The following is a 72,089-nucleotide window of genomic DNA, read 5'->3' on the forward strand; positions in this document are numbered from 1 at the left end:
TGTAAAGAAGCAGTCTTTAAACTATTCTACTTCTCCAAATTTTATATAAATATGTGACTGTGTGAACATATTTTTGGAACCCCTCCTAGGGCTTTGTAAGAGCCCCATGTAAATCAGGGTCCCTGAATCCTAAAGTTCCATTTGTTTCATGGCAAACCCATCCCTGGTGTTTTGAGTGATTTATTTAAATAATTCAGGAATGATTTCAATAGAAATATTATGTCTCAATCTTTCAGTTAGATTTCAATAATCTGATATTGCCTTTAATCATCTTTTCTATTTTCCCCATGAACTGTTACCTAAATCTTTTATGAATTATAGTTTTCACCAATTATATTATCATTCCACATTGCTTCTGGAAGGCAGTCACTATTATCCGTCTTTCTGTCCTCCAATATACCTAACTCTGTGCTTTGCTTAGTCATTAAATACACAGTCAACTGATTAGAAATAAAGTAATTAAAACAAAAAATTAACTACATTGCCTTATAGCCATTGATGTAAGAAAATTAGACATCAAATAAAACCAATAATGTGGCCTTGAGTGCTTAAAATTGCACAGCACAAATGACAGTGAACTTCAAGATACTATCTGGGGTTCCTGCTATAGGATTGGCTGAAGATAGACATAACCGTTGTTCTTTGGACTTTATGGTGATTGTTATAAAAACTAATACTTGCTGAGTGATTGTTTTCTGGCTGGCACTGTTCTGAGTGCTTTTACAGATATTAAATCATTTAACCGGTAAAAGAACATTAACAGGTAGATACTATTATTATATTGATTTTCATTCTGAGGCAAGTTAGGCATAGAATTTACATGGTAAGTTGGAGAACCCATACTCTGAAATGCGAAGCTCTCCTGCTTCACAACAGGAACGTTCCATTGTAAAACTCAGGAAACCAATGGAATCCCCTTAGCACAGATCCCCTTCTCTCGGTCATCTGGCTGAAGTTCTCTCACTGCCTCTGAGGCCATCCAAAAGGAATAAAGCTTGGTAATCATTCCACAACGTAATGTGCATATCAAGTAATCACACTGCACACTTTAAATATATACAACTATATTTGTCAATTATTCCTCTATAAAGTTGGGAAAAAAAAGAAATAAGAAATAAGAGATTCAGGTTTATCGTCACTCCCTTTAAACTCCAAGAAAGTCATATTTGAGGAATAAGAAGAGTATAAACTCTCATGAGCAATAAGTACAAAAGAGAAGACAGAAATACATTTTAGAAGCTAGAAAATAGATAGGCATGGAAAAGAAAAGCACAGAAACCCCATGATTTATACCACGGACCCCCAGAAAGCCTTAGGAATGGGGCACCAAGTACCTTTGAAAGTGGGGGAGCAGGTGGGATGAAAACAGGAGAGCTATATGGAAATCTGCATGAAAGTCAGCTAAACAGATCCTTTCTCTGCCCTCTTTGGAATATTGATAACGATAAGTGGTAAAGATCAGCTGGTAGAATGAGATAAACTGAAAAAAAAATTGGCTAAAGTGCAAAACTTTTCTTCTCAGGAGCATGAAAAAAGTAGAAATAAGTGATGAGTTAGTGGGCTCAAAACTAGGAGGTGTACTGTGGCTGGCCCCGTGGCCGAGTGGTTAAGTTCGCGCACTCCACTGCAGGCGGCCCAGTGTTTCGTTGGTTTGAATCCTGGGCGCGGACATGGCACCACTCATCAAACCACGCTGAGGCAGCGTCCCACATGCCACAACTAGAAGGACCCACAATGAAGAATATACAATTATGTACTGGGGGGCTTTGGGGAGAAAAAGGAAAAAAATAAAATCTTTAAAAAAAAATAAGAAAAACTAGGAGGTGTACTCAAAGAGGTGTCATTCCGCCTCATCCCACATGAGTTTAAATATCTTTTCATATGCTTAAGGGGCACTTTGTACCTTTTATTTGTGAATTGTTCTCCTGTCTTTTCTGTCAGATTTTTGGTTCTTTGTCTCTCAAGTTTTTAGAGTTTTTTAATATGTTGGGATATTATTCATTTGTGATATATGTTGCAAAGACTTTCTCCCAGTTTTTCAGTTGTCTTTGAGTTTGCTTATGATATTTTGTCATTCGAATGCTTTAAAAACTTTTTATGTAACCAAGTTTATCTTGTTTTTATTGCCTCTAGGTTTTGAATCCTATTTAGAAAGTCTTTATTAATACAGAGGTTAAGTGGAATCCAGCATGATTTCTTTTAGTTTGTGTATGTTTTAATGTATTTCATGTAGGTACCTGATCTAATTGGAGTTAATTCTAGTGTATGGTATGAAGAATAAGTTTACTTTTATCTTCTTTCAAATAGCTAACCATTTGTTCCAGAACAACTTATTAAATAGTCTATCTTTGTCCCAGAGGTTTGAGATGCTACCTTTATGAATCTGAAATTTTCATATGAACTTGGGATTATTTCTGTGGTTTCTGTACTATTCCATTGGTCTATGTGTTTATTGATGCATCAGAAACACATCGTTTTGATTGTAGAAGTTTTATAGTATTTTTTAATGTCTGGTAGGGCAAATCTACCCTTGTGGTTTTCTTTTTTGGCATTTTCTTTTCTATTCTTGTATGTTTGTTTTACCATATGAACTTTTTCACCAATGTGGATTTGACACAATATCTTGATTAATCCAGTGAATATAAACAATATCAATACAAACAAAATGTCCACTCATAATGCACTGGTATCATCTTCCCCAAGAAGAAAGAGGCATAGAATCCCAAAAGGAAAGTACTTAGGCACTAATCATTTATAAGAGTGTGGAAAGTTAGGGAATGGTCTGATATTTTCCCCTAGTTTCTGTTTTGCCTATCAAATAATGTTTCCCCTACTATTTAAGAAAACTGTTTTATAGAAAAGATAATAGTATGGTACTCTTCAGACAGAAGCTGTGAAATCTAAAAATAAAAGTCAACAAAAACATTTTTGCATAAGAGGATGGAGCAAAGTGCCAGTTGATTTGATTGCTGTTGCATGTCTGTTACTTATTTCCTCATCGTGTTCCTCTTGTCCTGCCTTCTCTCTGCTGGTGTCCCAGCAAGCACTTACTTCTGTGAGCAAGATACAGACCAAACTAAAAGTCAGACATTCAGTTGTAGTTGTCACTATTTGCTTTCTATTTCCTTACCTGCCAAGGTTTGCAGAACATTTAAAACAGCGATTTTGGGGGGTGGGGATTATGGCTTCACTTTTCCTGTTTCCTCAGACTGTAACTTATTAGTTATAACTATAAGTTTATAGAATACATTTCATATGAAGTTTATTCTGTTTTATTTTACATGTGTAAAATAATTTAACGTTGTTGTAGATTTCTTCTGGGTTGTACCAACCCATAGCCGGGAATTCTAAGGAAAGTCCAGTTGCCAATGATGATGATTTTAAAAAAAAGCAAGTAAATAATTATTTTTCTCCACCTTCATCTGTCTTGACTTCCTTCAATCTCACGTTTTTAGATCTTTCAAAACTTTGGGCAGGGACTGGCCAGTGTTGGGAAGGAAAAGAGCAGAGTTCTTTGAAACTAATCTACAAGAGACATGGCTTTTTCTTTTTTTAATCAGAAAACACCACAAACATTTACTTGTCAGATTATGAGAAAGGAAGCCTATTGAGAGATTTTTACTAAACTCCAGCTGTAAGTATATATTGATGACAGGCCAGTCCATTGGGATCAACTTTGGAATCTCATTCTGTAGCTTCAAACATGATTTTAATTTCAGAAAGAAGATGTTGTTAATAATAAACCTCCAGGAAAAGTTAAAGAGATGCAGACTATGTATTTGAAACAGATGGGAAACCTGAAATAACACACCAAAATTGTGGTCTCCTTTCATTTTTCTAAAATCTTCTTTATTAAATATTCACACTGGAATTTTTCTTGTACATCTTAAATTATGAATGAAAAATAAGAACCAGCAGGATTCGGTTGCAAATTCAGCCTTATTTCTTACATTTTAAAAATGTTCTTTTTGGGACCAGCCCGGTGGCGCAGCGGTTAAGTTCGTATGTTCTGCTTCGGTAGCCGGGGGTTTGCTGGTTCGGATCCTGGGTGTGGACCTATGCACTGCTTATCAAGCCATGCTGTGGTAGGCATCCCACATATAAAGTAGAGGAAGATGGGCACGGATGTTAGCTCAGGGCCAGTCTTCCTCAGCAAAAAAGAGGAGTATTGGTGGCAGATGTTAGCTCCGGGCTAATGCTCCTCAAAAAAAAAAAAAACTTTTTTTCTCCCTATATAAGTCCTCTTCTAATTACTCTTTTATTTAGCAATGACGTTTTTTACATAAGTGTTTTATTAAGATAGTCTTCACATACTATAAAATTAACCCTTTTAAAATGTATAGTTTTGTGGTTTAAGTATATTCACAGGGGTATGCAGCCATCACCACTAACCAATTTTAGAATATTTTCATCACCCCAAAAAGAAACTCCATATCCATTAGCAGTCATTTCCCAATCCTCCTTCATTTTATTCTGTGGAAACCACTAATCTACTCTCTGTCACTATAGATTTGCCTATTCTGGACATTTCATACAAATGTAATCATGCAATATGTGGTCTTTGTGGACTGGTTTCTTTTACTAGCATGTTTTCAAGGTTTATCTGTGTTGTACCATGAATCAGTTCTTCATTCCCTTTTTATTGCCAAATAACGTTGCATTGTATGGATAGACCACATTTTGTGTCCCCGTTATTCAGTTAATGGACATTTAAGTTGATTCCACTTTTTGATTGTTATAATTATGACCTCATGAACGTTTTTGCTCAAGGTTGTTTTTGTGAACGTATGTTTTCGTTTGCTTTCCATATATACCTAGGAGTGGAATTACTGGGTCATGTGGTAACTCTATGTTTAACTTTTCAAAGAACTTCCAAACTGTTTTCCAAAGCAGCTGCAACGTGTTACATTCCTACCAGCTACGTAAAGTGTTTAATGTTTCTACACCCTTACCAACTCTTGTTGTTGTCTGTATTTTTTATTTTAGCCACCCGAGTGTATGCAGTATCTCTCTGTGGTTTTCATTTGCATTTCTCTAAACACTAATGATGTTGAGTATCTTCTCTGAAGAGTCCCACATATTACAAAGCACATAAAACAGAAATTTATTGAAAACAACATGGGTAACACTACCTTTGGCACACGCACAGCTCTACCACAGTCCAGTCCATTACCCTGAACATCTGCTCCTGTAACTAGTGTTCTTCAGGCTCCAGGAAAACACTACTATTTCTCTTGCCTTAAGACAAAAAACAACTGCATATAAATGCTGTGAAAGTTAGTGTCTTGTGCTACTGCTTCTGTTTGGGAGAGAAGGAGAGAAACTGCTTCAGACTGTGGGGGAGGATTTGAATGGTGGAAGAGCTTAAGTAAGAGAAAAGACTAATTAACTTGTCTAGTTTTTCCTCTCAGATACCAAGAATACTACAGAGCCTTGTTGCTCTGTGGTGCCAAGCATCCATGTTCTTGCTTCTCTTGATATAATTTGTGGTTCCAGAACACTCAAAAATTAGCCCAGAATTTTCAGTATTGCACATGGAAATTGAGGAATTTTTTTTTCTATATTCAATATTAAACAATTTAAGTCACTATAAGCATAGTATACATGACGACTTTGTCAAGCTGACTTTGGAGACATGTTTCTTCACCATCTGCATTCAAGGGCACAGTTCTATCATGTACTGGGCCTGTGGGCTCAGATTTTGTGGAAGGGAAAGAAGGATTATGTCATCAGAAGTATTATCTTTTGGGCAATCCACCCTGGTGCTAACTCTATGTGTCTGCAATAGTTTTTAGTGAATTTGTGGTTTGGTCATTAAGTTTAATGTTCTTTTAACGTGTGTTGGGCACCTGCGATGTAACAATTTCCATGCTGGTCAGTGAGGGCATAATAAAGAATAACCCACTGCTATGTTATCAAAAGCTTTTGGTCAAAGATGTGCAAAAAAATTACCAATAAAAAAATGATACTTAATGAAAATAATAATTCAAACTTTGATTATTTGAGCACTTCAAAGAGAAATAAATGGAAACCTGAAATTTGAAGAGGGTAAATAACCATCTTCAGATTGAATAAAAGTTAGAATAGGAGTAGAAATAAACACCCATGATTCTTGTAAGAAGGATGGTCCCAAAAGGTGATATCAAACTAGTTCGGCAAAAGGAAGAAAAGAGAGGAAGATTTACATAAATTGGGAAATACAGCTCAGCCGTATTCTCTTCACCTTCTAAATACTTCTTCATATGCATTCACCCTCTTTTCTTGAAAATTTAACTCTGAGACATCATCATACACAATAGCATCAGTACACTGTCTTTCATAAAAAATATGAGCAGAACTGGAGGCATCACAATCCCTGACTTCAAAACGTACTACAAAGCTACAGTAATCAAAACAGCATGGTACTAGTACAAAAACAGGTGCACAGATCAATGGAACAGAACTGAAAGCCCAGAAATAAAACCACACATCTATGGACAGCTAATCTTTGACAAAGGAGCTGAGGGCCTACAGTGGAGGAAAGAAAGTCTCTTCAACAAATGGTGCTGGGAAAACTGGACAGCCACATGTAAAAGAATGAAAACCAAGTATTCTTTTTCACCATTTACTAAAATACACTCAAAATGGATCAAAGACCTAAAGATTAGGCCTGAAACAATAAGTCTTCCAGAAGAGAATATCGGCAGTACACTCTTTGACATCAGCTTCAAAAGAATCTTTTTGGACACCATAACCCCTCACGTGAGGGAAACAATAGAAAGCATAAACAAATGGGACTTCATCAGACTAACGAGCTTCTTCAAGGCAAGGGAAAACAGGATTGAAACAAAAAAACAGCCCACTACTTGGGAAAAAATATTCACAAGTTATTTTTCTGACAAAGGGTTAATCTCCATAATATACAAAGAACTCACACAACTCAACAATAAAAAATCAAACAACCCAATTACAAAATGGGCAGGGGACATGAACAGACATTTCTCCAAAGAGGATATACAGATGGCCAATAGACACATGAAAAGATACTCATCATGACTAATCATCAGGGAAATGCAAATCAAAACTACACTAAGATGTCACTTTACACCTGTTAGAATGGCAAAAATATCCAAAACCAAGAGTGACAAATGTTGGAGAGGCTGTGGAGAAAAGGGAACCCTCATACACTGTTGGTGGGAATGCAAACTGATACAGCCACTATGGAAAACAGTATGGAGATTCCTCAAAAAGTTAAGAATAGAAATACCTTATGACCCAACCATCCCACTACTGGGTATCTATCCTAAGAAGCTGAAATCAGCAATTCCAAAAGTTCCATGCACCCCTATGTTCATCACAGCATTATTCACAATAGCCAAGTCATGGAACCAGCCTAAGTGCCCAGCAACTGATGATTGGATAAAGAAGATGTGGTATATATATATACAATGGAATACTACTCAGCCATAAAAAAGGACAAAGTCGTCCCATTCACAACAACATGGATAGACCTTGAGGGTATTATGTTGAGTGAAATAAGCCAGACAGAGAAAGATGAACTCTGTATGACTCCACCCATAGGTGGTAGTTAACATATGGACAAAGAGAACTGATCGGTGGTTGCCAGGGGAAAGGGGGGTAGGGGGAGGGCACTAGGGGTGAAGTGGTGTACCTACAACATGACTAATAATGATGTACAACTGTAATTTCACAAGGATGTTAACTTTCATAACCTTAATAAAAAAAAATATGAGCAGGAATTGTGCTCAGTGGCGGGGTCCATTAACCTCTTAGTCCCAGAACCTCCAGATACATTATTTCTAGATTTTCCCAGTTTACATGAAGGTTCTTAGAGCTGGAGTGCTTATTTATATCATAGCCTTGCCTTTTCTTTAGTAAATAATCTTATGACAAATACAGAACCTCTGTTCCTCAGTTTTTTTCATCTGTAAAGTGGTAATAATACCCTTCATAGGATAGTTATGAGGATTAAAGGAAATAATATATATGAAGTGCTCAGAACTATGTCTTGAACAGAATAATCGCCTAAAATGTTAGCTCTTACTAAGATTATTTAGACTTTCATATATTTGTCTTGTTGGAGTGTCATAAAGTAAAAGTAGCAATTGCACATTGTAGGGTAGGATAAGGAGAATTATACTCAATTAAAAAGGCATCACCTGCATAGGAGAGAGATTCTGAGTCAGAGATACTGGCTAAGTGAAAACTATTTTGTGTGGCATAAAAGAATTTCTCATAAGAATTGACCAACCCTCTTGTCCACCTCCTACCCTGTCTACTCAGATTCCTTAGATAATGTCATATTCAAAGAAAATGAAGATGATAAAGTAATCAACTGACAACATCAAATGACAAAGATAATTTTAAAACAATAAAACTACTTTATAATCTAAAAATGCATCTATGAAGATTGTAAATGTTTGCTTGGCAGTGGATGGAAAGCCTTGAAGACTTCTCAGCTTTATAAGAGCTGGAATTCTCTTTCTCGAGGTGACTGCCAGGTCTCCCTGAGCCTGGCACAGTGCTCACACATAGTGACTGCTCAATTATTTTGCTGTTGGATGAACATGGGGCTTCCAGGATAAAAAATGTGGCAACAGTAGGATGATTAATAGCATAAGAGAAGGAGGCAGTGTTGTGTGTGAGGCTTGATCGCAAACTTCATGCATCAAAGTGACAAAAGTGTAAAAGCGATATATTATACATTATATATTTAAGATAGAAACTCGAAATGTTAACTGAGATTGGGCAATCCAATTAGACAGAATAATAATGCTGGGAGATTTCAAGTATCCATCCAATAGAGATGAAGGCCAATAGAGATCCAAGCCACGATGAAATCCTAAGTTAAAGCAAGGTATGTGGATGAGTTTTGTCCACTTCCTAGAATGGACTATCTTAAAATTCACAAAGAAAAATGCGATGTTGGCTTGATTCTTTTTTGGGAACAAAAAATCATGCCGTATTTATCTGTAAAGATAAATACCAAAGATAAGTACCAAAATTTAACACAATGATCATATGGGGAAAGGAAAATAAACAAGCAAAGAGACATTCATCATAAAATTGACATTTATAGATTGCAAATTGGCAAAATAAGATGTTAAGGACACCGTGAAAGGAAAAGAAGAAATTGAGGAAGAAGCAAATATAACAGTAAACCTCGGAGTCCAGTTTTCAAAAAGGAGACCTGCAATGAGAAAAATTGTCTTTACAGAAAGAGGAAGAGCAGTTAAGAGATGGGACCGGGGTAGCTCAGAACTGTGGCAGGTCAAGGGCATAGTAAACATTAGGCAAATCATAAAAATAATTCAGAGTCAACCTACAAGAGTCTCTAATGCCAATATTAATTTCTTTAAGCACATCAAAGGCAGAAGACCAGAGAGAAAAACACTTGGCAATGGTGGTGTGAAGGGTGCACTTGGGAAAGAAAGGGAGAGAGCAAGAAGAATCAAGAAATTCTTTGCTTGAGAGTATTCTAAGGAAGATATTAAAGAAATCTCTACTCCCAAATTGTCTCTTAGCAAAGACAGATCAGAGATACTAGATCAAATGCTAGTAAATGCTAGGTATGTTCTTCATGTAAATGAAAAACTAGATGAAATTGAAAAACTAGACTGATATCATCCATCCCAGTTTTTTGTCAAGAACATGCCTTTGCTCCACCTACTGTCCACCTTACTATGTGCATGGCAGCCATCTGCAGGTGTCTTCCCCTGCTAGGTTCCACATGGAGTGGTTCACACCCCGGTGAGAGGAACATGAAGGCAGATGACCAACTGCTTCAGCATCCCGATCGAGGCCCTGCTTTCCCGTCTTCTTCATGTTCTGTTCCTATTTCCACCCTGCCTTTCAAGCCCCTAGTTGCAGGCTATCTTTCCATGTGCACAGCCAATGGCCTTTTGGACTATAGAATCGCTCTTACTCTGCTCTGAATAAGTATATGCAGAGACCTGTTGTATATCTGGCTCATGACTTTGTTTGCCCAGTTCCTGGTGCTTGCTGATGGTTCTGTTTTCTCCTCCCCATCCAGTGGTCCCAGCATCATCTCTCATATCCCATAGGCCCTCTGCTGCTAATGACCTGTTGAGAGAGTTTTAAAGGAACTCAGGGGTGAAATTGTGGAGTCATCGGCATGAATATGCAAGCTGCCATAAATGGGCCACTCTGCTGTTTGATTGCCAAGGAAACTCACAACCATGAGCAAGAAGGGTTCTCTGGAGACCACAGAGTTATAGACCAGTGAACATCATTCTTTGTTGGGCAGACAGGTGGGATTTGTAATAAAAGATTATTCCACGGATCAACGAAGCCAGTATTTCTGAGATTTTCCCAAAGAGGTCTTATAATGGCAGAGTAGATTGAACAGGTATACCCTTTGTGTCGAAGAAGGTACACTCTGGGCATAATTTGACGAAATGTGATGCAAAAATGAAGCCTGTTTTAATTTTTTTATTTTATCTGATATGTTTATGTGAACCTTGCATTCTACTCACAATAACATTTGCTTTAGGAGATAAATGCTGTTTTAGATTCTGGTTCCTGAAAAAATGATGTAGCATGAGCTTTTAGCTCCTTGTCTAAAATCAACCATATAGAGGTTAGAGGGCAGCTCAAATCTGAGAAATGAATTCAAAAATAATAAGAAAACTTGAGCTGGCATGTGTGGAGAAGGGATGGGGGTTTTAGTAGCTTGGAGTAGGGGTTGGTCAGACACAGCAGTGGAAGATGGATGGGGGTCATTTCTAAATTTTGCTCTTGCTTTTCCTCCACACTGAGTTGGGCAATCATTGCTGACTCTGTCATCTCAGCAACAGCTAAGGCCACCTGGTGTTGGAAGGTAATATGAAGCCATGAACAAGGTTTGCTGGGGTAAGTAGCTGATGACCAATGACCTGGCTAACTGACTGCTCTCAGGCCTTTACTCCTCCATCCCATTCTCTTCCTAACTCCCAGGGCTACTGGATAATTACTAAAGAGCTGCTCCTTCCTAGAGCTCCTTTTCTTCTAGTAGCTAAAAAATTAGATCCTGAACTAGTAAACGAGGCAGCAAATGGGAGCAGTAATGCTGCCTATGCTGGAATCTTCCCCAGGGCTCATCCTTTTATTCCTTTTGCAGCTCACCGAGAAGGACACAGACTAGGGCCTGGATATTGGACTTTCTCCTTACATATTACTTGATATGGTAGCTCACATACTCAGGGGAACATGAGCCCACTGACCTAAATAAATAGACGTTTGAAAAGTCAAACTACAAAAAAGAAACATAGCAGACTATACAATATGGGGCAAAGTTACTGGAACCAATGAAATAAGACTTTACAATAAGCAAAACAAGGTACTCAATGAGCTATAGGAGGAGCTGAAACAGAAAAGTTCATACAAAGAATCAAGCAGAAATATTAGGTCTGAAAAAAATAGAGGTGGAAATCAAGAACACAAGAGCTGAGATAAAGAGCAAGATGTATACAGCTGAAAATGAATCGGTGAACTAGAAGTTCAGACTGAGGAAATCTCTTAGTGGGTGGCAGGAAAGAATAAAGACATAGAAAAATTAATAGAAAAGTTAGAGAGTAGAAGTAGATACGAGGATAATAAGAGTCCCAAGAAGAGACAAAAAAAAATATGTTTTAAAATTCTGACTAGTTATTTGACATTTTTTCCTCCAATGGTAGTAAAGTTCTCTCAGGGAGACGCACTACATTCATCTTACAGATTCGTACGCTGCCTTTACTGCAGAAATATCAGAGAAAAGATTTGAACTGCACAGTATGTGTGTCTGCATGTGCAGACCCATTGATGGTGGGGAGAAGTGATATGCTGGGGGCCATGATGTGTAAATGAACACTTAAGGCAAAACCAGACAGTGTGCTTTATTTTGACTTAAATTTTTTGCCAAAGATTTACACCAAATGCACATACACACACAGAGAAGTTATTCTGATGGTGTTGGTGTTGCTTATATCTGGGAAATTCATATAGAAGAAATGTGGAAGTCAACATAGCAAATTATAAGAAAAATTTGGTCATTTCTTCAGTTCTAGGATTGTTAAAGTGAGTTCATGCTGGTGTTTGCCATGATTCGTTCTCATGAAAACTTTCACCAAATTCCTTAGGTGTTTTCAATAAAACCTCTAGGTCTGCTCATACAACGAGGACTTTCCAATACTAAGATTCCTAACAGGTGTGCTGAGAAGTTGGGTAGATGGGTAGTGTCGTGCCGCTAGGTTTCTTGGTCATGTTAGACTAATCTCAGTCTTTGATTCAAAGTTAACACATTCTTCCTTATTCTTAATATCTGTGTTATGCTAGAAAATCCAGGAAGCTTACAATCACTTGAAGAAGGAGAGCAAGTACAATAGAGGGCCAGAGACATGAGGAAAGATGAAAACAATGTATCTATTTGTAATCCTGGAAAACCTAGGGCTAAAATAAACTGATGTTTTATTAAAGTTAGTTTATTAGAGCTAATAAATTCGTGACGAGCTCATATGGATTTGTTCACTAGATTTCAAAATATGGAACTTAGAGGGATCTTCTGAGGTACCCAAAGAGATAAATTGATACATTGCTCACACAATTGTTAATTTTACGTGTCAACTTAGCTAGACTATGGTTCTCAGTAGTTCTGTCAAACACTAGTGTAGATATTGCTGTGAAGGTATTTTGTGGATGTGAGTAACATTTATAATCAGTTGATTTTAAGTAAAGTACCTTCAATGGTGTGGGCGGGCCTCATCAAATCACTTGAAGGCCTTAAGAGCAAAATATGAGGTTTTCCAGAGAAGAAAAAATGCTGCCTCAAGACTAATGTAGAAATTTCTACCTGAATTTTCAGCCTTCTGGCTTGTCCTGCAAATTTTGGATTTGTCAGCCTCCACAACTGTGTGATCTAACTCTTTAAATCTCTCTCTCTAGATATCCTATTGGTTCCGTTTCTCTGGAGAACTCTGACTGATACAATTCACAAACTCAGGGAATTTTCAGGATAGAGAGACATTAGACAACTCAATTTATTGAAGTAAAATTTATAGGCAAAAGATAGCTTTAGATTCATTCAAATCCTATTGCTTTTACCTTCTTAATATCTCCCATAGAAAACCAATTTCATTACTTCCATGGTGAAACCAACCCAAACTACCTTTCTCTCAAATGGACTAAACAAATAGCTGCATAGCTAGGCTTCTACCGTGCGTCATTATGCCTATCCCCTCTTGCCAAAGGATCCACGACAGTTTGAAATGCTAATCCAATCCCAATTATCTTTACTCCCCACCCCTTTGAAGGATACATGTGGTCTGGCCCTACCTATTTTTCCAGACTTATCTCACTCCAGGCTATTTTTTATCATACCATTCTCAATCCTAGCCACACAGATCTCTTCTAGTCTTTTACGCTTGTGATATTTCATCCCACCAGAAAGCTTTTTCAATGTTGTAAGCATAAAGTGCTTTTCCCTGTCTTTTTTGTCTAGGAGAAATATTACTCATTCTTTAGAGAGGTTCTATTGTCAGTTCTTCAGGGGAGCTATCCATGACCTTGACCCAGTCTATTTCCATTATTTTTTTTTCATTAAGATTTTTTATTTTTCCTTTTTCTCCCCAAAGCCCCCTGGTACATAGTTGTGTATTTTTAGTTGTGGGTCCGTCTACTTGTGGCATGTGGGACGCTGCCTCAGCATGGCTTGATGAGTGGTGCCATGTCCGTGCCCAGGATTCGAACTGGTGAAACCCTGGGCCGTGGAAGCAGAGCGCACGAACTTAACCACTCGGCCATGGGGTTGGCTCCTCTATTTCCGTTAATTATATGCTTTCACAGCACCCTGTAACTCTCATTTGTAGCAGTAACCACAACTCAGATTTTATGTTTGATTATGGTATAATATGACTGGTGTCTATCTGCTCCACTAGATTGTAAGCCCCACAAGAACAGGCATCATGACTGTTTTGTTCATCTCTTATTCCCAGCGCTTAGCACAGGGTGTGACATATAGCCACTCAGTAAATATTTGATGAATAAGTCGATTTATGGATTTATGAATCATTCATCCAGAGTGATGGAACCTAGAGACATTTGAGATTACATCTTAAACACCTGACTTTTGCAAAATATACTCTGATGTCATTTATAAATCAATATTTAGATTAAATGGATCAAGGAGAAATATATCCTTTTGATTCCATTTTACGTGATAAATCACACATATAAGTTTGAAGTATATAAGATGCCCTGAATCTAGGTAAGCCCTAACTTGTTTTTGGCTGTGAAAAGGTGATATGTTTTTAGATGATGCTCAGCAGAAAATATTCATGTATCTGTTATGAAGTTTTGCTTGGCAATCAGTAGAGAAAGGAAGAAGCAACTTAAATCATTTAGAGTGCTGCTGATTCACAAAATGTAAGAGTTTAATGGAGACTTTGGCCAGCAGCTTAAATGTTATTAAGTGCATGATAATGGCATGCTTGGTTGATTAGCTGAGTTGGTTAGATTGAAAGATACGACGGGGGACAAATATGAGTCAAGCAGGAGCAAATGCATACAAGAAGCTGAGAGTTTTTGCTGTTCTTCAGGTGGCTCGATAATTTTTCAGAAATTGATAATAGCAAGTGTAAAGGAACGTCATCCTTATATTATAGACAAGGTTTACAAAATGTCTCTAATAAATCAGATTTATTTGACTATAATAGAATTAATTTAATAATATGATATCAAATTGTAAAGAGTCTCTGGAGGTCATTTAGCTGAACTTCCCGCCTCCCTAAATGGGGAGGTACCTAGCCATCTCCAGGGGGGATTGTCAAGGACATTTGCAGTGATTAAGGAGTTTACTACTTCCATCAAGAAACTTCTGTTTTCAGACAGCTCTGATTGTTAGAAAATCATTTCTCTTCTTATGACTAAACCTACATGTCTGTAATTTCCATCCTTGGGTCCCAGTTCTGGATCTACATAGAATAAATAGAATATGTTTCCCGCTTGTCTTCACCTCTTTCACCAAATGGGGGTGTTGCCATCCTTAGGCCAAACAGGCTCAGATCAGTAACCATTTCAAACTTTCTTGATAACTGTCCTTTCTTGTAGAGGCTTCTGCTTTAAAAAATTTCTTCCTTAAATATGCTAATAAGAACTGAACACAAGACCTGTATTTATTCTGGCAAGGACAAAAGACAAAATGCAGTTGGACTCTTAGTTCAGCTGATTTGGAAATTGTGTTCCTGTTAAAATTGCTTATATATATATATACATATTTTTTTATTTTTTTTGCCACAATTATAGACAGTTAGATCAGCTGAATTTGCATCCAATTGAAATTCCAGGCCTTTACCCATGATTTGCTGTTAGACTCTTTTTCCTTTGTGTGGTTATAAAATTGGCTTTTTTAGTTTTTGTGCAAAGCAATTCATTTTTCCATATAAAACAAAATCATCAATTGCAACTCATTTCTTTCTAGATATTGTGATCCCTCTAAATCTTCATTTAAAGCTATGTAATTTATCAATTACTCCTAGATTTATGCATGTGAAAATTGATAAGTATGCCATTTGTATCTTAATCTAAGATTATGATAAAATGCTAATTAGGACCAAGCAAGAGCGTTAGAGAACATATTCTCCCCTCAGGCCCATAACTATCATTTATCCATATTCTATGCATAATTGTTCAAGTAGCTGGGAATCTATGTAGCAGTACCATCTTCCAGTTCATATTTCTCCATGATTTCTCCAACAATGCTAACAGAGACTTTACCAAACTCTATTGACATTTGATAATAAAGATTCTTTTAAAAAATTATTTTTCAGCTATGGAGGACCCTGAGGTACATGGCATTGTCAGGACCTGGTTTTTTTCTCTGTTTTGGATCTGCTTTCTTCCGGGTTGCCCTAACTGATGCAGATTGTCTCTACATGGTGGTCTTGAGCAAATCCAGGATTATATACACAAACCTCCATGGGTAGTCCATAGTTAGCAGATAAAGGCAGCACCCTGTCAGTTACAGAATTCTCTGATTGTTTCTCGCTGAGTCTGTGCTCATTCCTGAACCAATCACGATGGTCAGAGGGATGAGACACTCTCCAATGTGATTTTTTGGTGAAACTTTGATCATGGAAAATTTCAAGCATGTATGTAACAAAGTCGGTAGGGTAGTATAATGAACCCCTATGTACTATCACCAGGATTTAACACATCAATTAGAGCCAATCTAGTTTCATTCTCTTCCTCTTACTCCCTCAATATTATTTTGAAGATAATCTTGGACATCCTATTACTTAATTTGTAAATATATCAGTATACATCTCTAAAACAAAAGGGCTTTTTAAAAAAGTAACCATAAAATTATCACAACTAAAAAAAAATCCCAATAATTCCTAATATCATCAAATATCCATCAGTGTTCAAATTTCCAATTCTCTAAAAAATGTTCTAAATTGTTTTAATAATATATTTCTTCAGAATCCAAATAAGATTCAAATATCATGGATGAATGATGTCTTTTAAATCTCTTAATCTCTAGGCTTCCTTCTTTCCCCCCTCTCTCATTTCTAGTCTGTTCTCTCTTATGCATATGGCACTTTTTTTTTTTAATTTTTCAATTTCTTTGTTGAAGAACCTGGGTCATCTGTTCTAGAGAGTTTCCCACACTCTAGATTTTGCTGATTGCATCCCCTTGGTGGAATTTAGCATTTCCTATTTTCTGTAAATTCTTAAGTTGACCTAGCGGCTTGATCAGATTGAGTGACGATGTTATCAACATGACTATTTTATTACTGATGTTGTCCTCGTCCATAGGAGGTACACAATGCATGGTTGTTAGCAGTCCCTAATATTCACTGTCTAGATAGATTATTGATCCATTTAGGTATGGTGGTATTTTACTTCTATCATTCCTTCTTCATTTATTACCCAGAGTATTTCTGTAAAATGACACTTCCTTTTATTTTGATTTGGTTACCCTGTGGTATAATTGTATGGGAAAGCTAGTGTGAATGCCTGATTCTTTCCTTTTATTCTTCAGTTTTCATATAATGAACTGAATCATCAGCAAAGTGATCAATTTGGTTTAAAAATTTTTTTTGACTATTATTTGAACTAATAGTTTGAAATATATTTGAATATTTCAATTCACTGCAGTTTTTATTCAAATTGATGCTTCAATTTCCTCACTTTTGCTAGAGGGAGCCTTTTCAAATTGGCTTTTGATTTATTCTGACTCCAACTTAACAGTCTTTGAGAATTTTCTCTGGTATGTCAAAATATTCCAGAGTCATCCAGAAATAAATCAGCCAGTTCTGTAAGAAGTCCTGGTTCCTTTAAGTGTGAACTGATGTATATATAGAGACTACAACTGGACAGTAGAAGTGCATATTGCTACTGGTTTGGACATTGTTTCTAAGTCTTTTCAGTGAACAGAGTTAGGATATATTGTTTAAAGATAAAATATATCATGAGTTTATTTCAACACTTCCTTGACTTTCCAAGTGAGGATAACAGGGTTTTTACTTGACTTCTTTCTTTCACCTATATCGCCTTTGTGCCATGGCAGGAATTACAGTTCTCCATGATGATGCTAGAAATTCTGGAATGCCCACATCTACTCATTCGCTTTATTTTGTATTAGATGCAAAATTTACAAGATTACTTCAAATAATATTGATTAGTTAGAGCAGTTTAAGACACTATTTGCACTTTTCTTTTCCTTTAGGATAAAGAAATGTAAAGTTCAGTCCTGTAAACTTGAATTGGTGTGTTTTAAAGACTTTCGGAATAGTTCATCCAAGTGAATACATATTTAGGTTCATTTATTTCATTTTTAATTGAAGAGATTGATTTGAAATTTTAACATTGTTAATATTGTTTGGGAAAATATCGACATAGTTCCAAACTCAAATCTCAAAAAGGTATATTCAAAGAACTCAAACTCTTTCTCTGTTCCTTTCACTCTATTCTGTCTCTTTTCCTATAAAACCATTTTTTAAAAACTTATGATCTATTCTTGCATTATTTGTTTTTTGATCCTTCTTGAGTATACTTTTTGGTGTTTAGGAAGGTTGCATTTTTATACTAATGTTTACTTTTATACTAACACCTTTATATGATATTCTAAGTTCCTTTTTTTTTTTTTAACTTTAGTTATTTACTATGGTTCTCTACTATTAGCAATACTGGAATTAGCTAGAAACCACTTTTTCCCATCCAGTCTTTCTCTACCAGCATTTGATCTAAAGTAATATTCTTTTATCCTAGGTTGAAGGCATAAGGCAATCAGAAAGTCTATTCTACTTTCATGTTTTCTTCTCTTTATCTCCCCAGTTGTGATTGTTGTATTTTACCTACATTTTCAGGGCACAAAACTGTTATATACTATATTCTTTCCCTTATAACTATCACATAATTTTACTTCTACAGGTAAATATCTTTTCAGTGCTCACCATAGTGTCTGCCTCTTATCTCCATCTTTCAGAATGTTATTTTTGTTTTATACAATGTTCAGGATTTATAATTATACTTAGCAAGTGGAATAGAGAAAAGCGTTGTCTAATTCATTTTCCCAGAAGTCAGATGTTTAGGCCTTTAGGAAAAGCATTTTATGTTATTTATTTTGAAACAATCTCAGTCTTACATAAAGTTTCAAGTACCGTAAAAAGATTCTTTCTTTTTTTACTTACCTGAACTATTTGCTGATATGATGCCCTGTTATCCTCAAATACTTTACTGTATATTTTTAAAAGCAATGACGTTGATATATGAATCCTGATACACAACTCAGATTTTAATGATTATTCCAATTAATGTTCTTTATAATAAAGTTTCTGGGTCAAAAACTATATGTTATACTAGTTTTTATCTCTCTTTAGTCCACTTTAAGCTTGAAAGGTTTCTCAATCTTTCATTGAGTTTTATAACATTGACACTTCTGAAGATCACAGACAGGTTGTTTTGTAGAATAACCCTCAGTTTGGGTTCTTCTGATGTTAATTCGTAATTAGATTCAGTGTTTTGGGCAAAAATATTACAAACGTCACATTTTGTTCTTCTCTTTACATCTTATCAGGTGACTCCTGGTTTCATTTTCTCACATAGCTGATGGTGTTATCTGTGATTACTTGATAAAGTTGATTTGTGTATGATTTTCTCATTGTAAATTACTCTTTTTCTTCTGTAATTAATAAATATTTGGAGGAAGGTTGTACTTTAGAACTAGATAAATATCTTGATCTTTGTCAAACTTTCAACATAGTCCTTGTTTATATCAGTCTGGATTCATGGATTTTGATTTTGTGTAATAGGTTATAATTTGTTAATGTCATTGCTTATTTTGATTCTCAAATTATCTGTTTTGACCATTGAGAGCTGCTTCAAGCTGGCTTTGACATGTTCTTATCATAATTTAAGTACTTTCTTACTTCCTGGCACAAGAAGATATTCCTGGCTTATTTGTACTGTCCCTACGCCGAGCTTGGAATCAGCCATTTCTCGAAGGATCGTTGGTTTCTTTTAGTGGAGAATGTTATTTAGAAACCAAGCTATGAGGGTTAGATGTGTTAATTGCTTTTTGGGTATCACTGTCTCTAGGCTGTCTTAGTGAACAGACCTAGGTGATATATGTGTACACATATGCATATTTACATCTATAGCTATCTATCTATATTGAAAACCATAGACTTTCATTGGTACCTCCAATTCCAATCCACTATTCCAGATTCACTTTAGTTTTCTCCCTTTGAAAATTTGTAGCTTCTCAGCTTTCCTGAGAGTAAGAAACCAGACTCCTCTTCTTAATATATTTACTTATTTTTATCATTTTCCTGCGTACATAACCAATATCCCACTGCTGCTGCTGCCTCTTCTACCTAATGTGGCTCTCTTCTTGATCCTTCCCTACTCTACATGGGGCCATCCTTCTGTTAGGAAACCCTTCATATCCTGCCTGTGCTTGAACTCCCCATGCTAAGCCACCTGCCAAACCTTTCGTGTCCACACTGCTTAGCACATTCAGGCTCTGAAACCCCGTGCTGGTCACCTCTTTGACCCGCTTTGTGGATGTCCTCTTCACTCTCCTCCGGCTGTTACACCTTACTATGGGCCACTGCTTTTTCCCCTTCCTACCGCTGTTGAGGTGCCTTCCAGCTTGGTTCCACCTAATGCCTTCGGAGTGAGTTGTTCGGGTAGGTAAGAGAAGTGAAAAAAAAAAAAGGGGGAAGAAGAAAAGGGGAAAGTGCAAAACTGACATTAGGCTATTTTTAAAAGAAATGTTTCTGTCATGCATATCCTCCTTGTTGACATTCGACATGTTGTGCCAATTTTATGTGGAATGTAACTTGAGGATTATCTGCACATCATTTTGTTAGATATGATGCCCTGAGTTTTGGGGCTGTGAATATAGTTTCCTATAAAAACATCAGGTGAAAAACATTATACTGAGAGATATATATGTTTCATGAAGTTTGAGTATTAAAAACCAAGTGGCATTCTACTAGCAAAATGTTAACTAGGGAGATGTTCTACGGTTGCCTGATTAGCAAATATAACCAAACAGCATAGTAAAATAATAATATTCTCTGACCAAGTGGAACCTTATTCCAGATATATCAGAATGGGTCAATATTAGGAAATCTATTTATTGATCTCTGTGTTAATACCTTTTAAGAGAATGCTCGTGTTATCTTAGATGATGGAAAAACATTTGATAAAATCCATTCTTGACAAACATCAATTTTAAAAATAAATATATAGTTATCTCAAACCGAAAATCAGCATCATGATTATTGGTGAAATACTAGAAAAATTTCTGCTTCATCAGGAATAAGGCAAGGATGCCCATTAACATGCAGATTATTAAAGTTTTTTCTCAGAGTTTAGGAATGCAAATGGATGAGAAAAAAGAAGCAGAAAATAACAAATAAAAAGCATAATAATATAATTATCTACAGATGTTATAATTGTCTGTTTGAAAATCCAAGATAATTAACCAAAAAAACACTATAAATAAAAAGAATTCAATAAGATGTCACAATATAAAAATTAATACACCAAAATCTGTTGCCTTCCTATAGATAAACAAAGCCAGTGAGAAAAATGCTGGCTAAAAAGATCCCATTTATAATAGAAACAACAAAAACAATGTAATTATAGGAATAATTTAACGAGAAATGTTCAAGAGGAAAAAAATGTATAAACATTAACGAGAAATGTTCAAGAGGAAAAAAATGTATAAACATTACTGACAGTTACAAAAAATAATTCAAACATATGAGAAAGCTTACCTTCTTTTTCGTAGGAATATTCAGTCTCAGAAAGATGTCATTTTTCTCATAAATTAATATATAAATAAAATGCTATCCCCCCAAAATATCAACAGGCCTTGATTTAAGACTTAACCAAGGTGATTGTGAAATTCACGTGGAAAAATTAAGAAATAAATATATCGAAGAGAAACCTGAGAAAGAAGAGTCACAGGAAATCAATTTTGAAACTGTTATAATTAAGATAGGGGGCTGGCCTGGTGGCACAGTGTTTAAGTTCGCATGTTTCACTTCGCCGGCTGGGGGTTCGCCAGTTTGGATCCCAGGTGAGGACCTACGCACCACTTGCCAAGCCATGCTATGGCAGGTGTCCTACATATAAAGTAGAGGAAGATGGACATGGATATTAGCTCAGGGCCAGTGTTCCTCAGCAAAAAGAGGAGAATTGGCAGCAGATGTTAGCTCAGGGCTGATCTTCCTCAAAAAAAAAGAAAAAAAAAAGACAGGATGGTACTAATGTATGAGTAGACAGATTGATGGAATTGAAAAGATTCCAGAAATAGATCCAAATGTTATGGAAATTTAGTATGTGTTAGAGATGAATTGCATCTAATAGTGGAGAAAACACAAGTTATTTAATAAATGGTTTTGGGCTAACTGAGTAACCTTGTGGAAAAATGTCATTGTCTGTCTTCTTCCATCTAAAGAAATTCCAGTGAGGTTAAACACTAAAATATCAAGAAGAAATTATGAAAGTTATAGAAGACCACATAAAAGAGTTATATTTGGACAACTGGAGTAGAGAAGGCTTTCCTAAATATGACACAAAATCACGGAGACGCTAAAATCAAAGAGGGATAAACTAGATTTCATCAAAATTTAAGAAGCAAACTCAACAACAACAAAAACTTATAGCGACGTCAACACATAGTCACGTGAGATATTTCACGCACATATCATACACAAAATCTGAATTTTTATAACATGTAAAGAATACCTTCAAATGAAGAGAAAATGACCAACAAAAAGGCTCCGTACAGGCTGTGAAGATTATGCGCCGTGTAATTCCAGGGGAGCCATTCACATTGAAGTGACTCTTACACAGCTCATTGCAGCCCCAGTCAACAGCCCAGTGGAAATATGTTTAAAGGACATAGAAAAAGTGATATGCAGGAAATAACTATCTTGGCCCTTAAACATATGAAAAGATAATTAAGGTTATTCATAGAAAAAGAAATGGAAATTGAATTTATAATGTTATCTTTTCTTTTGATTTATTTTCTTGGCAAAATTAAACATGAAAAAAATTGATACAGTGAAGTAGTTAACCTCATGTATAGTTGAAGAAATGTAAATTGGTTCAACCTCAATGAGGCCAGTTTGACAAATATTTATTAAAAATTAAAACGTGAATATCCTTTGATTCAGCAATTCTATTTCTAGGAATTTATTCCTCAAATATATTTGCATATGTTTCCAATGACACCCTACAAAGATATGCATTACAACATGGTCTGTAGTAGCACAGAATGAGAACAATTTAAATATCTATCAACAGAGAAGTAATTAAGAAATTAATGGTAATCCATTAAATGGAATGCTATGTCAGCGCTAAAAAGAATGAGGCAGTTTTGAATGTATTAATATGAAATAATTCCCTATTTCTCTCTTTCTCTCCCATCTCTAGCTCTCTCTCTCTATCTCTCTCTCTCTTTCTATCTCTGTTTCTGCCTCTCTCTGTCTCTGTCTCTATCCCTATCTTTCCCTATCCGTTCCTATCAATAGGTAAGTGAAAAAAGATTTAGAATAGGTAAATCATCATTTCTGAGTGTGCGTGTGTTTTTATGTTTGTATCTCCACGTGCTTGCCTATGCATTGAATATCTTCAGCAGAGCATCCAAAAAATTGGAAACCTCAGTTGACTCTAGGAAAGCTGACTGAGTGGCTGAGACAGTGGTAGGAGGACACTTACATGTATCTCATAGGACACATTTTGTTCCTTTTGCATTTTTCCTCCCACACATATAATATCTACTTTAATTAAATATGGTGTCTATTTCAATTGCATAATTGACACGTAAAGATATAGACTGGGTAGCTGCTGAATGACAAATGTGAATCAGTTTGGAGTGTGTTTATCAATAATTATCAAACAAATGCAGCAAAGGACTACAGAAAATCTATCTAAACTCAAATGTAACACATCATACACAACAGAGGATGTCTTGTTAAACATTTTCAGTCCCTATTAGAAATTAGCATGTAGTGATAGCTCTTTCTGAATAAAAGGAGAGGAAAGTAACAAAATTGATTAGCAAATACATTTAAACAAAGACAACCAAATGTGCCTAAGCCATAACTGTGAGAGTCCCAGGGGGTGGATTGAGATTATGCTATTCACCCTGCTTCCTCCTCTGTGCATTCAGAACATCTATTAGAGAACATACTTTCCATTTTATTATTCTATAGTTTGTTTATCCAGGAATTACTTTTTGTGGATTGAACCTCTGTCCCATCACTTACCAGATGTGTGAACTTAAAGAGTTTTCTCAACCTCCTTAAGCCTCAGGTTCTCCATATGCAAAAGGATGATAATAGTAGTCCCTAACTCTAGAATAGATATATGTAAACTGTAGTCGATTTATGTAAAGCATAATACATATATAACATATACAACAATAAATGTTCCATATGGTTCCTCCCTCCAACTTTCCTTCCTTCCTTTTCTTTGTCCTTGTCTTTCTGTCACCTGTGTGTTGCTCAGTGTTTTCTACATTCCTTTCTTCTTCCCTTCCATCCTCCTTTCCTCCCTTCTTTCTTTCCCTTTTTCTTCATATATTTATTTATTTCTCTCTTGAATTATCCAAAAATACTTTGAGTTGGTCCACAAATCACAAGGTGTAGCCACTGTAGACTAATTCATGGCCATCTCCTACAATAGGTTTAGTGTGGGTAGGATCAGATGCAAGGCTATTCTTTGACTATTGTCCTGGGTCCCAGAGCCCTTTGATTTCACTGCTCCCCTCGCTTGAATGAGTCCTTCTGATGCACTGTGACCCTCAGGCTCCTCTGTCCTGCCTTTTCACTTTAGCAACAGTTAGTTCTTGGTCATTTTGTCCACCAGTAGACATCAATCCTCCCACTGGGCTGCCATCCCAGTTCTCACTTGTATTTCATGGCTGGATCTTCCTGCATTTTCCCAGAGCAAGTTCACATAAAAGGCATCGTTAGAGATCGAGGAGGAGCATGTACTACAGATAATTGTTAATACTTTACAAAAGTAAGACATGATCTAATTCCCCCATTTATGCTGCAAAAAGTACCTGGCTTTTAGCATAATTGGTTGTACCCATCAACGCTTTTCCTACTTGTCCTTTGACACAGTTGGAACCCCAATAACTTCCTCTAAGACTTTTCCTGTCCAAAAATATGTCCAAGATGGCAAAGCCTCCTCCTGTGCTGCTGAAGACTGGTTTGTCTGCCTTTCTCCCCCAGAACCAGCTACATAATTTATATTCACTCATGTCTCAGCATTCACTTACATAGTATCAGGGTAAGCATGCCCAGATCACTCAGTTTGGAAGTTAGGTTTCTCTAGAAACCTGATTTCTTTAGAAATACCAGTCTATGGAAATACCTGGCCTGTGGGACTTCTGCAGAGGGACTCAGAAGGTGCAAAGATGGGGAGCACGGCAAGTGAAGCACTCAGGAGCAGGGAGAAGCTGCCTAACTGGACCAGCTTGAGGAGGAATGCAGGCTTATGCCTTCTGGTGGCAGGAGAAGGGTGAGGGCCCTTTGACTTAGAGGACTAACACAGTCGCAGATAACAAGGAAAATTACAGTTTCCCAGCCCTGGTGAGGGGATTCAGAGGATATTAAAACATGAAAATGATCCATTTTCAGGCAGAACGTATTCAGCTGAACTTTCCTAAATTTGAGAAACAGAAAACAGATGACATTTTATGTGTTTTTATCTCAAGTAACACGGGGCTAAAAACTGATTAGAAGAATAAAAATTACGATGAAAATCATGTAATGGATTTCTAGACCAAATATTAAAAATAAACTAGATTATTTGTTACTTTAAGTTTTTTTCCAGTTCTCTTATTACAGAGAATAATGGATTATAAAGAAATGATCTGGGGCTGGGCCCATGGCCGAGTGGTTAAGTTCGCGTGCTCTGCTTTGGCGGCCCAGAGTTTCACTGTTTTGGATCCTGGGTGCAGACATGGCACTGCTCATCAGGCCATGCTGAGGTGGCGTCCCACATAGCACAACCAGAGGCACTCATGACTAGAATATACAATCGTGTACTGGGGGGCTTTGGGGAAAGAAGAAAAAAGGAAAAAAAAAAGAAGAAATGATCCCTCTAAGAATGACAAGAATTCAAGGGTGTTGGAAGCAACATCTGGTGATAGTTTTGATTTTCTTCTTAAGAGTTGCTCATCATTGTATGACCCTGCCATCATGTGAGTGGCTGTAGAATCACTTCTTCGAATTTGTTTACTGGCTGCAGTGTTAGCCCTGTCAAGATTCTGACTAGTGTTTCTTTCTAAATAGTTTGGTTGTTAATGTTTAGCTAGATTAATAACACTAGTAAAAAATTTAGTAATATACGCTGAGTCAAAGACACAACTTTCTAATGATTAAATCACATATTTGTTTACTTATTCTTATTTTCTGTTTAATTCTCTGACATAATGTCTGTTGGAAATATGTTAAATCTTTTATGCTCAACAGACTCTCTGTTTAGATGATTTTACTTGTCCTCAATATCATACACTTTTTTAATCTCTGGAAAGGCTGCTGTTTATCTGAGAGCTGTATTCTCTCAGACCACACTTATCCCTGCCAGTTCCTTGTCTGACTCACAGCTGTCATGTTCTTGATGTGCTCTGACAGGTTACCTGCTGGCTCTCTCAAAGATGGGGGAACATTCTATCATATTTAACATTTAAATGATCCATGAGCATATTTTCCTTCTCCTTTGTATACTAAAGCCTTGCCCGACTATACCAGCATCTGATTCAAAAGCATTTCCTTAATATAGTTAGATACGCCCACTGCCATTCTCTTCTGTCAATCTCAACAGCAGGCAGTTTCATATAATATGACTTGTGCAATGAAATGTGCCACCAGTGTCTCTTTCCTGCCACCCTATTCCATGGAACTGGCTGGATTATACCCTCCAGTAATTGTGTTCTTAAATGTACATGTGCCACTTCTCAAACTGACCTTTTTACAGTCCTTGCCTGCTACCACATGGAACTTCTGTCCCATCTTCCCTTTCCTCTTTGTCTCTCTGTATGACAGCGACATAGCTAGAAGGCCGTGCAGCATAATAAAATAAACCTTGGTTTAGGATGAAAAAGATTTGATTTCTAATTTTCAATTTTCCACTTATTAGTCATGTAAGTCACATCACCTTCAGTTTTCTCGCCTGGAAATTGGGAATAATACTGTCTATATCGTGAGTACATTTGGGCAGACTTAATGCGTTAATATGTAGGTGGGTCTGGCTGATGCACAGTATAGTAGCGACAATTACTGAGGCAAGGAAATCCATGGATTTTTGAAGTAAATTCTCATAAGTAAAGGATCAGGGAGACCAGTCAGGACGTGACTTCCACGGTTCATATGAGAGATGCGGAGGGCCTGTCTTAGTCCATTTGGGCCATTGTAACAAAAATACCATAAACTGGTTGGGCTATAAACAGCAGACATTTATTTATCCCAGTTCTGGAGGTTAGAAAGTCCAGCGTCAAGGTGCTCACATGTTCGGTGTCTGGGGGAGGCCCACTTCCTGGTTCATATACTGCATCTTTTCACTGTGTTCTCACCTGGTGGAAGGGGAAAGGAACCCCTCTGGGATCCCTTTTATAAAGACACTAATCCTATTCATGATGGCTCCATCCTCATGACCTAATCACCTCCCAAGGGCCTCACCTCCAAATACCATCACATTGGGGAATATGGTTCAACATATGAATTTTGGGGGACACAAACATTCAGACCATAGCAGGACCTTAACATAGGTGGAAGCAATAAAAAAGAGAGAGCATAGGATGCATATGAGATGTCCTAAGATGACAACTTAAAAGAACTTGGTTAATTGGTTGAGCATCAAGAAGGAGTGGTGATAACTTTCTTGTTTTTATCTAACACTATGGTGATGTTAATCAGAGTAGAGAATAAAGAGGGCTGGCCATTTTTAGAACAACATATTGAGTTAGTTTTGGATGTGTTAAGTTTGATTTGCTTGTAGGACATAATGGATTCTTAACAAGATTTTATAAGTGAATGAATAAAATATCTGATTGAGAATTGGGTATATGACACTGAATCTCAGGAGAGTTTCTGGGATGGCGAGGCATGATTTGGCAATCATTACTACCTAGTGGGAGGTGAAGCTGTGGGAATCAATGAGACCTCCAAGAGGAATATGTCAAGTGAGACAAGCAAGGTGGCAATTGTTGAACTCATGGAGTTTTTAATTTCATGTTTCAAACACCAGTACCCAAGATTTCAAAAAATAATATTGCTCATTCAGTTTGTTTTCCGTACTGAGTAGTACTTCTAGATAGTAACATGCTTTGTTAAGACAGCACTGTGTCAGGTGTAGCACTTGCATAATTTTCTGCTTACTGGATACCTGATTCTTATCCATAACAAGTAGTATCCACCACTAATTCACTATAAATATTTCCTTGCCATTGACTTTAATAGAAACCATTGGGTTCTAACAGCTTTTAAGGAAAAAAAATAATGTTTATAAAGTCAGGAAGCAGATTACAATTATAATGTTGAAATGTGAAAAATATATGCATCATGGAGCTGAATTAATATAGTGTATTTTTATAGCTATACCAGGAAAATTGTTTAACTTATAACTTTATAAAGGACCACGCTATGAGATGAAAATTGCATATATTTTACTACACAGACAATTCAAGCATAATTCAAGGTATCATAATTCAAGACAATTCAATGTAAATACTTTATGGCAGAGAGCTATTTTCAAATTTTATTATTTCTTCACTAAAATAACCCCTAATAAGAAAATTAAAGAGAATAGTCATTTGTTCTATAGACTTTCTCTCTTTTTCCGTTGTTCTAAACTACGATGGTTCTTTCCTGTGTGTGTGAAGCAATTTGGTCCAAAGCTATTCTGAGTACAAGGTCCTTTTTACTCCTTGTGACTTGCATTCACCTTTTTAATCTAATGGTGTTAAAGTGTTTTTTGTTTTTAATATTAAGGCTGTATCAGCTGGTTTCTTAAGGAGGAGATTTATTGGTTTCCAGATTCCACTTTTGTACATGAAGTCTCACAAATAGGAACATTTCTACACTGTTTATTACAATATTTCAATGGAATGATGGTTTTTGCATTTTTCTAATATGAGTTAGTTACATGAAGTAAAGTCAGAAGTGAATGATAAATTAGAAAATAAGAACATGGGTTTTCAATTCCTCTTCCTTCCTCAATCTTCATTAATAAACACCTGATCAGTATCTTATGTGCTCATATTCCAAGGTATTTTCACTAGCCATGTTAGTATGTTATCTATCACCAATTTTATCTAAGGCTAAGGTCTCTCTGCAGAAAGGTGTAGCTCTCTTCCAGCACTTTGCATGACTTGTGTGTCTAGGAAATATGAATACTCTCATCTCCCAGTAATGTGAATTTAACAGTATTTCTGAGGTCAAGGATTTAGAGGGAAACCCTTATAAATGTTTATAAAACTTCATTGGTGGACTGTTTGTATATATTAATTGTATTGTTTGACTGCCCAGAACATTTTTGCTGTATCTTTTATTAAGAGAGAGTTGTCAGCCTCACTTCTATCACCAATTGCAAGTTGGGGGGCTGTTCCCCAAGCCACACCCTGTTTTAATTCATTAGAAATGCTCACAGAACTCACCAAAAGCTCTTATACTCACAGTTGTAGTTTATTACAGGGAAAAGATACCAATCAAATCAGCCAAGAGAAGAGATCCATAAGGCAGAGTCCAGGAAAAGTACCAAACATGGAACTTCCGGTCACCCTCTCTCTGTGCGTCCAGGAGAGTGTTACTTACTGGCATCAAGGTGTGACAATACACGTGGAGTATTGCCAACTAGGGAAGCTCACCTGAGCCTTGGTGTCTAGTATCTTTCTTAGGGACCCATCATGTAGGAATGGTTGGCTGCCCACATGGCTGACCTGTGTCCAGCCCCTCAGGAGGTCAAGCTGCAAGACCCAAAGCGCCCACTTCAAGTCATGTGGTTGGTGTGGCTCAGATGCCCTGCCTAAATCACATTGTTACTATCTTGCTGAGCCAAGGCCGCCGGGAAAACATACAGATAGTCTGTGGTGTCTTTCATTAACCTTTCTGTCATGTGTGCAATAGGAGACAATCGAGAGTATCATAAAGAGAAGAAGGGAGACAGAAAACAAGGGTGAGATACAGACATGGAGATGGAAGTACAAGTGAAATTAGAACCCCACTTGAGGCTCTGAATCAGGATGAGGCCACTTGTGGATCAGTTGGGGACACCCCTGAATTCCTCATAGTATATATGATTAAATTTCATTGTTTGCCTCAAATATTTTGAGGTAGAGTTTCTTACTTGCAACAGAAAGACCTCTGACTGATACAGGGATCCAAAGCATAAACATCAGCTGTTATTGGGAAGGGAAGTAACTTGACACGGAGAACTCTCAGATAACTGAAGCCCTTAGCCCTAGGAGAAGGGACAAACAGGCCGTTCCTTTCTATTAAATTCTAATGACCCAGTCACAGCATTAATCCCTAGGGCTTGAGACCCTTTTTAAGCTGAACTCGCAGTCTTTTGCATTGCTTGTCAACCAGGTCCTACATCCTTCACAAGTCACACTGGCTGTGCGCTTCCTAAGTTTCTTTAATAAAGCCTTAGAAGAGAGACTGCATCAAAAAGCTCTGGAAAGTTTCTAACTTGCCATTAGACACTCCTATATCCACTCTTTCATTAAAAGGTAATTCATGAGCGAAGAAATTTGCTAAAACAGATTTCGGAAACAGAAGCGAAGCTTAAAATAACAATGTTTAATATAAAATGTGTTAAAAGTTAGTAATGGCTCTGAAGTACAAGCCATGCCTCGCTGGTGTTTAGGTCTTTAAAAAAATAGATGTAACCTATGTTTCAATCTTTATCTATAGTGCAGGCCCAGAGCATCAGTTTTAGGAGTCTAACATTGGACATCCCCCTGACAGGACTCCTGCGACTGTGTGCTCTTTCTAACATGTAGTAATCTATCTCACACGTGTAATACAACAAAAGCTCTTAAGGTTAGTGCACACAGGCACACACACCTCACAGAGCTCTGACGCTTAAGCCTGCAAGGTCAGATTCAGAAACATATAGCAATATTCTTGGATAGTTGGTGATGACTCCGCAGCTTTATGTACTTCTCTTTACAGCACTAACCAAAAGAAAGTCCAAATGTCTACCAAGAATAGAATGAATAAACTGTAATATAGACATAGGATGAAACACCATATCACAATGAACATGATAAGTTGTGGATACATATGAGTGAATCATAAGACATACTATTGAATTAAAGAAGCCAAACATAGTATAATAAATATTTTATTATCCTATTTATATAAACTTCAAAAAACAAGTAAAATGGAACTATATTGTTTAAGAGTGTACAATTAGGTAGTAAAACTATCTAATGAATACGTAGAAATTGATTTCCATAAAACAGCATATTGGTACTGCTAGGGAGGAGGGAAGGGATTTGTTCGAGAAGGAACATGCAGACAGCTTCTGGAGTCCTGTTGATATTCATTTCTTGACTTGGGCAAAAGTTAAACAGGTGCTTATTTATTGAACTACACTTTTATGCTTCACACATTTTTCTCTCCATAGGTGACAATCCAGATACAAGAGGGTTAAAAAATGACTGTTAGCAATATGGTCCCTGGTGCAGAAGAAGGAAGGAAAAGAGAACAGAAGTCTGCTGCTCCTCGTCCCCAGGCAGGACTGAGCCCTGGATTCTGCTTCTAGTGAAATGACCTTGGGTGACTTGGGTCTCAGAGGAGAGGAGAGATGAGAGTGGTTCTTGCTGAGAAGGGGGCAGAGCTGTGGGCTCTTTTCTGGATCCTCCTTTTTACCTCTAGAGGAAGCACATGGGGCCTCTGCCCAGTAACCCTGTCCCATAGCAGTGGGACATAGCAGCCCATTACCTCCTCTATTTACAAGGGCCCAGCTCCCCACCCTCCTATCACCAATTCTCTTGGCATAAAAACCAGACAGAATAGGACACAGTTAAACCCCTCAGCCAGCACCTTGACCTCTCTCAGTCAGGCCCCCAGCCTCCTCTTCTGCGTCAAAGAAGATGCACCTACCTCCCTTGGCTTGGGTGAACGTAGGGGCAAATCCTCTCAGTTTGGATCCTACAATAAGTCCATTTTTCTTTATCTCCACTTCACAGTACTTCCCTCCCCAGGGACAAAGGAAAAAGAAAATAACTCCTGCTGTGGCTATTGGAAGTCATCAGCAAACTTCCCCCACTGAGCCCTTCTGTTCTAAAATTTGGCTAGCAATTCTCCTAGCAACAGAATTAATGACTCCCACCAGAATTTGCTGGAGATATAACCGTTCTCACTGAAATGATAATGTGATCTTCCCTTGCCCAAATTTGTGATCAAGAAGATCTAAGACTGCTTTGGAGTGAGGGAATCTGTGGTAGAAATGTTTGTTACTTTGTAATGTTTTTCAAGCTTGAGCTATTTCATTAAATTATTCTACAATTATCGATTGAAGGAACACCTTACATGGTAAAAATGATATTGATCCCTCTGGGGATGTAAAAATGAGTAGGTAAGAGTCCCTTCCATTCTCTAAAGAAATGCATTATTCGGTGGAGGTGAACAAGATAAAAACAGTAATAACACAAGTTAGAACATGAAAGGGATTGAAAGACACTGCCTACAGAGTTCAAGGGAGGGAGAGATAGCATTAATTTGGAGAAAACTGTGTAGACTTCAGAGAGGAGATGGCATTTGGTGTGGACTGGAAGCAATTAGTTTGTTGATCAGGAGAAGAGTTTCCACGTAGAAGGAACAGTACAAGTAAGACACAAAGGCAAGAGCTATGGGGCATAGTCTGGGGTTCCTGGAGTGTAGTGAACGTGCAAAAGCCCTGGGACCAGATTGTAAAGGTACTGAATGTCCAGCTAAACTTTTGTCGGTAGATCTTGTTGTTCTAAGGCTAATGTTCTATTTCCCTAATTGCTTCTGCATTTATTAATTGGAATGCGTCTTTAAGAAAAAGCTGTTCCTCCTCCCCCTTTAGTTGATTACATCACTGGTTTGTGTCAATGTGGACTCATAGATGTTTGTTCTTTGATCATAATCCAATGCTACTATTATTTATTTTTTGCTCAAATTTTCCCAATTTTGGCCCTCAAGTGCTCTTACAGGTTGGCTCCTATGTCTTTTTCATGTATTTTCATCCTCCTATATGGTCCCCCCTCTTTTGAGCACTTCCTTTCTTTCTAGACCACTAGATGCTCCAGGCTTATCTTGGATTTTCCCTGCCCCACCTTGGAAATTAACCACTTCTCTAAGAAGCCTGATTCCTTTTACTGGAAAATAGTATTTATAAATGAAGATCTAGGTGCTAGGTGTGCAAATTGCTGTTGAGCTATCATTGCTCTCAGCAGACAGAGCTAAAAAATATCTGTATGTCTACCAAGCCATATACACATACCACATACGTATTTAATTATATGTCAGTCTATCTGAATAGATATTAAAAAGCAAAACCTCCCCTAATCTGGTACGTCTAATTCCAACCCAGTAACCCAGGGTTTGCTCTAGCCATCCACCTTTACTTATTTGTAGCTTCTTCCTCCAACAGTGAGAAACCTGACTGTCAATGTCTGCAATACATTTACTCATTGTTTAAGCTAGTATACATAGCAAGTTGTTGCTGAATTATTACTAACTCATACCACTGTGAAAAACAAGTCACCTCAGCGGTTTTGTCTTTAGTGTTATAATATTCAGTTGAACACTGATTTTCAAAGCCACTTAGGTCAATTCATTTCTTCCCAACCACTTCAGTGTGGTTATGTCATCCATTTGAATCATAGTTAGATGTGTTTGTCACAGTCTGCATTCCATCTGTGGTTCTTCTCACAGCATGGTTGATATTATAAAATTTGCATGCAGTAAAATTCACTCCTTGTGGTATACAGTTCTTTCGTTTCTGAAAATGCATAGAATACCAAAAAAGAACAGTTCCATCACCCCAAAAGTTGCCTTTTGCTGGCCCTTTTTAGTCAACTCCTTCCTCATACAGCCCCTGACAAACCTTACTAAGTCTCAACAACTTTGCCTTTTCCAACATTTTACATAAATAGGATCACACAATATGTAGATTTTTAGGTCTGGCTACTTTCACTTAGCAAAATCTATTTAAGGGGCATACATGTTGTTCATGAATCAATAGCTCCTTTTTATTGTTGTGTAGTGTTCCATTGTATGGAAATGTTGGCTCGCCATTCACTTATTGAAGGACATCAAGGTTGTTTCCAGGTTTTTGCCGTTATGAATACAGCTGCTATAAGTGTTCATGTACAGGTTTTCCTGTGAAGGTAAGTTTTCCTTTCATTTGGGTAAATGCCTAGGAGTAGGACTGCTGGGTTGTATGGCAAGTATATGTTTAATTTGTAAAAGAAAAAAGAAAGAATGAAGGAAAACAGTGAAATTATTTTTCTAAAGTGGCTGTACCATTTTTCATTCCTACCAGGAATGAATGATAGTTCCATTTGTTCTGCATCCTGACTGGCACTTGTTTTGTTTTGTTTTTAAATATGGCCGTTGTAGTAGGTAAGTAGTCATATCTCAGTGGGGCTTCAGTTTGCATTTCCCTAATGGTTAATGTTTTTGAGCATCTTTTCATTTGCTTATTTACCATCTGTATATCTTCTATAGTTAAATGTCTTTTCAGGCGTTTCGCCCATTTTATTGGGTTGTTTTCCTATTGTTGAATTTTGAGGGTTCTGTACATATTATTGATATAAATCCTTTATCAGATATGTAGTTTATGAATATTTTCTGCCCAACTAATAGTGTTTTTCAGGAAGTAAACAAAACAATTATAATTGTAATTTATCCATGTTTTCTTTATGGATTGTGTTTGGTGTCATATCTTAAAATTTTTTCCAAATTCAAGTTCATGAAGATTTTCTTCTAGACATTTTATAGTTTTACTTTTTACGTTTAGGTCTATGATCTATTTTGGGTTACTTTGTGTGAAACGTTTGGGGTCTTTTTAAGGCATATTTTTGTGAATATGGATGTGATTGCTCCAGTAGCATTTGCTGAAGAGATTACTCTTTCTTCAGTGAATTGTTTTTGCACCTTTGTGAAAATCACTTGGCTCTATTTATGTGGCTCAATTTCTGGGCTCTGTATTCAGTTCTGTTGATCTTTGTGTTCATTCTTTTGCCAAATCACATTTTCTTGATTGCTTTGGCTTTACAGTAAGTCTCGATATCAGATAGTGTGAAATATTCAAGTTTGTCGTCCTTTGCCCAAAATATTTTGGCTATTCTATTTCCTTTACGTTTCCATATACATGCTAGAATCAGCTAGTTGATATCTTTCAATTGATACCTATTTTATCAGATTGGAAGGAATTGACATCAATATTAAGTTTTCCAATCCAGGAACACAATATCTCTCCATTTATTTAAGTTTCCTTTGATTTTTTTCCCCCAGTGTTTTGTTGTTTTCTTCATAGAGGGCCTGAAGATGGAGTTGATAGATTTAAACATAAGTGTTTCACTTTTGGTAGTATTTTAAGTGGAATTTTAAAGTTTTAAATTCTAAGAGCTCATTCCTAATATATAGAAGTACAGTGGGTTTTTGTATGTTTCCTTTTTATACTTTTAATATAATCTTGAGTAATGCCCCTATTTTCATTCCTGATAGGACAATTTGTGTGATTTCTCTCTCTTTTTTTTACTATCAGTCTGACTAGAGGTTTATCAATTTCATTTATTTGAAAAGAACCAGCTTTTGATTTCATTGATATTTTGTATTATTTTTCTTTTTCCAATTTCATTGATTTATTCTCTTATCTTGATTTTTGTCTTCCTTTTACTCTCGGTGTTTAATTTTCTCTTCCGTCTCTAGTTTCTGAAGGTGGGAGCTATGATTATTGATTATGGTATGATTTTTAATTTTCTAGTCTAAATATTTGATGCTACACATTTCTCTCTAAATACTGATTTAGCTGAATTTTACATATTTTCAATTTAATATTCATTTAGTTGAAAATTGTTTTTAATTTCTCTTGAAACTTATTTTAGACCTGTGGATTATTTAGGAGTCCATTGTTTAATTAGCAAGTATTTTGGTATTTTCCAGAAATCATTCTGTCATTGATTTCTTCTTTTTTATTGTGGTAAAATACACATAACATAAAATTTACCATCTTAACCATTTTTAAGTGTAAAGTTAGTGCTATTAAATACATTTATAATGTTGTGCAACCGTCACCATCATCCATCTCCAGAATTCTTTTCATCTGGTAAAACTGAAGGTCCATACCTATGAAATGTAACACTCCTTTCCTCCATCCCCTCAGCACCTGACAACCACCATTTTACTTTCCATCTCTATGATTTTGACTGCTCTAGCATATCATATAAATGGAATCATAGAGTATTTATCTTTTTGCGACTGGCTTATTAAACTTAACATACTATTTTCAAGATGCATCCATGTTGTAGCGTATGTCAGAGTTTCCTTTCTTTTTAAGGCTGAATAATATTCCATAGTATTTATATACAACATTTTAATTATATATTTATCTGTTATCAGACACTTTCGTTGCTTCAATGTTCTAGATACCATGAATAGTGCTGCTATGAACATGGATATACAAATGCCATTTTGAGACCGTGCTTCAATTCTTTTGGGTATATATCCAGAAGTAGAATTCCTGGATTATACGGTAGTTCTAGTTTTCGTTTTTTGAGGAACTGTCATACTATTTTCCACAGCAGCTGTATCATTTTACATTCTCACTAGCAGTGCACAAAGGTGCCAATTACTCCAGTTCCAGCCAACACTTGTTTTTTTCTGTTTTTATGATAGTAGTTATCCTCATGGGTGTTAGGTGGTATCTCATTGTCATTTAAATGTGCATTTCCCTAATGACTGGAGATGTCGAGCATCTTTTCATCTGCTTATTGGCTATTGTCTTTGGAGAAATATCTATTTAAGTCTGTTGCCCATTTTTGAATCTGATTTTTTTTGTGGTTGAGTTTTGGGAGTTATTTATATGTTCTAGATATTAGCCTTTTGTCCAGATATATGATTTGAAAATATTTTCTCCCATTCTGTAGGTTGTATTTTCACTCTGTTGATTGTGTCTTCTGATGCACAGAAATTTTTAATTTTCATGATGTCCAAAATGTCTATTTTTCCTTTCGTTGACTATGCCTTTGGTATTGTACTTGAGAAATCATTGCCAAATCTAGTGTCATGAAGCTTCTCCACTATATTTTCATCTAAGAGTTTTATAGTTTTAGTTCTTACATTTAGGTCTTTGATCCCTGTTTTGAGTTAGTTTTTGTATGTGGTGTTAGGTAAGAGACCAACTTCATTGTTTTGTGTATGGATATCCGATTTTACCAGTACTATTTGTTGAAAAGATTGTCCTTTCCCCATTAAATAATTTTGGCACCCTTGTTGAAAATCATTTGACCATATATTTGAGGGTTTATTTCTGGGTTCTCTATTCTATTCAATTGGTTATATGTCTGACCACTATGCCACTTTTATTCAACATGGTACTGGAAGTTCTAGTGAGGAAAATTAGGCAAGAAAAAGAAATAGAACATCCAAATTGGAAAGGAAGAAGTAAAATTAATCTCTGTTCACAGATGATATGACCTTATATATAGAAAACCCTAAATAGTCCACAAAAAAAGTTAGAACTAATAAATGAATTTGGCAAAGTAGCAAGAAACAAAGTCAACACAGAAAAATTAGCTGCATTCCTATACGCTAACAATGAACAATCTGAAAAGGAAATTAAGAAAACAGTTTCATTTACAAGAGCATCCAAAAGAATAAAATAATTAGGAATTAACCAACCAAGGGGGTGAAAGACTTATAAAATGAAAATTATAAACCACTGCTCAAAATAATTTAAGGAAGACAAATAAATGGAAACATATTCATGTTTATGAATTGAAAGACTTAATATTGTTAAGATGTCAGTACTACTCAAAGTGGTCTACAGATTCAATGCACTTCCTATCAAAGTCTCGATGATGTTTTTTGCAGAAGTAGAAAAACTAAATCTAAAATTCATATGGAATCTCAAGGGACCCTCTCCCAGTTCTGCACCATAAAAAAGATTTTCTCGATGTTTTCTGTGAAGATATGTTAAGTGCACTTCTATTTTGCATCTGTTTATATAGGTCTGCCATCCCTATAAGTTTGCAAGCTATTTGTGGTCATGAATCTTACCACATGGTAGTTATAATTTAATGTGTGACTAGATATTGATATTTTACAATTGGTGTTGGAAATAGGCAATACACATTCTTCAGCACCATGCTCTTTTATAGAGTAAGTCAAAAGAAATCAGAGACTAAAGAATGAGTATTTCTTTGCGTGAAATGAGAATTTCAATAATTCCTATAGAACTATGGAATCCATAGTCCGCAATATTTAGTCTGATTATATTTTGACATCTTCTTTTGAAATAAATTTTATGTGTATTTTCTAACACTGTTGATATTTTTCCATTTTCTTGATATTTTCAGTTGCTTGTTGTTCAGATTTCCTCAAAACTACCTGTATCCTATTTTATCTTTTATATACACCAGGTGTTATGTATTTCACTTGGCTAGCTGTCATACTTTTATTTCTGTAAAATATATTTATACATTTTATTTTTATTTAGAAAATAACACTTTTGATCAGAATTAAAACTGTGTTAAATTTCTTTCTAGCAATATAGTAAAAACACAACATAATTATAAGAATTTTGGATTTTTAGTATATGTATTTCCTTTCTATAACACTTGAAATTAATATAAATCTTGAATGCAAAAGAGATCTCTTCTAAAGGGTGGGAATCAGTGTGTGTGGGGACAGGCTTCCAATTTCACAAGAGAAGGAAAAAGAATCCTATCCTTGTATATGTTCACGGAATGTTTCCTAATCAGGAGATTGGTTAATGCCTGTCTTTTGATTAGGCCCCAAAGGACGGGGAATAAGATTGGACCCTTATAGTAGCATCATTTATTCCAGTAGTGAAACCCGAATTTATTTTTCTGTTTTCTCATATGACAAAAGAGAAAGAAAAATAAGAGCAAATGTAATAGTCTGGAATCAGTTGGGAGGTAGAACTTAGTTCATTTTAGTAATATGAACTTGAGAGATTCACAAAAGATCCGAAAGATGGGTTTACATTTGTCTAAATTATATGTTCATATTGTTTCACATTAACATATGTAATAATATATCTGTGGTGTTTTACGATCAGAGAAAACAGGTAGAAACAAAACTAGTTGAGCAAAGACTTTTGCTACTCTTCAGGGTTATTTAACTAAATGACATTTTTCCTGTGTTTGCAAATAAAGATATTGATTACAGAAAACCAAATAAAGAAACGTAAGCCCACAAAAATTATGCCACAACACTTCTTAGCATAATAATCTATTAAAATATAATAATACTATTAAAATACTGTGACAGTTGAATTTCTGTTAATTTCCAATTTTGTGACAAAATTGCCAAGACATCAAAAGTTAGGTGAAGACTGCAGGACCAGGAATTTTCACGTTTAATTTTGAGAAGTTACAACCACGAAATCAATACTGACTCCAACTTTATTTTTATATATAAGCCAAATTTCACTTTTGCAAACAAAAAAATTGTGAGACTAACTTTTAACACTTGGAAGTCTGTACTTTCCACTAGTTATTTTGAGGTGATAAAGGGTTTTGCAAATGCTGTCAAATGAAATATGCATTTCCAACTGCTACTAGGATGACCAAATGTATTCTTGTATATAAGATGTGTCTTGTAGTCACTTAAAATTGTTAATTGTCTCAGGCAGGACCTCAGTGATACAAGTGATAATTTTGGTTGAACTTGGCTTTTAAAAATTTCCAGCTGCTGCTGTTTCTTCAGTACAAATAGCATCAACCATATAGGTTACCACCCATTCATCATGTTACCTAACATTAAAAGGAGCCACACACATGCACTCTTAATGGTATAATTCATGCCTGAAATGAATCGGAAGATCATGAAAAATACGATGTGTGTATCAGTCAGTACTCAGTGTAGGGAAGACGAAACTCTCAGATGTTTTAGGTATAAAATTATTCAATACAGGAAATTAGGTGAAAGTTAAGTAAACAGGAGCAAAATCTAGGCTAGGCCTAGAGAATGATTTCTAGAATGCTATGTAACTTACTTACCATAGGAGCTATTCCCTTTGAGACCACAACTGGAAGTTTTGATTTCAAGAGCACACCTATAATTATGATCCCAGAATTCAGAAATCACTCCTGAAAGTTCCTCTCAATGCTAACAAACTGGGTGGATATACGGATGTGATACAGGAAAATCTCATGTCTCCACAACCTTACTTGCTCGTTAAAACCAGCTAAAACTCTCAGGAAGATGGGTTGAATTGTATCTCCAACAAAAAGATAGGTTGAAGTCCTAGCTTCTAGTATATCAAAATGTGACCTCATTTGGAAAAAGGGTCTTTGCAGACGTACTCAAGTTAAGATGACATCATTAAGGTGGGTCCTAACCCAAAATGATTGGTGTCTTATCAAAAGAGAATACTTAGACACAGAGACAGGCCTGCACAGAAAGAAAACAATGGTAAAGACACAGGGAGAATGCCACGTGAAGATGGAGGAAGAGATTGGAGTTATGCTGCCACTTGTAAATCAATGGATACTAAGAACTGACAGTCATCCTTAGAGGCTAGGAAGGGTCAAGGAAGGATTCAGCCCTATAGACTTCAAAATGAGCATGATCCTGCTGACACCTTAATTTGGGACTGTGTAATGTCCAGAACTGTGAGAAAAATGCATTTTTGTTATTTATTTATCTATTTTGGGTGAGGAACATTGGCCCTGAGCTAGCATCTGTTGTCAGTCTTCCTCTATTTTGTATGTAGGACACCACCACAGCATAGCTTGATGAATGGTGTGTAGGTCGGTGCCCAGGATCCAACCCTGTGAACCCCAGGCTGCCAAAGCAGAGCATGCAAACCTAACCACGGCACCACTGGGCTGGCTCTACATTTTTGTTATTTTAAACCATTCAGTTTTAGGCACTTTGTATGGCAGCCCTAGGAAACCCATGCAATGGCCTATACCTGTCTTCTGCTTTCAGATCTTGAAATTGCATTTGATTTATGGAACCTTATTTGCATACATAACCCTAGCTGCGAGAATGTCTGTGAAATGGAATGCTTAGCGTCCTGCCCTTTGCAGTATAATTAGACATTCTAGAATGAGGCTGGAAAGGAGGCTGAGTGATTTAATTCATACTGTCCATCTTAGCCTATTTTTTTGCAAAATTATTAGCAAATGAAAATGTAGAACAGCAAAATATTTTAATATTCCAAACTCCACCATATATTTTTCCTATTAGTTATTTTTTATTTGTTTTTTGTGATAGAGTCAAAATATCAATGATAGAATTAGTACAAGATGGAATCAGGGACAGAAGTGTGAGGAAAATATATTTTGGTGATACTTTCCTAAAATCTTATTGTGCAGATATAACCCTTGAGTGTACAATAATAATTCAGAAATGTTTTCAGCCTGCCTAGAGCTCATAGATGACTTCCCAGGACATTTGATCTAGCAAATGTGTTTCAGTTGGATTTGTGGTAAAGAGAAATCTCTTAATGAACAAAAAAAAAAAGAGAGAGAGAGAGGGAGAAAGAAGTGTTGGTTATTCTAATTTCAGTAATATGAAATTTAGAAAAGCCACGTTATTCCTTTGCCTCCTACAGAAGTAGATGTAAAGGAAGAAAGCCTGGCCAGATCTGCAAAAGCAGACTGAGAGCAACAGGCTTCCGGAGGGCGCTTACTGGACAGTGACTCTAATGAGCAGCACTCTGCAGGTTTGGAAGGGCCTATGTAGTAAGAGGTGATAAATAAATGGTAGTACTCACATAATAAGAATTGAGTGACGAATAAGTAGAAAAAAGAAAGACCTTTATGGAATGGAAAGTATAAGAACCTGTGATGATAGAGATTGATTTGAATTGGTGAGTGTGTGGGGTGGGCAGATGGGGCTTTGGCGTGGAGAATGAGACAATAAGAGACTGCTGTGGGAAAATATAGTAGTAAGGTGAACTTTAGAGTTCTTTTATTTATTCTTCCCTTCCAGTGTCTTGAGATGAACAATGTCTGTCTCCCAAACCTATGATAACCCAGGGCTCTGGTCCAGAAGTTCTCAGGAGTGAATTCAGTAGTTACAGAAGCCCTGACTTTATGAAGTGTTGAGAAGAACTGGTGAGGACAAAGTAACTAAGAGCAGCCACTTTCCCATCCCTCCCCAATCCAAGGCCAGGTAAATTACAACCTAGGAAGTGTCTCCTTGGAGATCACTTCTCCTCACGGGAAAAGATGAAGCCTTTGTTTGAGAACTTGGTTTGTAGGTAAGAGGTGGCTATGATTTTCTGGTGATTTCTCTTCTACCAGAGGGCTCATCCGTTTTCCACCCTACATTCCCTGAGGTTTTGGAGATAAATAATATGCATTGTCAGAATTACTGACATTTCTGAGGAGGAGGAGGTCACAGACTGAAATAACAAGGCATTTAAGAATTTTTTTAAAATAAAAGATAATACATTGGAATATACAGTTTAACGGAATTCAAAATATTAGAACAGATGCACCAAAAATTTAAAATTGCAGTAATAGAATTCAACAATAAAATAGGGAAGATATTAACCATCTCTAACAAGAGAAAGAAAATAAAGACACAGAAATATTAATAATGAAAATAATTGTTAAAATAAAGAACTATTCTAATTAAGACTCCATTCAGCTTTTTATGCAACTTTAAAGATTGTTCTAAAAGTTATATGGAAAGGAATTACCTGGGTGCTTCTGTGATGTGTGGGTAAGAGACACTTGTCACATCCAATACTATCAAGCTGTTGTAATTAGCATAGTGTGGCATCAGTGCGAGGATATATAAATTGACCAATGAAACGAAATACAAACTCAGAACAGAATCACAGATGTATGGAGTTTGGCATATGTAAGAGATGGCATGTGAGATAAGCATGGAAAAGAGAGTGCTTTTTTTTTAAAAAAAAAATTTTATTTTTTTCCTTTTTCTCCCCAAAGCCCCCCAGGACATAGTTGTATATTCTTCGTTGTGGGTCCTTCTAGTTGTGGCATGTGGGACACTGCCTCAGCGTGGTTTGATGAGCAGTGCCATGTCCATGCCCAGGATTCGAACCAAGGAAACACTGGGCCGCCTGCAGTGGAGCGCACGAACTTAACCACTCGGCCACAGGGCCAGCCCCAAGAGAGTGCTTTTTAATTAGAAGTAGAAAAAAGGGTTATTCATGAAAAGAGAAAATTGTACATTTAACAATCAACTCCAATTGGATTAGAGTCTTAAATATAAAGCATAATTAAAAAAACAGGAAAGATTTCCTTAAAAAGGAACAACAAGCATTGGCTATAAAATAAAAGATTAATTAACTTGAATATATAAATTAAAGTCAAGTACCTTTACTGCTCTTCTTCTGCCCTACTTCTCTGGCCTCATTTTCTTCCTGTATTTCTCACATTGCAACATTCTTTTTTGCATTATTGCATTACACTTTTCTCCAGAGACTCCCTTCTCCATTTTCCAACCCAGAAAATTCCCATTGCACTCAGAAAAATAAAGCACATTAGTCTCATAATCTACCTTTGATGTCAGTAATAATTTTTTTCTACTACAACTGTCTCAATATATTTCTAGAAATATAGAAAATTCGAGTATATAAAATATAGAGTATAACTTATATTGTAATCATGGCCTTTTAAGAATAAAGGAATGAAAGCAGTAAAATCACTGAAGTTCTATAGTAAAACTGATGAAGAAGAATCATAGTGTCATCTATGATATTACTAAAATTCATGGAATCTCATCAATAAACAATAATGGTTGAAGATCTAAAGTAAAAGAAACTATATGTATTAGCATATATAAAATATAAATAACCATGATTTAGCTGAAATGTACACTATCAGCCTTGAACAAGTATACTGATAAAATTAACAGGTTGGTATCCCTAATAAATGAATATTAAAAGTTGACATGAAAAAAGAAAATGGTTGAGGATCTTAAAGGAACCAGAAATGTGAAGACCATTTTACTTGAGGATTCTTTTTGAATTCAAATATAGAACTTCTCCAAGGTTCTAAAGCAAATTTTCTCAGCAGTCATCCAACAGTACATTTTTGTCAAACATTCTTTACCAAATTGGTCTTTACCAGTTGGTCTTGAAAAAAACCAACCTTTCTTCAGAAGCAAAGTGTATCTTTTCTCACAAGGACATAAAAAGGATTATATTAATAAATGTAAGAAAGTGCTCCAAGCAGACCCATGCTTATGAAATGTCTTGAATCTTAGATTTAAATGCAGCCCTATAAATGCTGACACAATTGTGCTACATTTGACTAGTTTTACAAAACAAACAAACAAACAAAAAACAACAGGCAACTCAGTAAGGGCTGGAAATTTAAAACACATTTTCAAGTATTGGAGATTCAGAACATCATTGGGTGTTTGGACCAGAAATAAAGTCTAGGAGAAACCACTGCTGAAGATTCTGGAATGACGGCATAAGAAGTGCAGTAAGCCCTTTCCCCAACAACATAGTCATTTAACTGGAGAAAATTATTGAAAAAAATTATTTAAAGCCTCTTGAAAGTGTCTTAAGGGCAAATAGCAAATGAGGAAACATTCATTAAAGGAAATCTGGTATACCTCGGTAAGAAGAGTGAGAGAATGTGGCATTTGAGCCATGCCCTTCTTCCTTACCCTCTTCCAAGAACTGTTTTATGGGAATTCTACTTGGGGTGATTTACTCTGAGTGGGTACAGGCAAGAATACAGGGCTCTCTTTCCTTCCAGAACTCAGTTTAGGGCTATAGTTTCAATTTAGAAGGGGCAAGACACCAGCGTTTCTCATCTTCCCCAGCTCTATGTTGCAGAAGCTCTATTCCTAGGGAGTGTTATATGAGGACTGAGGCTCTCTTAAATCACTCAGCTCCTTTACATAGGAAGGGAAACTTTACTCCAGACACAGCAGGCTGAAAATACTGGGAAACTGAGTGCCCCTGACCCAGTTTACTTATAGGGCAGAGCTTCCAAACCATGGGGGGCAATCTGAGAAGACCATTGGCTACCACCTTCCCCTAGTGCCCATTTGTAGAGCAGAGATGTCATTCTGCAAGAAGGGGATCACCGTTCCTGTCCCCAGGTTCTGTGTAGCGGCATACAGTTTCCGCCTGGGAGAGAGGAAGCGTGTAAGGATAAGGAGCTCTATAGCTCTGTCAGAGGAGACTGATTTATTTGGATCAGAGCCTGGAGAATTCCATGACTCGTGGGTGTTATTGCAAATAATGGAAATCTCAGCAGAGATCAATTAAGAAGATGCACATAGCCCCACACTACTAGTGGAAACAAGCAGAATGGCAGAGCATCTAGAAGTTTAACAGAGACAACCAGGGAAAGGGACAGCCAAAAAGAGCCTCCTAGGACTAGAGTCAACCCTGAGGATTGGGAAGTCTGAGCATAGTCACTAGTTTGTAAACACTCAGGAACAATCAGAAGAGAATGTGAGACAGACTGGAAAACGTTCCCAATCCGCACCCAGATTCATCAACAAAGGCTGGACGCCTCACCCGTACAACGTACTTTTGCAAACAGATCTACGCCCACTTACATCGTAATCAGAATTTTTGAAGTCAAAGATAAAGGGAAAATCTTGAAAGCTCTAAGAGAAAAATGACTCATCATGTACAAGGGAACCCCAACAATTTAACAGCAGACTTGTTACCAGAAGCAACGAGGCCAGAAGGCAGTGGAATGACATATTCAAATTGCTGAAAGTAAAAACTACTGACCAAATATCTTAGATTCAGCAAAATTATCTTTCAAACATGATGATGAACTAAAGACGTTCTCAGAAAAATAAAGGATGAGAGAATTTATTGTTATCAGAGCTGCCTTACAACACTTAAGAATGTTCTTCAAACTGAAAGTAGGCAGCATCAGACAGTAATTTGAATCCACATGAGTAAATAAAGAGTGTTAATAAGAGTAATTATGTAGATTACTGCAAAAGACAATATGACAATAACTTTTTTCTTTTTTCTTTTGATTGATTTAAAAAGCAGTTGCGTAAAACTATATATAATTGTATTGCTGGGCTTAGAACATAGAGACAAAATATATCTTACAATAACAGCACAAAAAATGAAGATAGAAACAAAATTGTAGTAGAGTAAGAAAACAATATGAGATGGTAACTCAGATCTATAAGAATCTCATAAATAAAGAGAAATCCCTTTATTTCCAGAAATCTCATAAATGAAGAGAATCAGAAATGACAAATAAAGTTAATATAGCAAACTCTATAAATTCATGCTTGCTTTCCTTCTCTAAGCTTCTTTAAAAGACATAAGATTGTATTAGATAATTTTAACAATGTATTCTTGGGTTTGTAACATATATAGAGGTGACGTGTAACAATAGTAGAACAAATAAGAAAGAAGTGAATGAAGCTGTATAGGAGTAAAGTTTCTGTATTTCACAGTAATTAAGTTAGTATAAATCCAGACTATATTTTGGTAATTTATACTGTAAGCTTTAGAGCAACCACTAAAAATTCAAAAATATGTTAAACATTATTCATGAAATTAAAACATTATACCAGGCAATCTCTACAAAGAAGTGCAAAGAAGGCAGTAAGGAAGAGCAGAGGATTGAAAATAAACGAGTCATATAGAAAACAAAAAGGAAAATGGCAAATATAAATCCAATCATATCAATAATGGTAACGTGAACAGATTAAGTATTATAATTAAAAGGCATGAGATTAAAAAATAAGTTCCAAATTTATGCTGGTGATAGGAGACATATTTTAGATTCAAATATGCAAATAGTTTAAAAGTAAAAGGATGGAAAAAGATAGATCATGGAAATAGTACCCATAAGAAAGCTGGAGTGTCTATAATATCAGAAAAATAGGTTTTACCACAAAAATTACTACAAGAGAAAAAGAAGGGCATTTACAAATGATATAAGGATCAATCCATGAAGAAGATATAGCAATTATAAATATACACGCATCTAACAATAGAGTCCCAAATATATGAAGCAAAAACAGAATTGAAGGGAGAAATAGGCAATTCAACAATAAAATTGGAAAACTTCAATACTCTACTTTCAATAAAGAATAGTACAACTGGGTAGAAGGTTAGCAAGAAAATAAAAGAAGAGCAAAAATATAAACCAACTACACCTAACAGATGTCTTCAGAACACTTCACTTAATAGCAGAATAAATGTTCTTCTCATGTACACATGAAACATTTACAGGATAAACCATATGCTAGGCCATAAAAAAAAGGAACAATAAATTTAAAAGATTCAAAATTATTCAGAGTATGTTCTTTAATCAATATGGAATTAAATGAGAAATCAATAACAAAAGGAAATTTTGTAAATTCATAAATATGTGAGATTAAATAACACACCCCTAAATAATGAATGACTGAAAGACATGACATACCCAAACTTATGGAATCCAGCCAACCAAGCACCCAGAGGGAAATTTATAGCTATAAATTCTTATATGAAAAAAAGAATTATCCCACATCAATTACCCAACTTACCATCTTAAGAAAATAGAAAAAGAAGAGTAAATTAAACCCAAAGCAAGGAGATTAAAGGAAATAATACACATTATAGCAGAAATAAATGGAAGAAAAATTAAAAAATCAATAGAGAAAACCAACAAAACCAAGTCAGTTCATTGAAAAGATCAAGAAAACTGACAAACCTTTATCCAGAATAAATAAAAAAGAGAAAAAAATTAAATTACTAAATTCAGTAATTAAATGGGATATAACTACCAGCCTTATAAAAATTGAAAGGATTATAAGAGAATACTATGACCAATTGTGTACCAAAAAATTAGATAACTTAGATAAAATGGACGAGTTCCTATGAGGACACAAAGCAATAAGGAATTTTGAAAATTTCAAAAAGAAATATAAAATCCAAAAGACTTACAGGTAAAGAGAATGAATTAGTATTTAAATAACTTCCTACCAAGAAAATCTCAGACCCAGATACCATCTCTAGTGAATTTTACCAAATGTTGAAATACCAGTTCTTCACAAACTCTTTAATAAATAGGAAAGAGGTGATATTTCACAATTCGTTCTGTGAGGCCAGTATTACACAGATACCAAAACCAAAGACATTACAAGAAAAGAAAATTAAAATTAAATATTCTCATGAATATTGACACAAAAATCTTCAAAAAAAAAAAAAAGATAAAGCAAATCCAAGCACTAATAAAAAGGATTACACACCATGACCAAATGAGGTTTATCTCAGGAATACAAAGCTATTTAACCTCTAAAAATTCTGAGTAGTATACCATATTAATAGAATAAAGGACAAAAAAATACCTGATCATACCAATAAACATAGAAAAAGCATTTGACTAAATCCAATACTTTTTCATGATAAAAACACTTAACCAAAATGGGAATAGAAGAAAGCTTCCTCATCCTGATGTAAGGCATCTATAAAAAGCACACAGCTAAGATCATATCTAATGGCTAAATTCTGAATGCCTCCTCCCTAAGATCAGGAACAGAACAAAGATATCCACTCTTGCTGTCTCTACTGAAGAGTGCACTTGGCTCTAGCCAGGGCAATTAGGCAAGAGAAAAAAGTAAAAGGCATCAAGAGTGAAAAAGAATAAATAAACTGTCTCAACTTGCTGGTAACATAATCTTATATATAGAAAATCCTAAGAAATATGCTAAAAAATATCAGAACTAATAAATTCAGCACAGTTGCAGGGTACAAAATGGATATACAAAAATTGATTGTATTTTTATAAACTTGTAGTGAAAAATCTGAAAATGAAATTAAGAAAACAATTTATTTAAAACAGCACCAAAAAGAATATAATACTTAGGAATAAATTTAACTAGTGCGTGACTCGTACACTGAAAACTGCAAATCGTTGTTGAATGAAATTAAAGAGGCCTATGTAAATAGAGAGACATGCATCTGTTGTTCATGGATCTGAAGATTTAGTGTTGAGTTGGCAATATCATCCAAATCGATCTAAAGATTTGATGCAGTTCCTAACAAAGTTCTTGCTGGGTTTTTTTTGCAGAAATTGACAAGCTGATCCTAGAATTCGTTTAGAAATGCAAGGGAAATAGAATAACCAAAACAATTTTGAAAAAGAATAAAGTTGGATAACTTCCCAAATTCAAAACTCGCTACAAAGCTACAGTATTCAACACAATGTGATATTTGCTACCAACACAGAGCTATAGATCAATAGAATCAAATTTAGAGTTTAGAAATCCATATATTTATAGCCATTTAATTTCTGACAAGGTGTAAAGAATAAAATGGGAAATGAACAGTTTTTTAAAGAAATGATGCTGGGACAACTGGATATGCACAAACAAAAGTGAATTCAGATGTCTATCATGAACCATACACAGAAACTAACTCAAAATGAATCATACACCTAAATTTAAGAACTAAAACTAAAAAACGCTTAGAACAAAATAATCGTGACATTTGGTTGAGCAATGGTGTCTTTAGTGTGACATCAAATATGCAAGCAACAAAAGACTAAATTGGAGTACATCAAAACTTAAAACTTTTGTGATGCAAATGATACCATCAAGAAAGTGAAAAGACAGCTTATAGAACAGGAGAAAACATTTGCAAATTGTATGTCTGATAAAGGACTTATATTAAGAATATATAAAGAACTATTAGAACTGAATAATAAAAGACAAATGACTCAATTTAAAAATAAGCAGAGGATTTGAATAGCAATTTCTCAAAAAAGATAGACCGTTGGCCAATAAACACATGAAAAGATACACAAAATCACTAATCCTTAGGGAGATGCAAATCTAAGTCACGATGAGATACCACTTCACACCCACTAGGCTGGCTATTCTTGAAAAGTCAGACAATAACAATTGTTGGTGGGAATACAGAAAAATTTGGAACCTTGTTGTTAGGAGTGTAAAATTGTGTAGCCACTTTGAAAAATCCTCGAAATGTTAAACATAGAGTTACCGTATGTCCCAGCAATTCCAGTCTTGAGGTATATAGCCGAGAGGAGTGAAACATATGCCCACACAGAAACATACGCACAAATGTTCATAGCAGCATTATTTATAATAGCCATGAACTGGAAACAACCCAAATGTCTGTCAACTGATGAATGGATATGAAGAATGTGGTATAATTGTGCAATGGAATATTATTCGGCAATAGAAAGGAATGAAGTAGTGATACTTGGTACAACACAGGTGAAACTTGAAAATGTTATGCTAAGTGAAAGCAGTCAGTCCCCAAAGACAATATATTGTATAATTCATTTATGTGCAATAATCAGAATAGGCAAATCTATAGACACAGAAAGTAGATTAGTGGTTGCCTGGGTCTTGGGTAGGTGTTGGGGAGTGATGGCTAATATGAATGGTTTTTTTCGGTGGGGTGATGAAACTGTTCTAAGCTAACATTGTGGTGATGGTTGCACAACTCTGAATATACACTGAATTGTATACTTTAAATGGGTGAATTTTATGGCATGTAAATTATATGTTAATAAAGATGCTAAAAGAAAGGAAGAACAAACAAACGAAAAAAAGAAAGCCTGCGTTTTGCCATGGTCTTTGTGAGGAGTTTTGCCAACTAAGTTAGACAGAATACAGTCCTCACAAGACCACTCTCACTTCTGACACCAACTATAAGTTCTGGGATTTCCCGAAACTACTCTCAGTTTCAATAATTCTCTAGAAGGACTCCCAGAATTCACTGAAAGCTGTTATACCTGTGCTTGCAGTTTACAACAGAAAAAGGATACAGATTAAAGTTAGCCAAGGGAAGAAGCACATAGGGTGGAGTCTGGGAGAAATATTCCTTGTGCTGGTGTAAATGTATGGAGTATTGACAACCATGGAAGTTCACCTGAATCTTGGTGTTCAGAGTTTTGTTGGAGCTCTGTTACATAGGCTTGATGATTAACTGACCAGCCCTTCTGGGTGTTACCCAAAGCCTCAACCCTCAATCACATTTTTATAGTATCCATCATGGCCCAAGGTCTCCAGGCAAATTCCAGGCATGACACTTTATAGATTACTTCCCAGAAACAGAGGACAAAGGTCAGACCTCTTTTGGGGCAAGCTAAGTTTTTTACTATACAGGGGTCCTTTTTTCATCACATTGGAAAGACTTACCTCCATTGGAGTCTCTGCTGTACTCTCTTGTCTTCTGTACTCAGTGAATCAAAGTGTTCTCTTGTATAGATGTGCTCATTAAGCAAGGATGCAGTGGGGTTTGTAATGGTGTGTAATTCTGGTGCTGCTCATAGCCAACACAGAGCGATCAGATCAAGACCCCTGTGATTGTCCAGGTTTATTCAATATATGTTATCCTTGGAAATAGTGGCCATTGCACCAAAACAGGTGGCAGTGTTTTAAACTTAGTGTCATTCAAATACTTTGAAGAGTAATGTTAACCAATTTTTAAAATATATGAAAATTATATCAACATTGATTTGCAAGGTGACATATGAAGATGTCAAACCCACTTTTATACCACTGATTTCTTCAATTTTTTTGGCTTGGGCAACCTCATTCTCACATCACACTATTCTAACACTGAAATTCCGACCCCATGGGAACTCTCCACTGTGTTCAGAGCTCCTCTAACTCTGAGGTAGACAGATAACAAATCGAATACCTACGGATTTCCTGAGCAGAAAAGGTTCCTTCCTTTCTCCTGTGATTACCACCTTTCTTTTACTCCTTCTTCATCCAGTAATTTCCGCTCCCCACTCCCACCCTTCCCACACAGGCAATATTGGGTCAATCCTCTTTATGTTCCCACTCCACGGTATCTCATCATGCTGGAAAGAACCCCAGAGATCTTGTGGTGTTCCCACAGAAATGAAGTGACTTGCCCCAGGTCACACTGTTCTAGAACTCAGATATCTATCCCCAAGATCATTAGTTTTTCTACAACAGGAATTTCTTCAGTTTTCAAAATAAAGCATCAGATGAAGCAAAAACTGCTCAAAAACTGAGAGAAGTGACTCAGAGATTGACAATAATTAGACAAAGTCTCACATGGTGAAAATATTCAGTGAATGTTTTTCTTTCTTTTATTCCAAAGTTGTTCTTCTGAAAATGAGTGCTTTATGTATGTGCTTGACATTGTACAGGAAGACACTAATTCAAGAAAATATAATAACTTTCTTTGTCATACTATAATATTGATGTTTCTTCTGTTCTCAAAATTTTGCCCGTTTCTTATAAGCTAGTAGGAATGAGAATATATTTCTTACAGCTCAGCATCTTGTAGTTTAATTTACCACATTTTAAAGAATTCTCCTAGTAAATTTGTAATTGTCTAAGTAAACTATACTTTAAAATTTAATATATAAAACATGAACATTTTATGAACAAACCAATTAGGCCTAATACATTTTTATGCTTCTAAATTAACAAAACTGCTTTAGATATACAAGAGATGCTAAAAAGTAAACATTGCATTTGTTTCTATCTTTCCTGAAATATCTTCATTTTAACTACAATAGCAAAAAATGGAGAGAATTTTGGAGGCTGCAAAATCTTTGTAAATTAAATCTCTACTCCTATGGGATCCTTGTTCCTATCTCAGACACTCTAAGGCACGCAAACACACACTTTTTCCTATATGCAAAGGAAAAGGCATAGAAGATGAAGGAAACTAGTGTTTAAACTCTTTAAATATTTCCTACTGCTTTTAGGCTCAAGTCTACACTCTTTATCACGGTTTGCAAAACCCAGCGTCATTTGGCCACTGCTTTCTCTTCTGACCATTAGCACTTTTGAACTCCTTACTCCAGTCAAACTAACAGACTTTTACTTTTCCAAACATATTGTGCTTTGTCTCATGGGTAGGCCTTTGTACTTGCAATTTTCTACATCTGGAACACTCCTTCCTCCCTATCCTAGATGGTTCAATTTAGGTGTTGTTTCTTTCAGTGCCTGATACATAGTAAAAATATCAAATATTGGTTGGATTGGTGAATGAATAAATGAATGAACGGATGAGTGACAAAGAGAGCATTTGGTGATGAAAGTAACCCACACTCTGTCCTCTCCTTCTGGCATTGCTTTTTGAGTAGCAGAGACCAGGGCTACAGAAGACAATGAAGGGAGGGATATGGGAAGACAGACTGAGGGACTGGCAGAATTGCAGCAATGGATAAGGGATGAAAGGAAGAGGCCGAAATACCTGGAAGATGTTATATATACCAGGACTTGCTGAACCCTTTGCAATAACCCATAATGTTCTTTCAGTTTTCATCACATTGCTGTATACCAGCATATCTGGTATTTTTCTTGGTAGATTTTGCTTTGGTCCTCTATTTAAATCCTGTTGGTAACACTACCCTAAGTATTAATTTGTCATGCCCATTTCTGAACCCTTTTTCCCCACTCCCACCTCAATATACTGCTATCTGGAGGAACAGGGCTAAGCAGTCTATGGGCATTGTTTATTATTATAAGTAACTCTTGTTTTCATCAAGTCATCTCCAGTCTCACTTCAAAAAGATCAAGTTTTAAGAAATATTTTCCCTTGTTTTTAGGCTTTTTTTGTTTACTATATTCACCAAAAGCTTAGGATGCTTTTAATTTATATCCACCGATGTAATTAAGTTCTCCTTACCTTGATTTCTGTAATCAAGTTAGGTCCTTACATCGTCACTTATTCTCTAGTATACTTAGCTTCCTTGTTAAATCATGTTTCTGTTAACTTGTTGAACAGTCACTGGAGAAGGTGGAGCCAAGGGAAGGATATGAGTTGGCTACAATTCTTGGATGAAGCGTGTGGATGCTAATGAGGCTTGAGCATGATGTGGATGTCAGGGAGCCACAGTGTGTCTGGCTTCCTTTTGTGGTACTGAGAATGTGTTTGCCTTGGGCCAATGCCCTCTTGTCAAGGCTCTCTCAAGTCTCACCTTTTCATACAACCTGTTCTGCTTATTCTAGTTTGAAGTCTCCTATCTCTGATCACCTAAAGGATGAAAGACTATGCAACTTAAGTTACAGTTTATATTTTTGAATTTTTATTAACATATATTTATCTAGTCTCTTCAGATAGACTGTGCTCCCTTCAAAATAACACATCCTTCATAGTTAGGGTGATGTCTTAAATGTATTCTGTACCTCTAACAATATCTAATCAATTTTGGGTACAAACATAAAATGCCCAAATCTATAGAATGGAAAAGGACTTAAATGGGTTGGAAAAAATACATGTTTATTAAGCACCTATTATATACTGAGTATTTTTCCAGAATGCAGTGAAAACTCTGCCCTTAAGGAACTGAAATTTATTTGGGGAAAGATATAGCACACAGTTTAAAGGTACAAAAATGTGCTATGGGGATTTAGAGAATGAGTTCTCACTTAGTGATGGGTGCTATCTAGAGAGACTCATAGAGGAGGCTTTGAAAGATGGCTAGAATCTGGTGGGTGGGAAAGAGAGGAGGCATATTCTATGCTGAGGAAATATTTATACCCTTTTTTTGACTACAAAGTATTTTCAATAGAAACTTAGTTTTAGTGAATATTATTAATCACTTAAATGAAAGGAATTTGTATGTAAATAAATCTAGAGAGGGCTGAGCTAAAATACAGTTCCTATTTATTATAAGATTTCACACAGTATTTCTATGTTAAGTAATATGAATCCTTAAGACCAGCATAAAGAAAGTGTTTTCGTAACTTATTTGATTTTGAAACTATCATTTCCCGAAGTATTCCTTGGGACGAGTGTTCCCAAGAACAGACTTTGGGAAATGTTGAACTAGCTGAAGGGGTCAGAGACGTGTACACGTATGGGATGTTTTGTAGACTCTCTGATAGCTTGTGATGACCAATTCATAGTAAACTTCTGTGGTAATGATAATTTTAAAAACATTGATGTAATTATAGGTTGAAACATAGTAAAATGCCTAATTTGAATCTTCCTCCCTCGGTTACAGAGAGGCAATAAAGTGTTTTGACTATCAGAGTGAGATTATCCAATGAAGAAGATCATTCTGGTTTAAATGTAAAGAATGCATTGCAGAGGCCAAACATTTACAACAGAAAAACCATTTGGGAGGCTATCACAGCAGTACAGGCGAAAGAGAATGAGGATATGGACTAACGCAGGGGTAGCAAGCATAGCACTAAGGGGCAGATAGGAGGCATCATAAAAATAGAATACACAGAAACATAAAGATTCACCTTTAGAAAAACTGTTAATGAAATTCACCACCAGAATGAATTAAGGAGAAAAATATGCCATCATCTTGACTATATCAGCAAATATTATATAAAATTCAATACTCATTCCTGCTTTTAAAACAAAGAAAAAACAATCTCACAGTAAATGTGGAATAGAAGTAAACATTCTTAACTTGATAAAGATAATATATCAGAAGCCTATAGCAAACAGGCTATTTTATGGTTTTACATTAGAGCCATTTTTATTGTAGTCAGGATTTATTGGAGGTCTTAGCCTGTAAATAAGATAAGAAAAGGATTAAAAGGAATAAGGACTGTGAAACAAAGGTGTATTTATTTGTGGGTGGTATGATCTTCTATATAGAAAATCTCCCAAATATTTAGACATATCATGAGAATTAAACATAATTTATACAGAATGGCAAATTGAAGCTTTCTAAGTGCTATTCCAAACATTTATAGCATGAATTTATTGGTACTAGAAGCTAGAAATCCTAAGATTACATTTACCAAACTCTCTTTCAGCCCACATCCCACATGTGATCTGGCTTCTAAAACAGACACTCACAGGAGATAATTAGAACTAAAAGCGAGGCAGAGAACAGGATTCTATTGTGCTCCCTGGCAGAGAGAGTTGGAAAAGCATTTGGTTTTGGTTTTCTACGGTGGCAGTAACAGTATCCCAGTATTTGGATCCTCCCTAGTTTGTAAATGCTGAGGTTTCCATCTTGGTGGCCAAGGAACTATGGCCCTGGAGTTAACAGCTGTGGATGAGCACCTGATGCCTGGGTTGTGGCTGAGTTGTGGTCTTGGAATCAGCACTTGGACAGTGACTTTGTAATTCCCCAACATTCGATTTCTGGCAGAGATATTTGTTCCCTAGGCAGACGGGTTCTAGGATGCTGTTCTGGGTGTCTCTCCTGGAAGCTCAGCCTACTACTTGCTTCTCAAGCCCTTTCTACAATTTGGAAGCACTTAATTCCTGTACTAAATCCTTTTCTTTGGGGGAGGGTACTAGAGTGGTATCTACTATCCGTAAGACCCTGACTGATACAGATTGCTTGATATAAGATTACTACTATCCAGTTTCATTTCTATAAAAGAGCAAATAAGTAGTTTATAAATAAATTTAAAAATGCCCATTTGCAATAGCAATAAAAAAGAATGAATGACCTTTTCAAAGAAAATTACAAAAACTTACTTAAATACATTACAGAAAACATAAAACATGGGAAAACATATAGTACTCATGGGTAGGAAGATCCAATTTTGTAAAAATGTCAATTACCCTCAAATTGAAATAAAGATAAAATGAAATTTCTCCCCAAAATTACAACAGTTTTTTTCTTGAAATTTGACAGTTTCATTCAAAAATTTGAAATGAATAAAGTGTCAAAAATTGAACCAATTTGTATTGACTTAAGCAGTGAGTGACAATGACAACCATATTGACTTAATCTTTGGATCTTTGGAGTAAGTAATGATCCGGGTTAGATAAGTCCCCTCACTTTCCTCTTTCTTTTTAACAGAATAGGTTTACCAGAGTCTACACAAAACCCCTAAAAATTAGGGAAATTTGTGTCTTTATAACTTGAGTTTTTTAATTTTTGAACACAACATATCCCTGTGTATCCCTTCCTCAATTCTCTCAATCATATTATATACTTTTATGAGTCTTACACATTTTTCATTAGATACATTAATAAATATTTGCTGTTTTTCAATGATATTACATAGTATTACGTTTTAGGTTTCACTTTCTAGCTCTCTGTTGGTGATGTATAGAGAAAGCAATATATTCACTTGCTGTTCAGCCACCTTGATAAACTCAGTTATTATTTCTTATAATTGATGTGTTCCTTCTTTTGGTCTTTTTATGTACAAATATTTTATTTGGGAATGACACTTTTTTCTTTCTTCCCAATCCTTATTCTCTTATGTACTTATCTTGCTTTATCGCACTAACTAAAACCTCCAGCACAGTATTGAATAGAAGGAATGATAGTGGGTATCCTTATTTCAATTTGGAGGATAATTTTTAATGTCACTATTGAATTTGATGTTTACTATAGTGGTTTTGTAGAATTTTTTCAGATAAGTGAGATGTCATTCTAGTCTTAATTTGCCTGGAATTTTACCATGAATAGGTTTGAATTTTAAGAATTATTTTTAGTATCTATAAATACAATCACGCGATTTTTCTTCATTAGGCTATTAATATGGTATCTTATTGTGTTCAGGCTACTATACCAAAAATGCCATAGACTAGGTGGCCTACACAACAAACGTTTATTTCTCATAGTTCTAGAGGTTGGGAAGTCCAACATCAAGGTGTCTACAGATTCTGTGTCTGGTAAAGTCTCCTCTCCTGGTTCATAAACCGACATCTTCTCACTGTGTCCTCACATGGTGGAAGGGGTGAGGTAGCACTCTAGCGCTTCTTTTATAAGGATACTAATCCCATTCATGAGGGCTCCACTCTCATGACCTAATCACCTCCCAAAGGCTCCACTTCCTAATACCATCACATTGCAGGTTAGGATTTCAGCATATGAATTTGGGAGTTGGGGGGGCACAAACATTCATTCCGTAACATGTGGTAAGTTACATAGATTGATTTTTAAATATTCAACTAAAGTTCTGTTCCCAGAATAAGCACAACTTGATGCTGATATATTATCTTTTTAAATATATTGCTAGGTTTGGTTGGCTAATATTTTATTTAGAATTTGTGCATCTATGTTCATAATTGAGATTGGCCTATAATTTTCTTTGCTTTTATGATTTTTTTGAAGTTTTGGTTTCAAGGTTATTCTGGTCTCATAGAATGAGTTATTGTTTGTTATTTTTCGGTTGTCTTGAAGGGTTGTGTTTGATGTTGCTGCTTCTTTCGGTGCTTGGTGAAATTCACCAGTGAAGATACATGAGACTAGCATTTTTATGGATATGATTTTAATTTCAGATTCAATTTTTAATAGTTTTGTGATAATTCACATTCCTATTTATTCTTGTGTCATGTTTTTGGTAAATTGTGTCTTTCTCTAGGAATTTTTTTTTTACTTTAATTTTTAATTAGTCGTTTATAGCTGTTCATAATATTCTTTTATTATCTTTTTAAAAAGCTAGTTGACATTTAAAAAAATCTGTCACTATTAAAAGTTTACTCATGCCTCTTTGAAATTCATTCCTCATGTCCTTTCTCAACCTCCATCCTCAGGGATATGTAAGTCACTACTGATCTGCTTTCTGTCACTATATATTATTCAGCAATTCTTAGAATTTTATATAAATGGAATTATAAGAATATATTCTATTTTGTTTGGCTTCTTTCACTAAACATAATTATTTAGTTATGTGTATGAAATAATTCATTTTTTTATTGCTTTGGTAGTATTCCATTGAATGGATATACCACTCTGTTTATTCATATACTTATTGGTGGACATTTGTTCTTACATGTAAAACTACTATGAACATTCATGTATAAGTCTCTGTATGAACATGTTTTCATTTCTCTTGGTTAAGTATCTAGGAGTGGAAAGGCTGAATCATATAGTAGCTGTATATTTAATTTTTAAGAAACAACCAAACTGTTTTCTGAATAAGTTGTTCCATTTCACATTCATGAAAATTCTACTTCCATCAAATTCTTACCCATACTTGGTATGGTTAATCTTTTTAGTTTTAACTATTCTAAGAAGTGTAGTGGTAGCTCAATCTAGTTTTAATTTGAATTTCCCTAATGGGTAGTGATGTTTACCATCTTATCATGTGCTTATTTGCCACATCTTGTTAGGTGAAATGTTTATTAGAATATTTTGCCCATTTAAAAATGTGTGCTATTTACATCTTTATTGTTGAGTTTTGAGAATTCTTTGTATATCTTGAATACAAATCTTTTATCAGATATATGATTTGCAAATATTTTCTCCCACTTAGCGTTTGTCTTTTACTTCTCTTAACAGTATCTTTTGAAGGGCAGAAATTTTAATATTGATAAAGTCAAATTTATCAACTTCGTTCTTTTATGGTTGAGCTCTTGGTGTGTCTAAGAAATCTTTGCCTAAGCTCAAATCACAAAATTTTTCTCCGAAGTTTTCTTCTAGAAATGTTATAGTTTTAGGTTTTACATTTAGGCCTATGTTCCAGTTTGAGTTAATTTTTATATATAGAGTGAGGTATGGACCAAACTACCTTTAAAAAAATATGATTATCCAATTTTTACAGCACTGCTTGTTGAACAGATGATCGTTTTCTACAGAATTGTCTTCCACCTTTGTTGAAAACGTATTATTCATTTAAGTGTGGGTCTATTTCTGTATACTCTCTTATGTTCCATTGAGTTATTTGTGTATCTTTATACCTGTAACAGATTGTCTTGATTACTGTGGTTTAAAATACATCTTAAAATCAGGTATTTTTAGTTTGCCATATTTGTTTTTCTTTTTCAAAGTTGATATGTACATTCTAGCTCCTTTACATTTCCATTTGAAATTCAGAATCAATTATCAATTTCTACAAAAAAGATTGCAGGGGTTTTCATTGGGATTGTGTTGTATGTATAGATAAATTTGGGGAGAATTGACATCTTAACAATGTTGAGTCTTCTGATCCACAAACATTATATATCTCTCCATTAATTTAGGTCACCCTTAATTTCTTTTTTTTGGGGGGAGGGAAGATTAGCCCTGAGCTAACTGCTGGCAATCCTCCTCTTTTTGCTGAGGAAGACTGGCCTTGAGCTAACATTCGTTCCCATCTTCCTCTACTTTATATGTGGGATGCCTACGACAGCATGGCTTGCCAAGTGGTGCCATGTCCTCACCAGGATCCAAACCGGTGAACCCCGGGCTGCCGAAGCAGAACGTGTGCACTTCACCACGGCACCAGCCAGCCAGCGCCCACCCTTAATTTCTATTAGCCGAATTTCCGAGGTGTCCTCTCAGCAACCACTGGTGTTCTCCCTTTGTGCTGCTCTTTCCTCTCAGGTAGTCTTTCCTGAGAACTCCAGCTTCCTGGGGTCCTTGGAAAATGAACTCTGTCTCCTCAACTCATAGAGTCCACCAGCCTTCCTCCACTGTGGCCTGGAAACTTGCTCAGAGCTGTGAGTTTGATGGTAGGACTCCCCTCTTTTGTTTTCTGTCTCAGTTTTAGCTCTTACATGTAAAGCTACTATGATATTTGTAAGCAGGTCTTCAAAACAACATGCCTTTTGTTTTTCTTTGTTAAATATCTAGGAGAGGATAGGCTAAGTTTGATGGAATGTGAACGTGTAGATTACAACATCTTGCAAAACATTGTTTCATGTACGTTTTGGTTGTCTCCTATGGGAGGGTGAATACCATTCCTTTTATTCCATCCAGGCCTGCGGTATTTCCTTTTTATGACCATAAAGTCTGTAGTACTTGGTCTACCTTCTTAGTTTGATATTGGTTATTTCTGTCTTCCCTCTTTTATTAGGATCAGTCTCTTCAAAGTTTCATTAATACATTGATATTTTCAATTAGAAATCTTTTGGATATTTAGTTGATCTCTATGGTGTTTCTGTTTTAATGTCTTGCCTTAATTTTATTATTTCCTCCTTTCAACCTTCTTTAGATTTAATTTAGTGTTCTATTCTCAACTTCTTGAAATAGATGATTAGAACATAGATTTTTTTTTAGCCTTTTTATGTATTTTAAGGCTATAAGTTTCCTTCTAAGCCTAACTTCAGCTAGGCCCCACAAGTTTTGAGATATCACATTTTAGTTAACATTCATTCCACTTAAAATAATTTATATTTAAATTATGATGTCCTCTTTAAATTATATTAATTAATTTAATTATAAATTAAAATTTATTTCTTAATTTCTCAAAGTATAGGTAAGGAAGAAGGAATATAGTGCGATATGGAAGAAAAAAACCACGTCTGGATGGGGATAGAAAGAAGTAAAACTGTATTTATTCACTCACAACTTGATTTTATAATAGAAAGTCCTAAAGAGACTACCAAAAAAAATCTACAGAATTGATAACTCAGTTTAGAATGAATGCAAGAAATAAGGTGAATATGAAAAATCAGTTTCATTCCTATATATTTGCAATTGAAATTGAGATAAAAAATAGCATTTACAATAGCCTCAAAATTGAAATAATTAGTATATTTTGTCATTGAAATGCTAGAGGCATGAGACACTGAGGATCATTGGGAAGAATGCTGGGGGCAGAAGATAAATATGGAAGAAATGGTTATGAGAAGGACTCTAAAGCAAAAATGGATACAGAGAGAGGACTATGAAGACGATAGCACCAAGGTTGTCATGGTGAGTAATAAGAACAATGTTGACATAACAAAAATAGGAGAGCAAAAGGAAAACTGATTTCAGGAAGAATAATTAATGTCTTTGAGCAAATGAAGTTTTAAAAGCCAGAAAGATATTCATGTAAAATGCTTCCTACTGGATCTTTCCTTCCGCCTTCCCTTGAAGTAATGAGTCTATCTTTTTCACCAGTGCTCTGTCCTTGCCTCTCTCATTCTTTATTCTTTCTCTGAGTAACATACTCACTCTCAAGGCTTTACTACAGTAGTCATGTTGTTGCTTCCCAAAGGTCCATCTCTATCCTCATCTCTCTCCTAAGCTCCAGACTAATGTGCTAACTTCTACCGATACTTCCACCCGGATGACCAAAAGCCAACATATACAAAATTTATGTTTTCATCGAATCCGACTCCTTTTATAGGTTCATTTTCTCAGTTAACAGCATCCCTGTCTGTGGTATCTAAGCTAAAACTTGAAGTAATCCTTGACATCCTCCATTTCCCAACCGCCACCTGTCCTTGAACATTTAAAAAATTCTCCTTGCTTTTCAAAACTCGTGGATACTATTGAAAAGGCTCTTAAAATTATTTTCTTTGCTCCCACCCCCACATCTTCACTTGCCTAATTGTTAAACTTGTCGTCTTCCTGAGATTATTACAACAAATTGAAGTTTTAAAATCTGCCTCCATTCCAACACTTTTCCAAATTACTTTTTTACAATATTACCATATTGTGCAGTCATATCAGACTTTCTCAAATACCATGGAGAGCCCATAAGCCTAACACAAATTTCTCCAAGCCCGACTCCAGGCTCCTTTGCCCCCCACCTCCATCAACAACACTGTGTTCTGGCCACGTTGGATTCTTCACTGGCCCTCAAACACGCAGGTGCTTCCATGCACACATGCTTTATCCATACTGTTCTTCCAGACTCTGACACTCTTGTTTATCTTTTTAACTCCTACTTATTCCTCAACACCTGGCTTAAGGTCATATTTTGCTACGCCCCTCTTTGCTTGTGTCTTCAAAATAATTAGTACATTTTATGAAATATATGCAAGACCTGTCCACTAAAATCCACTGAACATTTTAAGGGAAAGAAAGAAGATTTAAATTAATGAAGGAATATACTGTGTCCATGCCTCAGAAAATTTTATATTGTTAAGATATGAATTTTCCCAAACAGATCTGTGAATTGAGTGCAATTCCAATAACATCCTAGCAGTCACGGTGATTATTAAATGTATGTTGGGGGCTGGCCCAGTGGTGAAGTAGTTAAGTTCAGTACTGCACTTCGGGGACCCATGGTTCACAGGTTTGGATCCCAGGTGTGGACCTAGCACCACTTGTCAAGACACACTATGGCGGCAGCCCACATAAAGTAGAGAGAGATTGGCATGGATATTAGCTCAGCTAAAATCTTCCTGAAACAAAAAGAGGAAGATTGACAACAGATGTTAGCTCAGGGCAAATTTTCCTCACCAAAAAAAAAAAAGTATATGAACATGTAAAGACCTAGAGTAGCCGAACAAAAAACCAAAAAACTTAGAGAAACGGAAGTTAGAGGACTTACTTATTATAAAGTAACTAAGAGACTGTAGTATTGACACAAAGATAGACAAATAGATCAATGAAACAGAACAGAGTCCAGAAAAAAATCCGCAATTATATGATCACCAGATTTTCTATAAAGATGCAAGGGAAATTCAATAGAGAAAGCACATTCTTTTCAACAAATGGTCCTGGAATAACTGGCTATCCAAATACAAAATGATGAACCTCTATCTATACCTCATTGCATTGACAAAATTAACTCCAAATGAATCATGACTAACATAAAACCTGAAAATATAGAAGTTTTAGGAGAAGATCTTTGTGACCTGAAGTTTGACAAACATATCTTAGATATGACACAAAAAGCACAATACACAAAAGAACAAATTGATAAACTGTACTCAGTCAAAATTCATTACTGCTCTTTGAAAGACAATATTAAGAGAATGAAAAGACAAGCTAAAAATTGGGAGAAAGTGTTTGCAAACCTATATCCAACAAAGAATTTGTTTCTAGAATGTACAAAGAAATCTTAAAACTTAATAATAAGAACACCAAGCTACTGTTAAAAAAATTAAATATATTTATTTAATTTAAATACTTAGAAATATTTTAACATTTATTTTAAGTAAAAGAAGATATAAAGATGGCAAATAAGCATATGAAAAGAGGCTTATCATTAGTCATTAAAGAAATGCCAACTAAAACTGCAATGAGATACTATTCAGAACCACTTGGGCCAGCTGTGGTAGAGTAGTGGTTAAGTTCAGCACACTCCACCTCAGTGGCCCAGGTTCAGTTCCTGGGCATGGACCTAAACCACTCGTCTGTCAGTGGCCATGCTGTGGTGGCAGCTCACATACAAACAACAGATGTTAGCTCAGGGTGAACCTTCCTCAGCAGAAAACAAAAACAAAAACCACTAGAATGGCTAAAATTAAAAACAAAGCTAGAAAACAAACTGCCAAGTGTTGCCAAAATGTGGACAATTGGAACTCTCAAACACTACTGTTGGGAATGTAAAATGCTACAATAACTTCAGAAAGCAGTTTGGCGGTCTCTTATTAAGGTATATGTACGTCAGCCACTTGAACCTGCTATTCCAATCATAGGTATTTCCCTAAGACAAATGAAAGCAAATGTCCACAGAAAGAATTGTACACAAATGTATTATAGCAACTTTGCTTGTAATAGCTGAAAACTAGAAACAACCCAAATGCCCATCAATAGATGAGTGGATAAATGGAAAGAATATAGCGAAATCCCATGATTATACTGGCTGTGGTGACATGATTTTGGGTATTACACATAGGGCATTGGCTTATGTCTTCCGTTTGTTGCATTTTAAAATGGTTTCAGACAAAATTGCTTATTAACATCTGTAAAAAGAAGGAGGCAACCATGTAGGGAACAGCATAGTTAGGCAGGGAAGAAGAAACTTCTATCTCAGGAAATGGTGTGCAGAGGGTGGATCCCTAAGTATTCAGTTTCCTCTATATTCTTTCAGCCCAATCTCCCCTGAGGAGGAGGGTGTAGCTCGTGCCAACCAACTAGGAGACTCCTGGAGTTACTGTCATTGTCCTTCCAGTCTTAGCTAGCCACAGTGTGTTAGTCAGGGCTTTCCAGAGAAACATAACCAATAATATATATATGTATATATATATATATCTATATAAAAGAATCTCTCTCTCTCTGTATATATATAATATATATAACCAATAATATATATATCTCTATCTCTATCTATCTATCTATCTATATGTAGAGAGATTTATTATAAGGAATTAACTCATGATTATGGAGCCTGAGAAACCCCAAAATCTGCCATCTGTAAACTGGAGGCCCAGGAAAGCCTGTAGTGTAATTCCAATCCAAGTTTCAGGGGAGCCAACGGTGTGTGCCCCAGTCTGAGTCCAAAAGCCCAAGAGCCAGGGGAACCCATGGTAAGTCTCTGTCTGAGTGCGGGAGAAGACTGATGTCCTAGCTGAAGCACTCAGGCAGAGAGCTAATTCTTTTTTACTCCACCTTTTTGCTCTATTCAGGCCTTCAGTGGGTTGGACGATGTCCCCCCACATTGCCAAGGCAATCTGCTTTACTCAGTCTACTTATTTAAATGCTGATAGCATCTGGAAACACTCTCACAGACTCACTTAGAAATAACGTTTGGCCAAATGTCTGGGTATCTCGTGATCCAGTCAAATTGACATATAAAGTTAACCATCACACGCAGGTTCCAGAATATCCCCCACAGGTATTTGAGTCAGAGCTGAAAACAGATACCAAGTGGCAACAAACTCGGCCAAGACTTGGACGGACTTAGTGTGCAGTGACAGACTGCAAACTCCTGACAGGGTACATGGACTGACTCATCTGGTCATTTTATAAAACCTGCATTTTACACAATTGAATTTGCATTATTGTTATTTTTATTGATATCGGTGTTGCATTTTGCTGAATTTTCAATATACTTGCAACATATATAACGAAATGGGCTCATGATATATCAGAAGCCCTTATATAGTGACAGAAAGAAGATAAATAAACCATTGCAAAGATGGACAAATATATAGAAAAATGCAAATGACCAAGAAAGGTTGTGAAAAAAAGTTAAGCTGTGCTAAAAATCACAGAAATGCAAATTAAATCAAAACAATACCAATTTTTGTACATCAGATGGGAAAAATTGTTTTAAAGATTGAAAAGTTTTTGTTTTGATGAGTTTGTGAGGAAATAATCATTATCTTCCAAGGTTAGTGGAAATGTAAATTGGCACAAACGTTTTGAAAGGCAATTTTCCAGATTTTATCAAAATGTAAAACACACATAACCTTTGACCCTGAAATTTCATGTTTAGGCTCTTCTAGAGAAATAGTCACAAATGGACACAAACTTATATGCAAAGGCATTCATTTTGTCACTGTTGTAAGCAGTAAAAAAAAAGGATGTGTACTAAATGTTCATTAATAAATTTAAAGTTAAATAATTTATGATATATATATATATAGATAGATTATTTAATACTGTGTAGCTATTACAGAGAAGGCGATAGATTTATTCATACTGCCATGGAAATATCTCCAAGATATACTGTTATGTGAAAAAAAATCACGGAAATTTATCTATAATAAGATCCTGTTTATTAAACTAAGACTGTGTATGCTGGGTAAATTTGTAAATGCATTGAAAATAATCTAGAAGAAAACATTCCAGAAGGTTAGCCTTTAATGACAGTTCTCTTTAAGGAGGGAAGTGGAAATGAGTGACAAGAGGTCGAAAGGCAATGTTACAAAACCACCTTACAAGCTCATCATTTATGGCAATTTAAAAAAATAAAAGTAAAGATACGAAAAAATAAAATTAACATGATTTGTCATCTGAGTAAAATGTGGGCATGGATGAATTGGAATCAATTGACAGTATCTCTAAGAGATTTAGAATTTGAATGGATGGTATTCAATGAACGATATGTGGAAAGGATTTGTTTTGAGAGAAAAAATTATTATTATTATTTTGGAATTGCTGAATTTTTAGTTCCTTCAGGTTAACACGGTGGCCTTCCAATGTAGTTATATAGAAGGCAGTGCTTACTACCATGAATACCAGTATCAGAACAACATTTTCACTGAATACAAAAATCACATTGGAACTTGCAAGAAGTAGACAAAGACATGGTTAAAACTACATTTGTGAAAAAAAATGAAATTCTTTACCCCAAAAAGTTTGGTATCAGCTTATATACGATACTATTACTTCAGTTGTTCATTCAATTGTCTATTTGTCCTTCTATCTTTTTCTTCTTTTTAAAAAGATACATAGTGGATTAACAACAGATCTTCTAAAGATGAATAGTTAAACAAAGAGAAAAGGCCATTTCAAGCAGAAAGAGTGAGAGAAAAGGAAAATCAGCTGAATATGATGTTATCACAATTCTAAAACTCATTGCCAATGTTTGAGAAGAAGTTTCTGCAAGTGATGAGGCTGGGGATGAGCTGAGTTAGACATTTCTCAAGGATAGCGCACCAGCAGATTGGCTGGTAGATTTCACCCGGCCATTAGGATAGGCTTTTACCTTTCAGAATGGGTCATTGGTTGAGGGAGTATCACAACAGAGTCTGTTATCTCTTAGCTTGGGGGCCACTGAGAAGTGAAGTCTGAAGAACACATGAGCTCCTAAAATAGTCACTTCCCATTTAGGATCTCCCCAGAACAATGAGAAGCAATCTCATATTCTAGACCTTACTTGGTTATTAAGGGAAATGAAGACTATAGGATCATATCTACAAGATTTAAAAGTTGACATTATGACGAGTGACCGAATTTTTGTCAGAGCCCAAGTCAGGCAAAACACTATGTTTATCCTCAAATATCATTTCTGACACTCTTACGTATCAACTAGAATTAGAACTGTTATCCAGGGCCCACAAAACTTCAAGATTATGAAGAGAAGGCCGACTGTAAGAAAATTATTAGGGCCTTTTTCAACCTGTATTTTGTTTGCTGCATATATCATTGTGTAGATAATTTTTAAAAAGTAAAAATTTAAACTCAGAAGGGAATTTATGTCTCTGATCCAGATTTTAATTCAACAGAGATATTATCAATTAGATAAAACACCACTTTATTAGCAAATGAGTAAGTTTAGAAACCATCAGCAAACAAATATGTATAATTGTTTAAATTATATTGTGTAAATCATGTATAAAAATTGTATGAATACAATGCTAGCCATCGCCATGTACTTGAGTTAACAGCAGACTTAGTAAACAAATAAGCAAAAAGAAAGTAAATTTATGATATTTACAATCTCCTGAAGATTACATTAGAGAAATAATTAAAAGGATGATAATTCTAAAACATCTGGGTGCCATTTACTTACTTTTATTTGGGAGAAAAGAGAAAGTTGTCCTTTAAAATAGGATAATCTGAGCTATAGAACATGGCAAAAATGACGCAAGATTCTAAACCTTCTTTCTGAGGCTTCTTTCCGATGGACTGCGTTCAGTGCCATTTCCATTCCTGGTGCTCCTTTGACTTCGCTAACTGCTTCTGTCTATAATCTTCACTGCATTCCCTTTCCACTTTTCTCTTTCTACCTCCTCTGTGTCACCATCCTCTGTGAGTTAACCCTCTCTTTACAAGAAACTTGGAAACAGGAATGTTTTAAAGACTTTAGCTAATATCTTCATTCCCACTTCTTTCTCTGAGCTTAGTACGTTTCTTACTACTCCTACATGTCTTCAGTTCAAGTCAGCTCAATTCACTTGATTTGACTTCAGTAGACATAGCTCCTCATCTCTGTCTGATAGTGTTCTGGATCCTGGGGATTTCAAGATGAATAAAACCTGGGACCCATACTCAAGAATTTTAGTGGTAAAACCAAGATACCTACACAAACAACAATAATGTAATGTGAAGAGTGGCAAAATTGCTGCTCCAAAACAGTGAGAATTTTACTTCTAACAACTGGGGCAAAGAGAGCCTTAGAAAAATGTGAACTTTAAGCCAGGTGTTGAGGAATAAGTAGGAGTTAAAAAGATAAACAAGAGTGTCAGAGTCTGGAAGAACAGTATGGATAAAGCATGTGTGCATGGAAGCACTTGCATGTTTGAGGGTCAGTGAAGAATCCAATGTGGCCAGAACACAGTGTTGTTGACGGAGGTGGGGGGTAAAGGAGCCTGGAGTCGGGCTTGGAGAAATTTGTGTTAGGCTTATGGGCTCTCCATGGTATTTGAGAAAGTCTGATATGACTGCACAATATGGTAATATTGTAAAAAAATAATTTGGAAAAAAGTTGGAATGAAGACAGATTTTACAACTTCAATCTGTCGTAATAATCTCAGGAAGATTGTAAGTTTAACAATTAGGCAAGTGAAGATGTGGGGGTGGGAGCAAAGATAATAATTTTAAGAGCCCTTTCAATAGATCCACGAGATTTTGTAAAGCCAGGAGAATTTTTTACATGTTCGGGGACAAGTGGCGGTGGTTGGGAAATGGAAGATGTGAAGGATCACTTCATGTTTTAGCTTAGACATCACAGACAGTGATGCTGTTAACTGAGAAAATGAACCTATAAAAGGAGTCGGATTTGATGAAAAGATAAATTAAATTTTGTATGTGTTGGTTTTTGGTCATCCGGGTGGAAGTATCGGTAGAAGTTAGCACATTAGTCTGGAGCTTAGGAGAAAGATGAGGATAGAGATGGACCTTTAGGAGGCAACAGCATGACTACTGTAGTAAAGCCTTGAGAGTGAGTATGTTACTCAGAGAAAGAATAAAGAATGAGAGAGGCAAGGACAGAGTACTGGTGAAAAAGATAGACTCATTACTTCAAGGGAAGGCAGAAGGAAAGATCCAGTAGGAAGCATTTTACATGAATATCTTTCTGGCTTTTAAAACTTCATTTGCTCAAAGACATTAATTATTCTTCCTGAAATCAGTTTCCTTTTTGCTCTTCTATTTTTGTTAATAGAGTCAACATTGTTCCTGTCACTCAGCGTGTAAACCTTGGTGCTATCATCTTCCGAGCCCTCTCTCTATACCCATTTTTGCTTTAGATTCTTTCTCATACTGATTTCTTCTATTTTCATTTTCCCCACCCTGGCCCTCTTCCTCAAGATCCTCAACATCTCGTGCCTCTAGCTTTGCAATGACCTACCCAATCTTTTCCTTCCTGGTGCTCCTGTCTTCTTACCACAAATACATCGATCTTCTTAAAACTTGTCTTTCATTGTATCAAGGGCAAGGGGGTTCAATATCTCCACATTATTTACAGAATTGAGTTCAAACTGCTTTATGTGTCATTCAAAGTCTTTCATAGTCTGATTTCACCTTCTCTGTGAAGCCTTATACTGCTCTCCTGCATTCGTGTTTTCTCCAGACAAGTTGTTCCATGTATTGTAACTCTGGCAGTAACTCTACTTCTCTCCTTTTGGTCTTCTTTACTCCACTCTTTCCCCTATTATTTCCATCATTCCTCTGTATATTTCAAGCCCAAGTATCACCCTTCTGTGGTTCTAAGTTTTAAAACTACTTGTTTGGATCTTATCATAAACAAACAAGTACTGTTAATTTTTTGTGTGTTCATTTCTCTGAACTGCAAGTGCCTTGAAAGCAGGGCATCTACTCCAGGATCCTACATGCACAGGGATAAAGTTTGGCTTATGTCATTCTCAAGGATATGTTAGACAAATGAAAATAATCATGGGATTATTACTTCTGAACTTTGAGAGAAATTTTTCAAACCACCAAAGGATTTGGGGCAGCAAAGAGATTTTACAGCAAAAATGATGTTCTATTGTTTACCTTCCCCCTAAAGCAATCTTCTTTGAGATCCTGTTGTTGTTTTGCATACATTTGTTGTATTAGGATGTCAGGAAAGCATATCAATACTAGGCTACACTCCTAGATTCTCCCTCTTGACACAGAAGATCAACCCACCTGAGTTACTGGGAAGGCCGGCGCAGCTTTAAATTATTATTTCTGTCAAAATCAAGAGAATAGCCATCATCATATAATACATCTTAATACCAGAGCAGATCAACTGGAGACTCACCTGGGGCTCAGATGACTAGTGGATCTTGAATCATGTACAGAATGGACTATTTTGTATGCGTGTGAAATATATTTCTTTGTATAGAGAAACATCCTTTAGGACTATTTTATTTTTGTGATCACTTCTGTGTTTCACGTTTGCCATATATTTTAAGGGCACACCTGATTCTCCTCTGTTCTTTCGTGCACCAGCCCAGTGCCTGACTAGTGGACACTGTGCTAAAGCTGACCTCCTCTGCACAGCTTGTTCATTTCTTCTCTGCTTGATTTCTGCTCCGCTTTGGTCGGGGAACATTTTCTGTTACTCTTCATCATGACTACTGATTCCCTATTTGAGATCTATGCAATTTTTCTTTTCTAAAAACTAACCTTATCTCATACGTGTTGAAACCCATTGTGTTTATTGCCAATATCATTTTGAATTCTCATCTTAACCTGAATGTTGCTAAATATATCTACCAACCTACAACATTTTTATCCCATTACTGACGACACTGATGAACTTTTAAAAAAATGAGTCCCAGTATTCACCCTGGCAGAACACTGCTTGCTATGTCCCCTCCGGGTAACATTACTCTTATGGAGGAAATTTATTCTGAATGACCCTCCAACTAGCAATTAGGCAGTCTGGGCCATAATTTCTCATTGAATTGATAACGGTGTAATGAAGGAAAGAATGTAAAGCTTTGCTAAAGTCAAAAGGGGCTCTACTGTCTCTCTTCCATCTACCTGTCCTGTCATTTCTTCGTAGAAGATTAATCTTGTAATTTCCTAAAATGCTGACACAAGCTTTATGGCTTCATCACCAAGTAGTTGATGTCCTCATTATGGCCTTCTGGTGGCTAGGATAATTCTTCTTACAACATATTTGAATTCAGACAAAAGATGGAATTTCAGAAAGTTACTAGATGTGGGCTTTCTTTGTTGTAATTTTTCTATTTCTCCATAATCAAAGGGGAATGTCTAACAAAGCTTCTGCAGTCTTAAATTTGACTGCTAAAATCCTTTCTGCCTGTGATACAATGGAGCTCTGTTGTGGTCTACAAGATTGTAGCATAGGCTCTGTTTCTCTTGTGTAATGGTTATTCTCGAATACGCCAGAGGAGGACTTAGTAAAAGCACAGAGTATATTGTTTGAGTGCTCACCATGTCCTAGTGACTCTCTTCTAAGCACCACTTTATACATCATGAACACGAGCCATTCAAAAGGGGCAAAGAGGCCCTTGAGGGTAAATGTTTGATAAAGGATGGTTACGGTGTCAGAAAATAACTTTCCTCTGATGCTGATCTTACTTTGCGTTACTGTATAGGCTGAAATAGTCCAACTCACCAAGGTTTAATTTGGCTGGAATTAAAATGAATTGGCCATGACACCCAGTCAATAAACTGGCATGTTTTTACTTCTCTGAACAGTGACTCATTAGGCGAGTGAAATGACAAAAGATTAGTGTATGTGTCGACTGCACGCATCTCCAGAGATATCCAGATTTAATGTACGTTCATCAAGGTACTATGATTCCCTTCAAAGCTACACTTCAAGAATCTCCTGAACACACACTGCAGAGCTTTGGCTTTGTAGGGGCTTCAAGAAGGAAGATATCACTTCTCCTTGAAGGACGTGACATTTGAGTTGCATTTAGTTTGCATCTTACTGAATCCATCGGGTCTTCTAATCTTTCTTATCATATCCTCATTAAAAAAATGGTCTTTCTCTTTATGCAACTCTCTTGACAGGCCCTATATGAATTTGATTTTCCATGTTTGTCTATTTTGCTGTATTTCTTTACTATTTCTGTTGCATCTTTGTTTTTCTAAT

This window comes from Equus przewalskii, chromosome 18 (genome assembly GCF_037783145.1).
Source record: "Equus przewalskii isolate Varuska chromosome 18, EquPr2, whole genome shotgun sequence".
NCBI classification, from domain to species: domain Eukaryota; kingdom Metazoa; phylum Chordata; class Mammalia; order Perissodactyla; family Equidae; genus Equus; species Equus przewalskii.